We start from the raw sequence: 71,400 nt of genomic DNA on the forward strand, positions 1-71,400 counted from the left end.
ACTATTATCCTTGATCTTTAATTGCCAATAATATTGAAGCTGGCACATGTTTCATTCTATAATTTTCATGGCTGAAGGTTCAATTTTTTCTCCTGAGGTTTGCCCTTTTTTGATAGATTATATTCACCTTTCATCATCGAATTGATTTTTCAACGTACCAAGGTTTTCTCAAATCACTTCATACAAGATGCATGATATTTGTTCTGATTTACCATATCATCTTAGTATTCGTATGAGATCTTCCTGTTTACCTGATCATTGTAATGATATATGGTTATAATGGAACTAAGTGGGAGTATAGTTGGCGGGAGCTCGAACTAAATTCTTTTTGAATATTAGGCCTTGATTATGACAATACATAAATACCCTCAATGATGTTAGAAAGTACATTCAAATTTAAGGACATGATGTAGTCCTGATTATTTTGTAAGAAGGGTGATCTTGAAAAGAAAAACTCAAACTCTCTACCATCAAAATAAACTCAATCTTTTAGCATAGATATACATATAGATATATAGATGAATCTTTGTAATTAACAAAGTACACCTTGTTGAAGGTAACTATCGTATAGATATAGATATAGATAAATATAAATATTTGTAATTAACAAGGTAAACCATGTTGATCAATAAAAGTCAATGGTAGGTAGAATAGCTGGCATCGTCCTTGAAAGTGTCCTCTAGGACAGAAGAGCTGGCATCATCCTTGAAAGTGTCCTCTAGGACAGAAGAGCTGGAAAGCAAAACGAAGGAGATCAGTAAATTAATCACAAGATGCCTTGAGCTTTCAAGAATCATCCTTGGAAACGTCCTTTTGGACAAAAGAGCTAAAAACCAAATTGAAGGAGATCAATAAATTAATCACAAGATGCCCTGAACTTACGAGGAAGCCAATTAGTGCAATAATACACCATATTTTATAGATGGGAATCTGCAAGTGGTGGAGCTGGGTAAGACTGCTGATGCAACTGTGGGGCTCCAGGCTTCAAAATAATGCAAAGATGACAATAATGATTTGTAGCCAGCTTATTGATGACAATAATGCTTGTATTTTAGGCACGTTAGATGTGAAATGTGAGAGTTGAATGCTGTCTGAGCTCATTCCAGTGTGAAAGAACCTTTTGCGATAGCAAAATGTTGTTCTCTACCAGTCTCATTCAGTCATTTGCAATATGATTATGGTTATTTATTAGTGTGAACACACATGATTGGAATGAACATTTGTTTATTTATGTGGAATAAGTGATTTGTTTATTTATGTGGAAAAAGTGATCTTGTTAACGTTATTTTTTCTAAATAGCAGCCCGCACTAGTGATTGCGCTCTACTTGTTTTGGAGTAAATTGTGGAAGATAGAGGCATAATTAAATCCGCATACCTCTAATCATTTGCCTACCGTATATTTATATGAAGGCAAAACTCGGATCACATGCATTAATGCTAACAACAATGATCTACAATACTGAACAAGATATATCATGACATATGTGTCTTGTGTTATTTCATACTGTGAATTAAACAGTTGACCATTGTGCCTTCTTTGGTCCACTTAAAATTTTTAGATGATTTTGTCCTTCAAACCCTACATGTGCAGATCATGTGATGGTCATTCTTTTTCTTTTTTTTTTTACGGTGGAATTAGATAGAATGATCAAAAACATATAATTTGGTTAGTTTAGTGATATTTTCGTCTAAGAAATTAATTTGGTAACCAAAATTAGTACAAGTGAGTAATTTAATGACATTTGGTGTAATTTGCTTTTATTCTATCAAGGAATACAGGAGAGTAGCCAAATTTGGAAAAGAATAGAAAATTATGAATGAAATGCAGAAAGGAACCGAGAAATCTATAAATCACCCTCAAATGTCAAAAGAGTCGTGTTTTCCACCTACTAGCGCACCCTTAAACCCGCCGCCCATCTCTTTTTCAAATGAATGGTAGATATTTAGATAATTGCAATGCTTTTCTGGCTAAATGAGGTTTTACTCTTTATTACTCTTATTATCATATTTTTCTTTTGGTCAAATGATGTCGTACTCAAATAAAAAGGAATTTGTTAAGGATTCAAATCTTATCTATTAGAAACCAGTTTCCTTAATTTCAAAGAAGGAAGTTGATTAGAGATCCCCTCTTCATATTCTGGCTTTTAACACAGTAGAACTTAAACATTTGCTAACCCTTACATTAATCAAACAAAAAGCCAACCAATCGTTCATGGTTGCCTGCATAATTCTCATCTTTTAATTTTTTTAATTAATTACACTAGCTGGAAATGAATGCGATTTCCACTTCACTTCTAAAAAAGATTATTACAGAAGTAAAACTTAGTAGCATAAGTTATATATAGCCCATGCTCCCATGTGCAATATTACAATGTTAACATTGGTAAATAGCTAGGCGAGAAGACAAAAAGATTGAGATGCCGCCACCGAGCCTTTTCTATCTGCCCAGAAGGCAATACTAAATTAAGTGATGCCTGCGATTCTTCAGTCATCCCTTTTTTCTTTTTGGGTAAAGAATGTGAGGGTGGATAGACAGGGAAGAAGCAGAATCCCCATTTTCTAGAATGAGAAATAGATATCTTTGGTCATGCAGTTATATCAGATTGATCAATTAGAGTTACCACGGGCAAATTTGGCATCTAAAATACAAGTTTTGTGAACTTATTTCACATTTAAGTAGTAAAATACTAGCAATTAAGAATGTATACATGTAAAGGGTTTGTCTATTTGGTAGTGCTCCAAATAAGGGGTGGATCCAAAGTTGCCTAATTGGTCTATGTGAATATGAATCCTGTACATAAACAAGAAGCAGCTGTAGAGGGTAGTGTTCAAAAATTTTTATCTGCTTTTGGAGGGTTAATTAAGTCATTTGAATTTTGATAGGCCAATCGGTTTAGAAGAGTGTACCAGTGGATGATGCTGCAGTATTTGTGAAATGACTTTGGAGGCCTTTATTTAATTGCTCTTCCTTCACATATTTATCATTAAAATTAAATGACAACTTTAACTTTTAGGCTCATACACACTAGTGAAATTAATCACATTGAACTAAGCAGAAGGAATGACTATGCAGTGAAATTCATCGGGCCTCTTTCAGGTAACAAATCAAGAGAATCCTTCACATATAGAATCCTAATTGTACAGCTTGTAATGATCAGATACACAGATTAATTTTCCTAGCAAAGTAGCTACTAACAGTGCGTGACTCAATCTTGAACAGTTAATTAATCATGGGGCTGCCACAGAAATTGAGAAAATGAAGCTGCCATTACAGCAGAAGACGGCCTATGCACAACTACCAAATGATGTTGAAGGATATGGTCAAATACTTGTGGTATCAGAGGATCAAAAGATTGACTGGGGGGACATGCTCTTCCTTCGTGCATTGCCAGTTTCTCAGAGAAATATGAGATTCTGGCCTATGACACCAACATCTTTCAGGTAGACAATGAATAATATAGAGTATCACAATCTTTTCCCACTTCTGCAGTAATATTATGCTGCTCTTATATTTTCTCAGAAGGCTAGCCTTGTTCGCCAAGCTCCTCTGCTTACAGAATTTCCCATTCATCATGGGAATTTATCCTCTATTTTTCGCGCAATTACAAAACAAAGATTCTTTAAAAGGAAGCATCTTTTGCTTCCATTAGAAAGCTGCATGGATTACTTTACTTAGGCGACAAAAACCTGAAATTTGTGTAAGAAAAATTCATCACAATGCTAATTTGCAAATTTCTGATGACGACAGAGCAACCATGGATGAATACTCACTTCAAATGCACAAGGTTTGCATGACCCTGTTTAAACTTATGGGGGCGAGGTATAGACCCAGACAAATTATGCAGCATCTATCAAGATGGCATACAAGGAATAAGAATGAATTACTATCCACATACAAGTCAGGTACAATACAACAGTCCACTGAAGTTATTGGAGCTGAGGTAAAGTTCTTCTAAATTGGGCAGGCCTAAACCCATATTGGATGGAAGATTGCCTGAAAGACTGTTGGAAACCAATGAAAGCACTCTTAAGGTTGAGATGTTGAAGATCCTGGTTGGTATGGAACCTTTTAAACTGTTAAATCTTAGGTTCAACGCCTCCAATGTTTGCAGGTTTCCAACCTCATAGGTAATTACACCTGCGGAATTAAAACAGATAGAACTCCTGAAATGGAATGTTTCGCAATCCTGAAGAAACACATCATTTGCCAACGGAAGCATGTTTATTTGATCAAGAAAGTTTCAGTTGTCTCATGATTATTATTCTCAAGTGCCATACCTGTTAAATTGTTTACACCAAGGTATAGTTCTTTAAGTGCAGTCAAATTTCCAATATCTCTTGGTTTAGAGCCTTCAATCTGGTTATTCTCTAGACTAAACAACATTAGCTTTTGCGTATACCTGCCAAATTCAAGATAAAGCAAGGATATATGTGTTGGACCAGAATAATCAACTCTTTGTAACAATAAAAGATGCTGGACTGTGAGACCGGCTTTGTTAATTTTTTTACTTGACAAGAGAAGGAGTAAATAGAAATACATAGGAGTTCAAATTGTTACCATCTCCGTTAGCAAAGCAAAACTTATTAATATTTCTCTTGAAGTAGTTAATAAATTGTCACACCTGTTAAGTTGTTATGCCCAAGATAGAGCTGCTGAAGCCAAGTCAAACTCCAGATTTCTGTTGGGATAGATCCTATAATTTGAGGTTATAATCCATGGCTAATAGTTTCAGGTTATAAAGATTACCATTCTCTTGAGGGATTGTACCTGCCAAATAAAACTGTATTCTTGAGTTAATGCACGAAATTGGAATATGCAATTTAGAAGCCAATTATGAGTCAGAGCCTTCCGTAAGAAGAATTTATCAGGATTTAGTACTAAACAATTTAGTGACTTCTAACAACTTCAGTTTATTCTCCATAACTTTAGTTATTTTGCGACAAAGTACATAGAGTGTTTGTTCGCCATAATAGCTTTAGATTATCTATATAGTGAATTTAATCATCAATTTAACCTTTTGTTTTCTCATTAACTGTTTATAACCTTTTGTCTTTTTATTAATTGTGATTTTCTTCTAAACCTATATATATATATATATATATATATATATATAGTTAGCTTTAATTATCACGCCTAAGAATATAATAATTGGAGATAATTTTAACACCTACAATAATTGGAGATGAAAAAAAGGATTGATGAATATAGTTGTAAGTGTGTAATTTTTAATTTTAATTACCAATAATAGTAGAACTTTTAATTTTAATTTCAGTGCAAAAATGATTTTAAGAAACAGTGAAACACATTGTAGGTTTATTAGCACAAAGTAATTATACCAGTCAATGAGGAATGATCTCATATCATATGCAATGTGAATTGAAACATTTGAAAATTGGGAAGGAAAGAACAATGACATGTTTTTTATATAAGTACAAGTTTAATCCCGAAATATACCCATTTTACTGCAAGTATACAGTTCAAATTAGTAGTTTAGGGTATATATCGGGTCGATCCCACAGGGAGCAACTTAACAAGTACTAAAACCTTACTTACTCTATTATTTAAACTAATAATCAGTCAAAGCAAGAGAATGTTGTAATTACTACTATCTAACTAGTATTAACTAGATAACTTGTAAGATAACAATGGAGAAATTCACTAAATACTTGAGTCTAAGGATGTAGAATCCACTTATGGTATAAAAGATACAAGTAAATATATTTACCTCTTGTTACAACTCTTATTTAATTAGGGATTCATTTTCAATATTTCCAAATCTCATTCTCATGATGAAATGGCCGAAACTAGACTAGTTTTCTCTATTCTCATAGTGAATAACTAGATCTACTCTTGTTTTCTTCATCAAATACAAGGTTAATCCACTTGAGTGTATCTCTATTTTCATGAGTCTACTATTTAAGTTCTATTTATGTTATTCCATCATTATTACTAGCTTTCATTGAATAATAACAACTAATAACTTGCTATGGGTGATCAAGCAACAACAACTGATAAGCATGCATAATAGCGAGTTAATACAATGTGTAATAAGTGAAAATCATATTCAATTCATATCAAATAGTCATAAACTTCATGTACTCCCTAGATCTAGAAATTTAGCTACTCATATGATATATGACAAGAAAAAACATTGTTTCATTGCATGAACACATATTGAATCATAAGCAAAAATAGATAAAGAAAGTTTAGCCAAGATAATAAAGAAGCTTCTAATGATCTTCTATTTTTTTAACAAAATGAGTTGTACAATAAACTCTCCAATTATTCTCACAATGTTCTAACTAGAGAGAACTAGGGCTGTGTTCGAGTCGAGTAGTGAACTACTCGAGCTCGACTCGAGGTAAAATAACTAAGTTCGAGCTTGTCGAGCTTTTAGAATTCGAGCTCGACGTCAATTTATGTTACTCGAGCTCGAGTTTAATTAAGTATAATCAATTCAAATCAAGCTCACATAATAAAAATTAATATTTTATATATAATTTTAAATAAAGGATATTATTGACATTTCATAATAATAATAATTAAAATTATATTATAAAAAGCTCGATTAGACTCGTCGAGCTTTCGAGTGCAAAACATTGAAACTCAAGCTCGACTCGTTGCTTCTATCAAGCAGCTCGAACTCGAGCTCGAGCCGAGCTGCTGACCGAGTAGCTTGCGAGCTCGAGTCAAGCTACTCGGTTCAACAGCAGCCCTAGATAGGGATGGCAACGGGGCGGGGGACCCGTCCCCCGCCCCGTTGCCTATTAGTTCCCCCCGTCCCCCGCCTCCTACTCCCCCCGCCCCGCCCCGCCCCCGCCCCGCCTTGCCCCGCTTCCCCCGCGGGTGCCCCCGCGGGGTTAATAAAATTTTATTATATAATTTTATTATAATTAAATTTTAATAAATAATCAAGTACTAAAATATCAACACATCACCAAATTATTATTCATTGTAATTTTACAATTGAAACTCATAAAAACAATCAAACATAAGTTATTTGAATACAATCCAATATGATGAAATAAATATAACTAAAATAGTCAAGTTTTCACTTTTAGTACAAATGCAATCACTAATTCATTATTGTGTTTGTGCTTTTTTTTGAGAAAAAAGTGTTATTCTATTAAGTGTAATTAGAAATTTAGTATAAATGTATTAGTAAATTTAGTATAACTAATTAATAAATTCTATTAGTAGACATGTAGAATTATTCATATAATTGATAATATCAATTATATTACATAAACTAATATACATTATATAATACATCTAACTAATAATATCATTATCATAAGTTTATAACTAATTAACTTACATATATATATAATTATATATATTTTTTTTTTTTTTTTTTGCGGGGGGCGGGGCGGGGGTATACTCCCCCGCCCCGTTTCTAAGCGGGGGGAAAAATTTCCCCCCCCCGCCCCCGCCCCGAGAGCCCCCCGCGCGGGCACCCGCACCCATTGCCATCCCTAGCCCTAGAGAGATCAAGACAAGACTAAAACTAAGTTCTAATGCTAAAATCTAATGATCACTCCTTCTAATGTCCCATTTTCTCCCTTTACTAATGATTTTTACATGTCTAGTGTTAAGAGAGTCAAAAAGTTGTTAATGACAAGACATAATACTCCTTTTCTCTTCCCAAAACGTCCCTTAAACATGTGTAGCCGAAATTCTTGTCTAAAGTAGATCTGAAAAGTAGTGTGAAAACAAACCAAGTGACTGAGCAAGTTGCAGAATTCTAGCTACAATATGCGACCTCGTAAATACGTGACTTAAGGTCGCATATTGACAACTCGCGTTTTCATCTCTGCGAATTTAACACCACTTCAATTGATATTAGGTCAATGATGAAAGTCGAACTAACTCTTGTGCAAAACATGAAAGTTGTAACTCTTTGAGTTAGCTTTCTAATGCTTTAAGAATCATCCAATTAGGAGCTCTGTGGGCCAAGAAATGACCAAAATACCCTCAGCTGGTCAGAACTATGTTTCAGTTTTCGACCATGCACATGCACTTCTATATTTCAACTTTTTAACAATGAAAACGACTGAACTAGATTTCGATTCTTTATACCAAGAAATGATCAAAATACCCTCAATGTGATGTTTGTAACTCAAGATATAGCTGAAATGCCAAAAAATGTCAAAGCTATCTAACTAGCATTTCATCTTTTGAGTATTTTGTACTTCAAGTCTTCTTTTTATCACATCAAATTATCATCAATCATCCAATTATCTTCTCAATTCAGTCTATTTGATGATTGAATCATTAAACCTATGAATACATGAAGTTTTTACCGTTAAAATTCATAGAAATGCAATGTTCACACTTTAAACCACAATATACATATTTTCAATAAAATCCTAACTAATTAGCTATAAAAATGATTAAAACACACCAAAACTAACTAATAAAACACGTAAAATATGCACTTATCAAACTCCTCCACACTTGAACCAGTACTTGTTCTTAAGCAATAAGAAATACAGACCAACAATGATCTAAAATTCTGAAAATAAACATATGTGCACAATTCAACTTCATTTCCTTCAAACAAGGTAAATAACCATTATGCAATCACTCAAATAAGTTCAAGTACTCATAATATCAAGTAAATGAAAGTCAATTATATCATAATATTAACTAGTTCAACTCAATTTCTCATCCTTACCTAATTTTACAAGTAAATAAGTCATATGATCAATCAAATACTTCCTAGACCCATGATCATCTTTTTATTCATATTTAAAGAAGGATTTATTCATATAACATAACTAAATATTACTCAAGTTGTGAAAGTGCCTTTTGACGTGAAGATCAACATTTGTAGATGAAAATCGTCGGTTACTCAACATTTCACATCCTCTACTTACCTTGCCTACCCTTAATTTAAGTACTGTTTTACGCGAAAGTCAACATTTGTAGATGAAGACTCCCGATTACTAAGCACAAGAACAATTGGAGTAGAACAACTTTTATTCTCTTTTTTTTTCTTTTTTTAGTTTTTTTTATTTTCTTTGCTCTTTTTTTTGATGAAGTAAGGAAGAGATAATAAACATTCCCTCAAAAGAATAATCATTAGAAAAGTGTGGCACTTATTAACCATATTTATCACTTAACTATGTAAAATTAAGTACAGAGAAAAAATTTCATCAAACATGTAAAATTTAGGCATAATTTTCTCCAATTTACATGATATGCTTTCCTACAAATGCACCAATTATAATAACATAATAGTCATTTTCGAGTTAAATGAGAAAAGAATTTTTCAAGCCACATATATTTATCTCAAAAGTAGAAGGAATTTGAGTTACTAATGGTACGAAACTTGTTGCCCTTGGATAAAATTGAAAATTTTTGAAACTTTTTGGGACAAATTTATAATTGTGGACAAGATTTTAAAAAAAATTTGGCAGAGTTTTTCCTTATAAATGGATGAAACTCCCTACCAGTAAAATCCAAGATTGACAACATTCAAGACACATGGCAATTATCTAATAACATATCCAAACATTTAAGCACAAAAATAATATTTAAAGACAATTCTCACCCCACACTTAACATACACATTGTCCTCAATGTGTAGAGAAAGAAAAGAAGCAAAATAAGAACAAGTTACTCCCTATTTTAATGGTTGCGGTCCAGTTCAATCTTGAGTCACGAGCCATCGACCGATCAACCATCTACAATTAACTATCTACTAACAACTGCTACAAGTTTCGAATTACAAAATAAGAAATGCGAGTTAAACATCCCTTAAAGAGAAATGAAAAATACAACGAAAAAGAGATAAGACGAAACACAAAGATAAAGATCATGCTAAGTCTGGCGGAACCTTAGTCATCGCCCTTTTCATCACACGTGGGAGGTGAACATGTGCCTAAATGATCTTCAATGTGGTGCAAGTGAGTATCCATTCTAACTAACTGATGTTCGATGTCATCCAAATGACCAAAAAGCTTCTGTCAGTTGGATTGAGGTGGATGCATAGGAGGAGGAGGTGGTGGTGCAGCAGTGGGGGGGCCAGCCTCATCTCAACCATATTGTGCCTTAGCTCGTCGTTCCCAAATCGACTAAGGGATAGCTACCACATCTATGCCCATGTTTCGAAGTGAAGTCAAAGATAACTCAGCACTAGGGCGAACAACTTCCTGTGCAGTCCAGCCAAATTAACTTCCATCCTCTCAAACACCATGAAAAGTAGGCGAGGAAATGCTAATTTGAACGACGTTGTGTGTTTTCTCGTTGTGGAGCGTATAAAGCTGATGTTCGGTAGAGGAGTACGGGCATGCAAGAATTTTCAGTTGTGGAACATGTAATCAAGGAAGTAGATGTCTCTCTTCCGGATCTCGCTGTGACCTGTGTTCTTCAAAATTACATTATGTGCCATCATATAAATAATGAGACGATGGCGAGTGTCAAAAACACTTGCCACCATTGTCTCTTTCCTTGAAAATCGAAAAGGTTGATACTCAAGACTAAACCTATTCATGGCGTGCGATGGATCCTACCGCCTGTTAGGTGCGACAAATCTCTTCTTCAGATCGACCGTCCAACCCGAGTTGCTACAACCAAATATAGCTGCCAAGCGCTCCCGTATTAAATAAATGCACTTCCCACGCACCCACGACTATACCAACTCGTCACTGTGACGTGCCTTGTTAACGATGTTGGCGTAGAGTTTGCGCACTAGCTCAGGGTAGTAGTATGTTGTAAGGTTCAGAATCGGCGTCCAACCATATTCGTTGAACACCTCAGAAATAAGATACACTGCCTCAATTTCTGAACTCACATAATTTTCAAATAAGAATTCCAAGTTAGCATGTGCATATTATCACTCTTGATTCTGCAACATTAAAAATCTAGCGCTATCATAAACCACTGGCTCAGCTTGTTGTAACGTTCTTTTCCGTTGACTTCATGGCACAGGTTGAGGCGACGGAGATCGTTCCTCTTTTTTACTTTCCTCAATTTATTCGCTTTCTTCCATCTCTTCAGTCGCCTTACTACTAGAAGGAGAGAGTTCATGAACAACTGGTCATTTTCCTCTCACCATAGTATCTAAAAAAAATAATTAACTCTTATACCAAAATACAAAGGTACACACATCACATATCACAGAAGGAACAATTCTAGCAGAATGCTTAAGAAGAAAATTTTCAATTATAGTAACCGTAGGCAATTCATCCAATTTCATTTCAAATGTGGGGATCAAAATTGACTAAATCAACCATACTAACATATCTTACGTCATAAATAATCGATGTAACTTTTCAAAAAATGTATAATAGTATAACATATAGACCTGACATGAAAAATTGCTGAAAAATTATCAAAATCACCAAATTCTTGACATCAGCAATAAATAGAATCAATTTAGTGACTTTTAGAAACAATCATGCCTATAACAATTATTAATCGATGATAGGGTGTTAATTATTAGTAATTTTATTGTTAATTTCCCCTTTTGTTCTTGCCAAATATTGTTTTAATTATTAATATTTACTTTTATTTGGTATTTGGATTTAATTTCAGGGAATGGAGCAGAAAACTACAAAAAAGGAGGGACTCTCTGAAAAAAATGGAAGACTTCTAAAAACTTCACAAACCTGGCCCACAGTGCTGAGAAGAAACAGACTTCCATTTCCCTCTTGCTGACTAGAAGTCCTCTTATGAAGAGGAAACGAAAAAAATGGAATTGGCAGAGACTCTCTTCTTGTACTTGGACTCTCAATTGCGGGGGGAACACGAGGAGAGCATGAGTGAATGCTTAGAGACTTTTGGTACGCTTCTTTTAAAGACTTCGGCAGGGGACCGCACGAGGGCATTAGGATTGTTTAGAGACAGTTTAGTTTTCTTTCTTTTCCTTGTTCATGCGTTTCTTTTGTTCGACAATATACGCCACAAGTATTGTTACAATTCGGCGTGGGTTCTCCTCAATAGGGATGAACTAAATCCCTTTTTCTAGTCAAGGGACAACGGAGGAATTGGTTCGACATAAATTGTGAGATCTAACTGATTTTAGTTTTCATATTATTTTCTGGTATTCGTATATTTCCTGTTTTATTTTCTCATGGTTATTGTATTATTCCATTATCCTGGGCCCGGATGTTAGATTAATTCAATAACTTAGAGCCAATTAGAATAATTAAATCCGTAATTGTTTGATTGTTCTAAATTAGTGGCAACTGGCTTAATCAGAGTTATGTCAGGGAAATATATGGGTTAATTTCTAGACAACCCTCGTAGCGTATTGTCTAGTTAGAACAGGGTTTCTCTAAATCTTAAGGCAATTGTGAAATTTAATTCTATGGTCGTACCTAGGATTATTTTGCAATTAAGGCAATAGTTAACGGTCGTACCTTGGCTATCAATAATTAATGAGAAATTGATTGTCGTCACTTGTTTGACAATTATAACTTGTTTATCAATTTATATGTGGAATATTCTTGCATCGATGATCAATTAGAAGAACCATTTCCGAAGTTGCTTCTTGACTAGAGCTGTCCAATACTATTTGAGTTTCTATAGTTTGCTATTTAATTTTTATTTAATTGTAATATTTGATTAGTATAGCTCATTGCTAATTTTCCTAAAATCCCCCGTTGTTAATTTGAACTTTAAAAGAGACAAATATCCCCAGTGCTTGTGCATTCGACCCTACTTATCATTGTCTATAGAAATTATATTTTAGTTGAGCAGGTATTTATTATTGCACAGGTTTCGACAACCTGTCAATCGACAATAATAGATAATATGTAGCCATAAATATGATTTAGGCAAAATTTATTCTAAAAAATCACAAAATCTATCAAAACTACTCCTAATCAACAATATACATGCTAAAACATCATCAACCAACCATTTTTAATCATAATCATCCATAAACAAAGACTCAATAACAATCCAAGCAATTTTTTCAATTTCATTCCAAATATAACAATTCAAAAATTTAACAACCATATAGACATCCAATTGCAAAAGTAGAACATGTAATCATACTTGAATAACATCAATAAGCATATTAGAAGTCATAAACATCCATAATATTCATCAAAAATTCGAAATTAGGAGATGTCAGAAAATTCAGAAAATTGAAAAATATCAACTTCTAAAATTCAAATAATTGATGAAGAAATTTACCTTAATCACGTAGAAGGATGTTTGGTAATGAAAAATATGCAAAAAAAAACCTTATGAGAAACACCCCAATTGAAGAAATTGAGAACCAAGAACCCTAACTCCAAATTTATTAAAAATCAATTTTTAGTTATTTTTCTTGAATTTCAATCGGTTAGAAAAGTTACATGATGATTAAAAGGTGTTGGGTTGATGATTTTTAACAAAACTATGGAGTAAAAATGAAAGTGTGCGAATTGTATGTGTTTTAGTAGAGAGAAAACGCAATGAAGATGAAGAAAAGAGTGAAATAAGGCTTCTTCGCGTGTTTTGACTTTTAACATTGAGGGATAATACGCAACCTCAGGTCGCGTTTCAGTGGGTCGCATATTTTGTTCTATCGGTGCGAAACTAAATTCGCGACCTTAAGTCGCGTTTTCCTGATAGTCGCGTATTCTGTTCTATCGATACATAATAGAAAACGTGATCTGCAATACATGTATTGTGCATTTCTGTAATTTTTCTGTAGAAATTCATACTTCACCAAAAATGCGACTTTTACTCCCAAGTACTTAAAATGCATTCTAGATCATTCTTTTGCCAAAATTATCATTGCACGCATATGTAAAATGATCAAAACATTCGTTTCATCCCATTTTAACGGATCAATAACACCTTTAACACAAATCGAGGGGTTGAATTCCTTGATCAAATTTCATCTTTCCCGTCTCAAATGATCATATTTGCTTCCATTTGTCGAACCTACAATACAAAAATAAAAAATTAATTTAAATACACGCGTTAAATATGAAATCACCCCAAATTAACATATATAACAAAAATATTGGGTTACCTCTCAACTAACGTTTTTATTTATAGTCGTTGGTTCGATTTTAAAAGATTTGACTCTTTAGATTGAAGAAGAGTCATCCAAAGGACATATGAGTCTCTTGGGGACGATTTCACCTGCCAAGTAGGATTTTAATTTTTGTCCGTTAATCTTGAACCGCTCATTTCTTGCATTAACTACTTCAACGGTCCCATAAGAAAAGACTTGAGTGATTTCAAATAGTCCCAACCATCTTGATTTGAGTTTTTTGGGAAACAATCTAAGGCGTGAATTGTATAAAAGAACTTTTTACCCCATCTCAAATTGTTTAGGTATAAGATATTTATCGTACCAATATTTGACTTTATCTTTAGAAATTTTGGCATTCTCATAAGCATGTAATCGGTGTTCCTCAAGTTCGCTCAACTCAAGTAATCTTCTTCCACATTCAAGATTAAAATCTATATTAATTGCTTTAATAGTCCAATATGCCTTATTTTCAATATCTACAGATAAATGACAAGTTTTTTCATATACTAATCAATATCGCGACATTTCCAAAGATGTCTTAAATGCCGTCCGTTAAGCCCACAATGCATTGTCGAATTTTCTTACCCAATTTTTTCTTGATTTGTTCACTATTTTCTCCAAGATGAGTTTGATCTCTCGATTAGCTAACTCTGCTTGTCCGTTTGCTTGAGGATGGTACGGAAGTGATGATTTCTGCCTATAACCATATTTAAACAACAAAGAATCAAATTATTTATTATAAAAGTGCTTTCTTTTATCGTTTACTATGACACTAGAGATACCAAATGTAGTAAAAATATTCTTTTTAAGAAATCAAAATACCACCTTAGTATCATTAGTAGGTGAAACGATTGTTTCAACTCATTAAGAAACATAGTCTATGGCTACTAAGATATATTTATTATTAAAAATACTAGAAAATTGTCTCACAAAATTCATACCCCACATATCAAATAACTCTACTTCTAAAAAAGTAGTTAAGGGTATTTTATTTTTTCTAAAAATATTTCCAATTCTTTGATAAGCATCACAGTGTTTAACAGATTTCCTAACATCTCGATACATGGTAGGCCGATAAAATTCCGATTGTCACACCTTAACTATGGTTTGTGAAATACTAAAATGACCACCCGTTTCTAAATTATAACAACTATATAGAATATCATGTACCTCTTCTTCGGGAATACATCTACTAACCATATCATCGACACAATGTTTATAGAACAATGGTTCTTCCCAAAAATAATTTTTAACATCATGTAAGAAATTCTTCTTTTGGTGAAAATTAAAACCCTTTGAAAGTACTCCACTTATCAAATAATTAGCAAAATCTGCATACTATGGAGAATTAATAAGTGTTAGGACAAATTCATCTAAAAAATTCTCTTTAATTGGAATTTGATCATTTTTCAGGATATATTCCAGTTTCGAAAGGTGATCTGCTACAAGGTTTTTCGATCCCTTTTTATCCTTAATTTCAACATCAAATTCCTGCAATAAAAGAATCCATCGAATTATATGAGATTTTGCATGCTTCTTATGCAATAAGTATTTAAGAGTTGAATAGTCCGTATAGATGATAACTTTAGATCCTACTAGATATGATCTAAATTTATTTAGGACAAATATCCGTTAATAGCTCATTTTTCGTAATTGCATAATTGAGTTGCGCCTCGTTTAGCAATTTGCTAACATAAATGATAACATGCATTCTTTCTTCTTTTTTTTGCCCCAAAACTGATCCAACCGCGTAGTCGCTTGCATCACACATCAATTCAAATGATAGCGACCAATCTGGTGGAGTTATAATGGATGCGAAAATCAATTTCTTGTTCAACCTATCAAATGCAATTAAACATTCATCATTAAAATGAAAAGGGTATCTTTACATAGTAAATCACACAATGACTTTGTTATCTTAGAAAAATTCTTAATAAAACGTCTATAAAAATTTGCATGTCTAAGGAAGTTTTTTATTCCCTTGACATTGTTTGGAGATAGCATTCGCTCAATAACTTTTATTTTTGTTTTGTCTATCTCAATTCCTTTAGAGAAAATCTTGTATCCTAGAACAAATTTTCATGAATCATAAAATGACATTTCTCCCAATTTAGCACAAGATTTGTCTTCTCGCATCTTTATAAAATTAAATCTAAATTATGAAGACAATGGTCAAAAGATGAACCAAAAATTGAAAAATCATCCATAAAATTTTCATAATTTTTTCAATATAATCAAAAAATATTGCCATCATACAATGTTGAAATGTAGTAGGAGCGTTGCATAGGTCAAATGGCATCCTTCTAAAGGTAAAGGTGCCATAGAGGCAAGTAAACGTGATCTTTTCTTGATCTTTCAGAGCTATCGCTATTTGGTTATAACCTGAAAATCTATCAAGAAAACAATAAAATTCATAACCAACTATACGTTCTAATAATTAATCAAAAAAGGGTAAAGGAAAGTGATTCTTTCTAGTAACTGTATTCAATTTCCTATAATCAATGCACACTCTCCACCCAATCACAAATTGTAATGGAATCATTTCATCGTTTTTGCCCATTATTATTGTAATTCCACCATGTTTAGGGACAATATGAATGGGGCTGATCTAAATACTATCAGAAATGGGAAAGATTATACCTGAATCAAGTCATTTGAGAATTTCATTTCTTATTACCTCTTTCATATTTGGATTGAATCTCCTTTCATATAATCAATGCACACTCTCCACCCAACCACAAATCGTAATGAAATTATTTCATCATTTTTGTCCATTATTATTGTGATTCCACCATTCTTAGGAACAACATGAATGGGGCTAATCTAAATATTATCAGAGATAGAAAAGATTATATCTAAATTAGTCCACTTGAAAATTTCATTTCTTACTACCTCTTTCATATTTGGATTGAATCTCCTTTGCATTTTCACCACTGATTTGCAATTGTCCTCTTTTAAAATGCGATCGATGCATAAATATAGAAGAATTTATACCTTTTATATTCGAAATTGTCCATCCAATCGCCCTCTTGTGCTTTTTTAGAATTCTTAACAGTTTCGTGCATTGTTCTTCGTCTAAGTGAGCACTTACAAGCACTGGTTAAGTGCTATTCTCTCCAAAAAAATTCATACCTTAAATGGTTGTGAAGTGACTTGAGCTCTAACTTTGACGGTTCAATCTCCGAAGGTGGTGGGAGTCTTTTTCCTTGACTAACAGTCTCATAAACATTACCTCTTTTATAAGGTATTTGAAAATTCAAGTACTTGGTCAATACTTCAATTTCTTCATCATTTCCCTCTTGCATCCTTACACTTGTTAAACAAAGTTCAAGAGGATCGAAATCAAAATTGACTCGACTCAACTTTTGGGTTAGCATTTCAATAGTGCTAATGAAACAAGTATGGTCAGCAAAAGAAGGGTATTTTTTCATTTCATTCAAGTTAGTAATTTTGCCATTTTTAACATCAATAATAGTACCCACAGTTGCTAAAAATGGTCTACCAAGAATAATTGGCATAGACATATCTTCCTTCATATCTAATACCATAAAATTCACAAGAATTATGAATTTTTTAACTTTAATCAACACATTTTTCAACATTTCTAATGGATATCTAATAAATCGATCGACTAACTGTAAAGTAATATTAGTGTGTTTTAACTCATGCAAACCTAATTGTCTAGCTACCATCAAAGGAATTGATGATACAGTAGCACAAAAGTCACATAATGCTCTAGAAAATTTAATGTTACCGATGGTGCAAGGTATAGAAAAACTCTCGAGATCCTTTAATTTCGGCGGCAGTTTGCTTTGTATAATGGAACTGCACTCCTCCATTAATGCTATCGTTTCGCGATCCTCCAATTTCTTCTCTCTTGTCATGATCTCTTTGAGGAATTTTGCATAAGAAGGAATCTGCAAAATAGCATCAGCGAAAGGAATATTAATATGCAATTATTTGAAAATTTTGACAAACATTTTAAGATTTTTGTCAAGCTTATTTGATTTGAGTCATTGAGGAAATGGAGCTGCCGGATGTATCAAAACAGTAATGGAGGATGAAGGTTGATCTTCTTTCAATTTTTCTCTACTACATTCCCCCACACTTACCTTTTGCTCAACTCGCTCATCTCATTACTTCTCACTCTCATTGTTCCCCGCATTTTTTACTATCGGAGGATCCTCTAATCATTTATCACTACGAAAAGTAATTGTCTTGACATGTTCCCTCGGATTTACCTCCATTTTACTAGACAATTCTCCTTAATTTTGATTGTTAATTGAATTGGGAATTTGACCAATTTGGATCTCTACTTTTTTATATATCCCAGTCAATTGGTCCAACTGCCCCTCTAGTCGCTCGAACCTTTTTGAAGTGCCCTAAGCTAACTTTTTCATTGCTATCTCCCAACCCGATTTAGTATCTGCTTGTGGTTGTCTTGGTTGGAATCCCGGTGAATTAGCTGGCTTTTGAGTATTGTCTTGATCTTTCACCCAAAATTTAGATGATTTCTTCACACCGGATTAGATGTATTTGAGTATGAATTATTTTGAGCATTCATATTGTATTTATTAACAAATTGAACCTGCTCAAGATCAACACTGCCATTAGTATCATGATAACCTCTGCACATGGAACAACAAGTCACATATATATTAGATGAACTTGAACCACATCCAATTTGTCTACTTAACATTTTCATCATATTGCTCATTTGGACACTAAGTTTATTGATAGTATCCATTTCGATCATACCTGTTTGGCATCTTGTATTACCTCTTTCATTAGCTCATTAATAATTGTTTACTGCCATTTCCTCTATCAAATCTTGAATTTCTTGGGATGATTTTGCCATCAAAACTCCACCTGCGGCTGCATCAATAGTCATTTTAGTAGAAAAAGAATAAATCATTATAGAAAATTTGTACAATTAATCAATCGGGAAGTTTATAATGTGGACATTTTCGAAACAAATGTCTAAATCTTTCCCAGGTTTCATATAATGATTCACCATCCAATTGACTAAAACTAGTAATGTCCATTCTAAACTTAGTCATTTTACCCAATGGAAAGTATTTATTCAAAAATGCTCTAAACAAATCATCCCAAATAGTGAAAGTATTAGGAACATAAGAGTGTAGTCAAATTTTAGTTTTATCTCTTAAGGAAAATGGAAAAAAACCCTAGCTGTATAGCATTCTCACTAACTCCATTCATTTTAATAGTATCACATATCTCCAAAAGTATGGCTAAGTGTGCATTTGGATCCTCTACAGCATTACCTTCAAATTGAAATTAGTGAACCATTTGAATAAATGATGGTTTAATCTCAAAATTATTAGCGTTTACCGTCGACCGTGCTATAATTGTTTGAGATCCTTGGGTTCCTGGTAGAGCAAAATCTCTAAGAGTTCACCTATTTGTTTCGTTTTCTGCTATTTCGTCTTCAAAAGATAGCTCTATAGTGATTCCCTCTATTTGTTGTTGCATCTCTTCTTCTTCTTGTTATGATGTATGTCTTCTTTTTTTATATAGTGTCCTTTCAATTTTCGGATCAAAATGTGCGACTACCTATAAAATTCGGTACATACACTACAAACAAAAATAAAAGAGATTATGTAGTAATTATTTCACAAAAACTAATAAAAATTCTAATTTAACTATAAACAAGTTTAACTAACTAATATAGAAAATATCTAAATTGCCACTCCTCGGTAACGGCATCAAAAACTTGATGAATTTTTTATATAAGCACAAGTTTAATTCTGAAATATATCCATTTTATTGTAAGTATACAGGTCAAATTAGTAGTTTATGACATATATCGGGTCGATCGCACAAGGAGCAACTTTACAAGTACTAAGACCTATTTACTCTATCATTTAGACTAATAATCAATTAAATCAAGAGAATGTTGTAATTACTACTATTTAACGAGTCTTAACTAGATAACTTGCAAGATAACAATGGAAAAAATTCACTAAATACTTGAGTCTAGGAATATAGAATTTCACTTATGGCATCAAAGATACAAGTAAATAGATTTACCTCTTGTTACAACTCTTGTTTAACTAGGTATTCAATTCCAATATTCTTAAATCTCATTCTCATGATGAAATGGCCTAAACTAGACTAGTTTTATTTACTCTCATGGTGAATAATTAGATCTACTCTTGCTTCCTTCATGAAATGCAAGGTTAATCTACTCAAGTGTATCTCTATTCTCATGAGTCTACTACTTAAGCTCTATTTATATTGTTCCATCATATTACCAACTTTCATTGAATAATAACAACTAATAACTTGCTATTGGTGATCAAACAACAACAAGTGACAAGCATGCATAATAAACAAGTTAATATAAGGTGTAAAAAGTATAAATCATATTTAATTCATATCAAATAGCTATAAGTTTCATCTACTCCCTAGATTTAGAAATTTAGCTACTCATATGATATATGACAAGAAAGAACATTGCTTTATTATATGAACACATATTGAATCACAAGCAAAAGATAGATAAAGAAAGTTTAGCCAAGATAATGAAGAAGTTCCTAATGATCTTCTATTTCTTCAACAAAATGAGTTGTACAATGCAGTCTCCAATTGTTCTTACAATGTTCTAGTTAGAAAAAACAAGACAAGACTAAAACTAAGCTTTAATGCTAAAATCTGATGATCACTTCTTCTAGTGTCTCCTTTTCTCCCTTTTCTAATGATTTTTACATGTCTGGTATTAAGAGAGTCAAAAAGTTGTTAATGACAAGATATAAAACTCCTTTTCTCTTCCCAAAAAGTCCCTTGAACACGTGCAACTAAAATTCTTGTCTGGAGTAAAGCTGAACAGTAATGTGAAAACAGAGTAAGTGGTTGAACAAGTTGTAGAATTCTAGCTACAATACGTGACCTTATGAATACGCGACTTAAGGTTACGTATTGACAGCTCACGTTTTCACCTCTGCGAATTTAGCACAATTTGAACTGATATTATCTCAATGATGAACGCTGAACTAGCTCTTCTGCAAAACATGAAAGTTGTAGCCCTTTGAGTAAAGCTTCAAGAATCATCCAATTTGGAGTTCTATGGACCAACAAAATGATCAAAATACCCTCAGTTGGTCAGAGCTATGCTTCAGCTTTCGACCATGCACACGCACTTCTGTATTTCGACTTTTTGACAATAAAAACGACTGAACTGGATTTCGATATGTTCATACCAAATGTAGATCTATCTCTTAACTTCAAAATGGTATAAAAATCACCTCAATGTGATTCGTGTACCTCAAGATATACTTGAAATGCCAAAAAGTGTCAAAGCTATCTAACTAGCATTTCATCTTTTAAGTATTTTGTACTTCAAGTTTTCTTTTTATCACATCAAATCACTATCAATCATCCAATTATCTTCTCAATTCACTACATTTGATGATTGAATCATTAAATTTACGAAAACATGAAGTTTTTACCGTTAAAATCCATAGAAATGCAATGTTCACACTTTAAACCGCAACATACATATTTTCAATAAAATCCTAACTAATTAGCTATAAAAGTGACTAAAACACATCAAAATAAGCTAATAAAACATGCTTAAAACACGTAAAATATGCACTTATTAAACTAATTGGGGAATATCTATCACGCAAAAGGAGTCATATAGTAAACTTAGTGTATGTCCAACATTTGGCATATTTACCATATAAACCGTATTAATGTAGGTTTGTACAAGTAAAAGTGAGGATAAATTGGGTTTACGTATTATCTTTGACCAAAATTTAAAAGTTATTACTTGGAGTTTTAATGAAAATTTTCTGGTAGATATAATTAATACACTTCTAACCTGCCTATCTCTTGATCCTTTGCTAAATCAATTATAGAAAAGATCAAGAAACAAAAAGATAACAACAACATCACTCATTATATACGATACATACAATAAATAAGAAGGTAATACACACAAGATGATGAACTTCTCTCATGGATGTCGAAGGGAAAAAAGATTAAGAAAAAATAAAAACAAAAGAAGAGGAAGCCGTGTTGTCCACAACACGGAGGGTACAAACTAGAGAAAGGGAAGCCTCAGCGGCTGCTATTGCTAGGAATGATTATGTTTTCTTCTTCTTCTTCTTCTCCCATAGCTGGTGCTCTCTCCATTTCCTATCATCTGTATAGTAACCAATAAGAATTTCAGGAATGTGTGCGATTCTTGTGTAATCTTCACTTTCTTCCTTCTGATTCTCTAACAGCTTCTCTCTCAATTGAGAACTCATCTCATACAAAGACAGCCGTTGAAGCTGGCTCAAGTGCTGAATACCCATAGGTAACTCCTCCAGTAATGGAAGTTGTTCCAGAAATACTTTTTGGAGACGAGGCAATGCGCCCTCCTCCACTCTCATCCATCTCAACCCTTCCATTCTCTTTAACTGCAACTGCTTCAGCTTTAGGAACCCTGCAGCCTTGAAACACAACCCTTCTCCCTGGTAAGATCCACAGAAACTAATTTCACCCAAATTGGGCAAATGTTGGAGGGATTCCAGCGGATCCTCCTCACTCCTTAGCCTGCTCCAATCCAAATCTATTCTTACCAAGCTGTGAAGATGAGCAACCCATTGTGGCATCTTTTCTAAGCGGCCTTGTAAAATCAGCATATGAAGAGATTGAAGAAACGAAGAAGAAGAACAAAGAGAAGGATGATGATGATTTAAATCAATTATCTCATGATCATCACCTTCTCCAATTGAAGCAACGCTTAATTCCCGAAGGCTGGTGTAGTTGGCAAGAGAGGAGCAGACCTCCTTTCCATCTTCTGTTCTCAACTTTGTAATATATAACTTTCTTAATTGGGTCAACTTTCCTATCTCCTTGATTATTGTAGATCCACTACTTGCATCTATGAATTGTAATGTTTCTAGGGCAAGGAGCCCTCCCATATTCGATGGAGCTTTAAATCCGTGAAACCCATAGTCATCATCTGAAGGATCGACCTGTTGATATACTCTGAGACACCGAAGTTTTTGCAGCTTTAGAATTTCCATGGGTAATTTCCTAACTCCAGTGTTTCCCAAATTCAGATACTCCAAATATTGAAGCTTTCCAATGGCTTTCGGGACTCTTTCCACTCTTGTACCCCATAGGTTTATATGCTTGAGATGAAACAAGTTGAAAATCTCTTTCGGCATTTCCTCCTCTATGTTTTGACGACTCAAATCCAAGATCTTTAACAACTTACTACTCCTTGAAACTTTAGATAACAACATCCTGGATAGTAGTGGGTTCTTGGATCCAACTGTAACGAATGACCGCAGGTGGTCAAAGCAATAACTTGGTCTTTGCTGGGTGTTGTTACTGCTACTATTTTGGACTACCAGACGGCGTACCTTCTCGGACGGCCACATCATTGGTTGTCCAGTAGTAACTGTGACCATGTTTTGTTCCCTTGACTTGAGAAGAATAACTTCTCTCAACAAGTCATGGATTCGACATTTTTGGGGTATTCCTTCGTAATACACACGAGTCACTTGAATTAGGCTTCTATTGACGAGTTCACTGAGATAATCCCAGGCTACATCTTCAATCCTCATTCCTTCTCTCCATTCTACAAACCTTTCAGCAATCCACAAATTAATTAGTCTTTCGCATCCTATTTCGTAATCCTCTGGGTAGATACTTGTGTACAACAGACATGTCTTTAGATGCCAAGGCAAATCACTATAACTAAGAGAGAGTATCTTTTTAACTCTGTCCAACTTACCAGTGCCTTCTAATTCACCCCTAAGACTGCGTCGAACCATCTCCCATTTCTCTGTTCTGTTTACATCTTTCAAAGCCAAAAGCCCACTGATTGCAAGAATCGCAAGGGGCAAGCCCTCACATTTACCCAATATAACTTTGGCAACATCCATCAAATGGCCAGGGCAACTATTTCCCTTAAAGATCTTATTACAAAACAGGATCCACGAATCTTCAAAGGACAGTGGCTCCATTCTGTGGATATAACCTAGAGATTCTGTACAAGAGGCAGAGGCTACATCAGCTTTTCGAGTTGTTAGCATGACACAGTTGCCGTGGCTACTCTCCGGCAGTACAAATTTGATGGTATTCCAAAATTCCACGTCCCATACATCATCAAAAACAATTGCATACCTTCCAGCTTGTTGAAGATAATCTTTGACAAATTTTTTCAGCTCAGTGGTAGCCATAGACTCGATCGATTGTGGGACTGGTTTCTTCCCCTCGTGTAACTGCCGAATCAAGTCTTTCAGGAGATCCTGAAAGTCACATGTTTGAGAGACAGTTACCCAAGCACGAACTGGGAAATGCCTTCTAACTTCAGGATCCTCATGGACTTTTTTCACTAGGGTAGTTTTGCCAAGACCTCCCATACCAACCACTGAAACAACTTTTAGTTGGTAATCATCCCCTTCGAGGAGCTGAGAAATTAGATGCTTCTTGGGCTGGTCAATGCCAACTAATTTAGCTTCTTCCACAAGCAGTGCATCATCTCTGCTATGGCGCCAGGTTGTGTTGTTCACAACAGAAAGTGAGTTGGACGCTTGGGCAGGGATACCATATTCGGATTGGTATCTTTGATGACCTTCAGAAATACTTTTGATTCTTGACTTGATACTTTGTATTTCGTTAGCAACTCGATGACGAGCTCTCAAATTCTTGATGGAGCTGAAAACTCTCCGAACAGAGCCGTAGAATCCTGTTGCGCGATGCCGAGCAAAGCGAGCTACAAATTCATCAAGAATGTCTTCAGTGTCATAAGCAGCCTCTCGCACTTGCTTGATCCATTCTTGGAGCCTGGGTTGAGCATCTTCTTCTTTTGCTTCTGCCTCTCTCAGGAAAGCTCTCATGTGCCCCAACTCATCCCTGATGAATTGAACCTCTTGCCGAAGCCTTCCCAATAGTCGTCCCTCCTCGCGCAGTAAAGTTGAGATTTGATCCAGCACAAAAGAGAGAACTGTTTCTGCCATTTTCAGTTTTTCTTTCTAACTTAAAAATGTCGGGGAAGGCGGCTTCTGGTTTATAGGACAGTCCACTTGGTAGTATCTTGAAAGGAAGAAGGAAGAGGAGGTTATAGATTCATAAGCTGCTGAACTTCCATGCTATATGGTGCAGTATTTATCACAAAGAAAAGAATTAACCAATTAGAAGAAACTATAGCAAGAAACATGATTGTGAAAGACGAAGCTGCCTTACCTGCCACAATATAAAATCACGGAAGCTATTAAGAAGACTGTGTGCACGTCTTCAGGAATCAGGACCTTCTTTCAACTGTGGGTCCTTTGGTGGGATAAAGATAAGAAAGCATCTTTCAAGTTTCAACTATGGGTTCTTTTCGAGGGGAAGGAACCAAAAGTCTGGCAGTTTTCTCTACGCTGGTATAGGGGTACGTGTGTTGCACATTGCAATTATTTATTTTGGTGATATTCGTGCTAAACATATTCCTAAAGTGTGGTATCTCAAAACAAAATAAAGGGGATCCATTGAGTATCACTTGAATTTTTTAGTCTCGTTACTTGTGTATCAACTATTATTTGATAATTCAATATATCTTTTGATTGGCAATTGAAAAATAAAATGTCTTGTAAGTCTAAAAACTGACCTAATGTGTCTAATAAATTTTTATACGACCTAAAACTATATTAGTTAGGAAACTAACTTTATTTTTCAATTATTGTAAATGATTTAGAGGACTGGCCTTATTTGAAAAGCAATTTTTCAACAAAAAAATAGCTATTTTTTCCTTGAACACATTTTCTAATCACTTTTTTACCTCACATATATCAAATCATTACAGTACATTTTTCTACAAAAACTCTAAAAAATTGCAATCCAAACAAAACTAGTAAACTTTAATTCTAATTACATAATGACATTTGTATCTCTATATCCACATTAAAACATACACAAAAATATGTAAATACATTTTTAATGTTCAAATATATTATCTAGACATAGACTCATTCAAATATTGGAGTAAAGATGTTTTACTTTATAGAATAGCGCTATTCTTAATGTTTAAAAAAAAAAAATAAGATTTCCAACATCCAAGATGTTTGGCATCCTTTTGTATTGTTATTGAAAAGAAATGAATTCCTTACCTTCATTTAATTTCAATTTTTTTTCATTTTTTGATTTATTTCAACTTGCTACACTTCGCACCTATCATTTTCATGTAGATAGCCACAAGCCGTTTTCTTTTTCTTAAGAGTCACAATATACGTTCATATGGGAGATTGCATTTTTCTGAATTTTTTGTAAAAAAATTACTATAACGATTTGATATATATATATAAAATAAAAAGATAATAGGAAAATGTGTTAATGGAAAACGTAACAATTTTTCCGAGAAAAATCGCAATCCAAACGAATTAACTAAATTTTGTTTCCATTTCATGTTTAGCTTCCAGGTTTATTGTGCTAAATACTTCATTAATTTTTTGAACCCATTCCTAAAATTTTGTTAGGAATTCATTTCAATAAATTGGTCTGAAAGACGAAGCCGCCTTACGTGCTACAATACAAAATCATTGAAGCTATTGCGAAGACTCTGCAATTGGTGGGTTGATCAGTCTTCAAGAGAATCAAGACCTTCTTTCAACTGTGGATCCTTTGGTTGGATAAAGATGAAGGAGCATCTTTCAACTGTGGGTTCTTTACAAAGGGATAAAAGTTCAAACGCTGTTGGACTGGACATTATTGATTTCATTAACGAAGAAATAAAACTACAACAGGGTCTTCTTCTCCTCCTGCCGACATCTATAACCTCCTCCTTCTATGGAACTAATTTCTGCTTTTTTTTTTGTTTGCCCCTTGGAACAATTAGAGTTTTTGTAATAAAAACGGATGGAATATCAAAGAAACTTTAGGAACAAACCACTCCAATACGGTGTCTGACCAAATTTTTGGTATAAACATACCCCCGTGTTGAAGTAGTTAAAGAGGAATACCACAGGGGCAATGATGTCGAATTATTTAACAAGGGAGGGAATAAAGCAATGGTTTCTAACCAAGTTTTCCAGCTCAAAGCACCTCAGGACCCCCCCCCCCCCCTCTCTCTCTCTCTCTCTCCTCTTTTTCTCCTCAAAGCAAAAATGACAGTTCTGAATCAAATGGAAGAGTTTTCCAGGAATATGTGATGCGGAGGAAAGTGAATTTCCCTCCAAATGGAAGCCAGCTATTAAACTGTTCCGGGCAAGATACATACCCTCCAGCTTCTTCAAGGTTCCATATTCCCCTGTTATCTGTCCGCTAAACTCATTTGATGACAATGACAATATTTGAATTACTGAACAAGCAGTTAAATTTGATGGCAACTGGCCATTTAACTTATTTGAAGTTAAATAAAGCCCTCTGAGACTTGGAAGATCATTTTGCACGCGTCTGGAGGAAGATTAACAGGTAAGTTATTTCCTGAGGGAGCAATAATTTCCAACGTCGAAATGTTGAAAATGGAGCATGGCATAGACCCTGTAAGCTGGTTGTACTGCAAATTTAGTACCCTCAGGTTTTGTAGACCTCCCATCACTTCACGAATCTTACCTTGTAAAGGGTTGTATGATAGTTCCAATGTTTCAAGCTTTGAGATGTTCGCAAGAGAATGAGGGATAAATCCAGTGAAGCTGTTATTTCTAATTGACAGAAATTGAAGTTCAGGAAAGGAACCAAACCATGACGGGATATCTCCAGTGAAGTTGTTGAGCTTAAAGTTCATAAACCTCAGGCGTCGCAAACGGGACAGATCTCCAGGTTGATTGCCCGCGTAATTGTCACCACTCAGGTCCAAAGAAACAAGAAAAGACAAGTTCCCCAGATGGGAAGGAATGCTGCCTGTCAAAACCATGAATGGTATGTTTAAAGCAGTTACTCTATGATGTTGGATGCCACAAGTGACTCCAATCCAATCACAAACAGAAGTATTAGCAGTCCAGTAGTCTTCCAGGACTAAGTAGAGGTCTGATAATATGTGCTCTTTCAAAGCAACAAGCGCAGATTGATCAGTGACAATATTGGTTTCTATGTTGGCTAAGCAAGCCATCAAAAAATGCAGGAACAGAACTGCAAGAGGAAAGTAATACTGAAGCATTCTTGAAAATGCAATTTATTTATAAAAAAAAAAAAAAAAAAAAGCTCCCCCTTCCCCCCAACCCGCCAAAACAAATATTTGTTTTGACAGAATGCAATCTCTCTCTGTTTTTTTTCGGGGCAACAGAATGTGAAGCTTGACTGCTGACTTTTGAACTTCTTTTATGGACGAACAAAAGATGGGTATGGCTTAACTGCGTCTCAAATGTCAACTAAGATCAGCATTTGGGGTCCTATCGAATCTGTTCACGTTTGAAACCAAGAAAAGAGAGAAGACGAATGCCTGTCCATACTTCCCAGTTAACTAAAGTTAAAGTTCCAGGATCTAGAATTCTAAATTCATATCTCATTGAATCTTGGTATTTTCTACTAGTTCGTATTTGCTGGGATGTATTCAATTTGTATCCATTCTACCAGTTGTGAGCATAATGCAACTCTTTGATAAGTGTCTTTACCCACAATCTTCCTTTGATCCTACCATTTGTGAGCATAATTTAACTCTCCATAGATGATAGAATCACTAATGCTTTTGGCACAATCTACATGTGTGCTTATTTCAAAAATATAAATATATAATTAGTTTTTTACAATAAGTTATTGTCTGTAGAAGGTTTAGTGCGTGTATTTTTTTTTTAAGAAATCTATTAATACTACGGGCTTTTAATTAGGAAATTACTATATCTAAAATCATGGTTGTGGAGAAATACTAAAGGGTATTTTTAATATAACATTAAATGATATCTGATAATGAGAATTGTACACTTAAATTAGCATTGTACTTTTATTGCTCAGGTGGATAAGTAGTCTTGTGACTCAATTCTCACCTTTTACACCCACAAAGTGCAAATTGCAAAAGCATAGTATTGTGTTTCTGACACATTTTGTAGAAATTATATTGTTGAATCAAATATAGAGGCCTACTAGATATCTGATAAAGAGAATTGAATTGAAGTTACACACCAATGTTCTTTTTCCCACTCAATGTATCAATTCCTCCTAATAAAAACCAGAGACAGATAAACATTTAGATGCTGGCATTCTCCAAATTTGATAAAATCAACAGAACAAAAATTGGTATAATTTAAGTCGAGAAAAAAAAAAAAAAAAAAAGCACCCCCCCCAACCCACCCCAAAAAAACATTTGTGTTGACGGAATGCAATTTTTTTTTGGCGACCAGAGAAAATGCAATCAAACGTGAAATCAAACAAATCATCCAAAATAAAAAAGGATAAAAAAAAAACATATTATAGAAAAGGGCATCAGGTCTCCAAGGTGATTTAGCATCAATGTAGAGCTATTCAGACGCAAATTACCCATTTGTATACATGAGATTCATCCTTTGCCCCAAATATTAACCTGAAACCTAAATAAATTTAAAAACCCGAATTCACGATAAGAAAAAAATAAAGAAAAAACTTCAAAGGAAATAAAGAAAGGCGATCAGAACCTGTCGGGATTCATAGTTAACATCAGAGGATTATTATTCAGTGGATTGACAGACTTATGAATTCTATCATCCCCTCGCTCTTTCTTTAAATCCCCAAATTTTAATTAGAAACAAAAAAAAAGGTTGATGATAAAAATCGAAACTTTTATATGTACACAACCGCTTAATACTCAGGAAGTGCTCAGAACTTCTTAGAGGAATTAGGTTGCCGTCATAGACAAACGACATCGTCGTCGTCGTCTCCGGCCCGAATTATGAGCTCGTCATTGCAATCTACTGAAAATTGCGGCGAGTAATCAAAAGAGGAAAGAAGACTTACTCAAGTTTGCGATTGAAAGGTGAAAACTATCTAAAACCCTACGCATCTGAGCCGAGCTGAGCTGATTTGAGTTGAATCGGTGGCTGCAGGATTGGATATTTATAGGCAATAGCGTGTGACTTTAGGAGGCGGCGAAACCCTAGCATCTTCTTCTGCACGCCGCCTAAACCTAAACCTAAACCGTACTTTTGAGAGACTTAAAAAAAATGATATATATTTCTTTTTGGACCTTTTGTTTTTGTTTATATATGTAATTTAAATGGAAAAAATGGCATATATTTTTCTTGTATCGAATATTTGAATGGATTCCTTAGATAATTTGGGATAATTGCCTCTTCCGCTTCGTTTGATAATCTAGTTCAGTATTTGTTTAATAATTCAATTCAATATTTAAGATTGATAATTCAATTCAGCATTTAAAATTAATGGATTCAATCAATTTAACATTTAACGTTAATGGTTTCAAAATTTAACATGTTATAACCTATTAAGTTATAACCACTTAATGTGATATATATTTAAATGTATCAGATTTAGTTATGTAACAATACTCAGTTATCACCATTTAATGTGATATATATATTCAAATTTATGAAATTTTACTCAATGGATTCAAATTTCAGTTTTCAACTTCAATTTTATCAAATGCATCCTTAGTTCCTTTATTGTGTAATTAAGTTATTTTTACCAAAGATTTGGAGGAGTTCCTTAAATAATTTGGAATGCATTAGTTCCTTTTTAATGGGAGATTGTAGCTCCGGTTCCGTAGTTGGAATGCGAAACAAGACAAGATCGTTCTTTTGTCAGTGAAACTACTTTCTTTTTTTTCTTTTTTTTGACGAAATGATTCTCTTTCTTTGAGAACGACTTTAGTATTACTACTAAGTTAAAACTCATTTGTTATTGAAATTATTTTGATAAATTACACTACCAGTTGAGACTCATTGGAGCCATTTGAGGGTTTGGATTTCAAAATTGACAATTGAACTCACAGAGGGAAATTTATGATAATTTCTTAATGTGAAAGCATTTGGATGTATTTCTTCCTCAGCATCATACCTCCAAAAACGGTACAGATAAAAATCTTTGCAAGGATTCCCACCGCTTTTTGATCATCTAAAAACAAGATGAAATGCTAATAGAGCTTCATGAAAGATGCACCAATGGGCTCTATATTTTATAACTGTAAAGAGATCCAGAGACATCATAGGATCATAGTACAGCTGCCTAACATAGCACTATAGCAGCTAGACCTCCACCACCATGGGGGCAGTGGATGTCAGGCAAAGGAAATTACAAGTAAACTGATGAGCTTAAACAAGTTCCAAAGTCTATAAAAAGCATCCAGATGAAATGCTAGTTCTACTCTTAAGCATTTGCTGCATTGTCTCAATTTTCTAGATAAGGCGGATTTGAGTAGGCTATGTTTGCCAATCTGCTCAGGCTACATATTTATCATCAACATCAGCATCAATTTTCTCCAGGAGGGCAGACGAACAAAAAGAAAAAGAAGCAGGGGGCAATAAAGAAGGAAATTAGCTATATCAAACTTAAAACTGATATCGCTATCAACCAACGTCCACCAAAGAGTTGTCGGTGGGGAATTTTAGTTAAAAAGTATGGCAATGGTTGGTGGGGTTTTGCATGGCCGGATAAAGATTAACCCAAAAGAATGGGAGGAGAGGTTCATGGTAAAGCATGTGCAATGATGTCTGAGTAAAAGAGAGAGAGAATGCTAAATTTTCAACTACCCTCAGTTCAGTAAGCTCTTATCAAGAATTAACTATCTTCTTATTGTCTTCTAGTTCACTGAAATATGCTACTCACAGAACAGTCATCATGAACGCGCCAAATGGTCTCACCCAACAGGTTTGCAACTGAAAGTACAGTTAACTGCGGGAAATAATTCTTCTCAATTGCTGGAATTGTGTTTGTAACTATAACTTCTTGAAACAGGCCACTTGACAACCTCTCAACTGCAGGTGGGCTGTAGAGAAACATCATCAATCTGGTGATCTATAATTGGATGCATACATGAAAAAATAGGGAACTATAAACATGTGTTCTGCTACCACAAAGTTCACATGGAACTAAGGGTTAAAGAAATCTGACACAGACGGGAACCACATTAACCAAACAGAGTTCAACATGAATGTATATGCACATAAACTTCAAATAGTTGATATTTACATGACAAATTGGTGATCTGGCCATAGGCAATGAAGAACAGATATGCTGAGAACTCAGTCAAACGTATTCTCAAGCCCACAGGATTGTCCAGTATTATAGGCAGGCTAATTGTATGATAGCTAAAGAAGATGAAGAAAGAAGCTCCAACTGATTAGAGAATGCTAAGAACTGAAGCAGGTTTTTTTCTTGAAAAAAGAAAAGTGATGGTCTGGAAGCCGGTGTTGACAATGTAATTAAGATCTCATTTGCCGAATAACGCAGCAAATTGGGCCAAACAACACCCCCCCCCCCCAGGCCAAAACAAAAAATACAAAAAGAAACAAGAAAGTTATGAAACAAAATGGTGGGAAAAAGTGCCGCAGTGTGTGATCCATTAGAATAAAAGTATGAACATACTAGGCCAGTACAAACTATTTGGATCCGATGTTGCTGGACAACAAAACATGTTTGTACGAGAATTAGCAAACAAGGATATAGATGAAAAAAAGGGACAGTAAGCTAATATCACCTGAAGACTGCATGAGTGCAGCATGCATACACTTCCCTTGCCCCTTCATCATGCAAAAGAGCTGCTCCTTTTGCAATGGTCCCTGAAACCAACCATCAGCTACTAGGTTAATTGTCAAGATCTACATGGCACAAAAAAAAAAAACTACATGACCTACTAGTTGGTACTATAGAATCAGAAAGATGCTTCAAATAGCAAAACAAGATTAAAAACCAGAAAAGATAACTTTATGTTAGAATAAATTTAAAAAAAATCCAAAACATGAGAGAAAGTTGCTAATTAACTTAGACCTCCAATTTCATAACTGAATCTAAATGATATTAAAAACAGAGATTATGTAAATTTGCTTCTAACATCAAACACAAAAGGCTGAATATAGATGATGTTATCTTTCAAAATGTAGTTTATAGGTGCTTTGTCAATGATGTGATGATTCCAGCAAGCATGAAGAACATGCCACAATTATTCTTCCACCTTTCTTTAGCATTGCACTTAATCACTGACAAGTTCTGCATCGTTATGAGTAATTAATGATATCCAACCTGCTGTATCAATCATATCATCCACCATAACAGCAACTTTCCCTTTAACATCACCAATCAAATTCATTACCTGGATATGCAAATGGAAAAATCAAGAACACAAAAATATGACAGGAGAATCACAAAGTTCAGGAAGAAAGTTCCATAAATTTATTCCTTCAGGAACATAATCTTAATTGCCAAGATTACTATTAAATTGTTTGAATTGGACCACACAAAGGAAGGTTAGACATTGCTTTGTTACATGGATTGAATGCTAGTTTTGTGATGCCTGGAAAGCAGCATTGGAATAGCCAAATATATAGAAAATAAGTCCTTGAATGATGTGAGCAACATCAGTTCATTCCTGCTTACTACTTTGTGTGTAGATAATATAGCTAGAGAAAACTTTTAGACCTTAAGTACTCTTTGTTCAGGTGCTAGAACATGCCAGGAAAGTTCGAGTGTGATGATTATGAAACTTTGGAAATAAAACTTTGAATTTGTTAAGAAGAGATTGCTTAACTATCATATCCAAGAGCAAAAATAAAATTTGAAACATGTAAGAAGAATATGTGATTAACATATTCAAAAACCGTTGCTTTTCTTTGTGCTGCAGATCCTGAAATCTCTTATCAGATGTTATGTATCAAGAAAAATAGGGTTTCAATTGTGCACCTAGCATATGTAGAATCCTAACCAATGGGAAGGTAAAGTACTCATAAGGTTAAGACAACTGAAGCATAATGGTATAAGCTTCCCCTGCAGCTAAAAACCAGAATAATATTTAGCTGTCCAAGACATACAAGTGCAGTGCAGATTTCTGACCTGATCATCTATAGGTTCCCATTATGTATTAATGAAGTATGGCAGAAATACATAGACCCCACAAAGTGTACCAGGAAAAAAGTAAACGACGGTAAAAATCCAACCAGAGATCCAGCTAGTGAACTACCTCAGCCACATTGTGGCCATGTCGCCTTTTATCAACAATTGCTAAAGGTGCATCAGATAACTTTTTAGCAAAAGCACGGGCTCTAGCAACTCCTCCAACATCAGGTGAGACCACAACTAAATCATTCGAAGAAACCTCCTTGCTAGCAAGGTAATCAAGAATGACAGGCTGTATACAGGAAACAAACATTTGATCATCAGTTTATATAACATGTTTAGCAAATTATAGTCCAAAACTCCTACCTGACAGTACACATGGTCCACTGGTATATCAAAGTAACCCATTGATTGCCCTGAGTGAAGATCACAAGCAAGAACACGGTCTGCACCTGCTTCAGTGATAAGGTTTGCTACTAATTTGGCAGCAATAGACTCTCGACCTTGTGTCTGAAGATGAAGAAAACAATGATAAGATAACAACCAAACAAAGATCAAAATGCAAGCATACTGGACTCCCAGACTTCCCAGAACAACTGGACCAAGTTTCCTTTTCTCATCGGCTACGCCCCCCCTTCTGTCTCCCTCTTTCACCTACCTTTACCTTAGTTCCTTCAATTCATCCTTAAACTTTTAGCGCTACTAAGTTTTATAGGTGACCACAAAAATTTTTAACCTCTCATGTCAGAAGACACAGACGCTTCAACTAGGCCAGTTATGCAAAAAATAAACTTAAATAGCTTGCCTTTCTATCTGCTCTAGCATATCCAAAGTATGGAATCACTGCCGTGATGTTTTTGGCTGAAGCTCTTCGACAAGCATCAATCATCACCAAAAGCTCCATAAGATTCTCATTGGCTGGAGGGCAGGTGGCTTGGACTAAGAACACATCACAGCCTCTAACACTCTCTTGCAACTGAACATAAATTTCACCATCAGCAAACCTCTTGATATTAACTTTTCCCAGGTTGAGGCCCATGTACCAAGCAATTTCCTAGGGAAAAAAAATGGCAGTGCATTAGTGTAGTAAGAAGTATAACAAATAAATGCAACAAAACTGTGGAAAAAAATGGTACTGCATCAGGGATTTTCTCACTGAAACTTAGATTCTAAATCAGGAAGAAAAGAACATAGCATACAATGGGAAGCAAGGTTGTAGACATAAAAGATCAACAGCTGCTTCTCCACATTATCAAGTCAAATAAAAATAGTGGATAGAGCCAGACGAGCATATTATGCTTGAAAATGCCTCAGGAAGAGATTTCCAGTTTAATGAGACCTCTGACGTTGAGTTATCAACAAATTAACTAAAAACATGAACTTTCTGTTCAAACTGAATAAGTGAAGTTTACCTGAGAAAGAGCAGGATTAGCGGTCCCAGAAAATATTTTCAGCCTGGTTTCATTTCTATCAACCGCCTTCTGCAGGCGCTTTGATTGCAAGAATTTTGGGAGGACTTGATCATTTATGATTGGCACACAAGGCCTTCCATTCAATGGTTGAGTGATTTCACATTTCTAATACAAGACACACAAACATTAATCCAATCAAATCATAGCATTCACTGCACACTGGCAAGGGAACTCTGTACATGGGATATTTCAAAAATCCACAAAATTCCTTATAAAAAGGGCCCACTTTGAAAATACATCAACGCTTTGCTGCCTTTTCATCCAACAGTAAAATACTCAAGTAAACAGTTTCACCTTAGCTAAAGGTGGGAACTTTTCAATCTACAGTAACCACTAGAGTTCCCAATAAAAAAAAAACATGAAAATACCACTTTCCTTAAACGGAAAAAAATCAATTAAAAATAATGAAAATAACTCCACACATCGTCCAATGCCAACATCATCTCCGAAACCTTAACATAAACAAAACTCTAAAAACACCAAAATAAAAAGCTGTGATTTTTATGGCACATAGAACAAGAACCAAAAAACAAAACCCACCGCAGAAACTTCCAAGAATGAAAATTCCAAAATTCAACAATCAAAATCCATTTTTATGAAAAACCCACATAGAAATAAAAGCAACTTTGTCCAAAACAAACATACACACAGAGTAAAAAATGCATAATCGGCGTGGAAATAATTCTTAAAACAAAAGGGTGGTGAGAGTGTTTGTGAATCCTACGACGGCGTACGGAGCGTTTGCGGCTGAGAGAGGCTTGGCAGCGAGGCATCTGCGGCCACAAAAGATAGAAGATGATGAGGAAGATGAAGATGATGGCGCAGTGGAGGTCGAAGACGACGTCGGAGATGGTAGAACCAAAGAAGCCATTAATATTAATATTAATGTGCAAGTGTGTTTTGTTGTGTTTCTGGTGCGTGAGTGTGTGCACCCTTTGTTCTTGTTTTTCTGTCGAGTTTGGTTTTGGAGGTGGAAGAGGCGTCGTCCACTTTGTATGGATGGAGTGGCGGGGGCTGCTGTTTGCTTTGGCAGCTGTGGCCTTGGGAGGACTTGAGCGAGTAGGGTCACGTTTTCTGTGGGGAAATTGGCGGATGGCTGTGAAACGACAGCGTTCCGTTAGAGATCACAGTCGTATGTGCCTTTGGTTTTGTGGGTCCAATGGGAAGCGAATTCGAGGGAACACCTACCAGTTAGTAGTAGTAGTAGTATATGACTTTCGAGTCCTTGAGAAGGTTAAACGCAAGGGCTTATTTCATCTTGGTCCTTCGAAGAAATTTAATAGTTCAATTTACCCATTGTTTTACAGAAATTCTAATTTGCTGCTTTAAAAACAAAATTTGGTTTTGATTTGTTCTCCAGTATGATTTACAAATTCCAACTACTGCTTAAAGTCTAAGCCACGATATGATGCCTAATATATTTTTTTATAAACGACAATAACTTGATATTAATTGGAATAATAATTTCATAATTTGAGTTACTACCCTAACATTGTTTCCTAATCTCTTAACATGAGTAAGAGAGATACATTGGAATCTACAATTCATAGCTATGATGCCTTCGATGATTGGCCTCTGTTCATTGCATATCCTCTGTTCTATCTCTTTATTCATTTTATTCCTCTTTTTGTATGGTATTCTTATTCATCCCGTTCTGTCAAGGACTTCCTTATTGTGGATCTGTGTTCCTTTTGTGATTTATTGTAAATACTAATTTTGGTTGTGTTTGGATTATATTTTTCTAAATTTTTTGTAGGAAAATTACTGTAGCAATTTGATATATGTGAGGTAAAATGGTAATTGGGAAATGTATTCACGGAAAACGTACCAATTTTTCTTTGGAAAATAGCTGTCCAAACAAGGCTCGCTTTTCAGATATTCCAAAATATATATTCATAGTGAGAATTATGTGATTCTTCCCATCTTTCCTTTCTGTTACTTCTTTTAGGTTTTCCCACCACTTTCAAAAATCATCTCTATACGAGTTTAGTTCATCATATTGAATTGGAGCCATCTTCCATACCATTTGAGCCTTTATATAGAAAAACAACATGTGTTCTATTACTTCTAATTGCTTCCCACAGCATTTACCCATAGAGTCTCCTTTTCCTGTCCTCTTAAACATTATTTCATTAACTGTTAATATTTGATGCAAGTATTTTCATACAAAGTATTTTTTTTTTTTTTGTATTTAGCATTCTATCCCTATAGAAACACCCAATGATCAATATTAGGCATACCTTTACTCTATTGCCCTTTCCAAAATTGCTGCATTACTTCTCGATTTTCTTCCTTACTCGTCTCTTTCTTTTTAGCTTCTACATATTTGGATTTGACAGTATAAATTCCTTTTGAGTCATTTTGCCATACTCTTCTGTCCATTCCACCTTGCAGACTTAGTGAAATTTTCAGTATACTACTAACATCTTCTTCTATAAAGCACTCTTATCAGCCTACCTATATCCCAATTTACCTCCAATTATCTGCTCATTAACTTTAATGTACCCGTTGTTGTCCTTTTTGGATGTGATCTGACCTTACTATTAAGAACGTTCTTCAGTCATTTGTCATTCCATATTTGCATTGTCTTTCCATCCCCAATTTTCATCAACGTACCTTCCTCAATTAGCCATTACTGCTTTAAAGGCTTTTCCATTTCCATGATACACTAACATTACATATAAAAAGTGTGGGGAATGGAGTCTAATTACCTCTTTAAGTTGGAAAACTATCAAGGGGCTTTGGCACCTCGACAATTCCATACTAAAGCCATCATTGGAAACTTAGTTGCTAATTTTGTTTGGCTACCTCCACCATGGTTTCTTTGTTGGTTTCAGTCCATTGCCGTTTTGTTTTACTTTTCTTATAATCCTTACCCTCATCAATGTTTGAAGTCTCTCACTATCTTGTGTTTTGATTTTCCTCTTCCATATTCCTATATTATCTTTAGAATAGGTTTAGATAGGTCGTGGCGGTTTTCTCTCCTGCTTTGTCCTGCTAGCTCCTTTCTACTGCTTCTCTCTATTAACTGCCTTGTTATTTGCTTATTCTTTCTCCATCCATCCTGATGTTATTAGCTCGTTAGCTTGTAAATCATGACTCATTGGCATGTATATCGTTTTTCTATCCGTAATATCTATCTGGGTATGATGGATCAACCAGTATTTCATTCTCATAGTTATCATTAGAGCTGTTAAATGAATCGAATTGTTAGGTAGGTTGGTTCGTTTCGACACGTTCATGTTCGTGAAAGACTTGTTCGAAACCTTAAACAAACTGAATTCGAACGAATTTTTTTGTTCGATTAGTAATCGAGCGAACACGAGCACATTCGCGAGTTTTAACGAACGTTCGCAAATACGAGCACATTCGCGAGTTTTAACGAACGTTCGCGAACATGGATATAATTATCATTTGACAAATTTTAGGATTAATTTTATGGCTAGACTTTTATACTTGGAGGGTTTTATTTGTTATTTTTATGTTAATGTTAGTTATATAGTTAATGAATAATAGAATTTAATCACTTAATACTTTAATTATTTTTTAGAATGATTAATGATTTGTATGGCATATTTAAGGCTTAAAATAATTTGGATTCAAGCATGTTCGCGAACGGCTCGTTTATGTTAAATGAGCCAAACACGAACTCGAACTCGAATATGAACTTTGCTTAATGAGTCGAACACGAACACAGGTTTGGAGTTCGAAAATTAAGGAACGAACACGAACGTTGTTCGAATCGCTTAACGAACAGAGTTCAAACATGAGATACTCGGTTCGATTCGACTCGTTTACAACTCTAGTTATCATGACCACTTCACTTCTTTTTTTTTAGTGTAAGTAGGAGGACTCGAACCCGAAATCTCTTGCTTACACTCCCTCCCCCTACCATCCAACCCATCCCTTCCGCCATCATGACCACCTCTTACTTATTCATTTTTCACTTTCAACTCCCTTATCTAATTGTTGTTGTCCACCAATTCCCCTTACAAATATTCTTAGATCCCTTATTCTTGTTTTCTATCGTCTTTTCCTTCTTTTCAGGTTCCTTCATTAGAAGCTGGCACAGAAATCCAAGTAATGAAGTTGAATAAACTATAGATTCAAACTATTCTCGATCAGTGAAGATTCGGACCCATTGTTTAAAGCTTATAAGCTATACACAGAAATCTATCTATATCCTAAACTATAAAAGGCCTAAGATAATCACTAGTTAGGAATCTTATCTAAGAAAACATACTCAAGAATAAATGGAAAGATTTAGGTTAAAGCGGCTGAGAACTATGCTTGAAGAAATTTGAAGAAATCTTAAAATGTTTGAAATGTTTGAAAATATTTGGAAATAGAGGGAGAAGCTCTCACTGCCTAATTACCACTTACAAAAAATGTTATAGTCCCTTTAGTAATCTGACTTGTTACCTTTGCTTAAGAGTACAAGAATCGTGAACTTAAAGTACCGAATTTCCATTTCAATAAGATAGACAATTTATTTATATTTGAATTAAATGCTTAGTTAAAGGCAAGTCATGTAATAGTTAAGATCTTAAATTGCAATGAATACTGTAATAGAAGGTCAAATTTAAACCGTATTTCTTGTTTGTGGGGAGAATTGGAACAATTTTTTTGCTAGAGGGCCAAATTGAAACTCACTCACTTTATGATGTTCAATTGAAATTTTTGGTAATTTGAAGACTTAGTATGAAATTAAACTCCAAAAGTTCGTTGGGAGCTTTGAGTCAAAAATCAACGAATAATGACTTGAGAGATTCTCTAGTCTAGAATTAATCACAGCCGAAAAAGGAGAAAGAAGCCATTGAACTTTGACTACCATCCTCGATAAATTCGGTCAAATTTTAGCACCAATACGAGAACCTTCATGCAAGACAAGAAAAGTAGTGAATCGTTGATGTGGGCCAAAGGTTCTGGAGGAATTCCTTTTTGGGTTTTTACATTATACTGTCTATTCTCCAGCCATTGCATGACAAAATCGCTTGTTCAGAATATATTTTTTCAGAAATTTTTTTTTTTTATATTTTTCATGAATATATTTTTTAATTATTTTTATATTTTATATATATCAAATCGTCGTAGTACATTTTTTTCTCAAAAAAAAACTCTTAAAAATGGCAATTCAAACGGGCACAAATTCAAGAAAGCGCACATTACTGGATTGTGCCTGTGTATGAAAAGTTTCGGGGTTGGTAAACGCAGAAAATCATCTTAAATCCTTGACGGATGCAGCTAATTGTATTGAATAATTTGCTGGATATCTCAAAACAATAATATATATATCACTACAATCCAAACATGCAAATAATTGTATTGAAAGGTGAGGCCAGACTGTAGGCCATAACATCTCAAACCCTTTTACCATATAAGCTAAGGTAAAAGTCCCTATAGGTCATTGCTTTAAAAGTCCTACCAGACGTGGAATAACATCTAAGTAGACAGGAAAGAAATGCAAATTTGTTTTGAAGCAAGATAATAATTTTTAAAAATCCCAAAAGAAAATTTCAGGCAACGGGGAATAAAAAGATTAAGGTTGCGTTTGGATTGCATTTTTCTGGATTTTTTGTAGAAAAATTACTGTAGTGATTTGATGTGTGTGAGGTTAAAAGGTGATAGGGAAATGTGCTCACGAAAAACGTAACAATTTTTTGACGGGAAATGCCTGTCCAAACACAGTTGTTTTGCAATTTATAGACAGACGGTGAGAAACACGTGTTGGTATTTTATTTTCTTTTTTAGAAATTGCATTTCTCTAAACTATATATACTGCAAATGTTAAATCTATTCTTTTTTTTCCCTCATTCATTGACGTGAATCACATTAGTAGTCACCAAACAAAGTCCTATCTGTCACATTAGTGTCTACTAAAAATTCCACACCAAAGACACACGAAGCAAAGACATCTGGCACTTGCCGTGGGCGGCGGTGGACGGTGACGTATATGAGAAAAGAAAATGAAAAGTAGAAGAAAAGAAGAAGAAGACGAAGAAGTTAAAGAAGGTAGAAAAATTTTGGTTTCCTTTCCACGAAATTACGTGAGTCGTGGAATCAAAGCAAAATATGCCCCACCCCTGCTTGCATGCATTGAATGAACCAATGATAAAAAACAACAAAACGTGGACGAGGCTGCAAGAATTCATGTCGACATTAGGGCACAATAATGCCGTAGCACGTTGATTTAATTCTCAGTATATGGTCCATGCTTTGGAAATAATTCTCCTTGTTTGAAAAATCCAAATAAAATTCTTTCTCGTTGATCACCCTCAGAGTACAAGGGATGCAGGCAGCCACACAGGTCCTCTGAACGGAACTTGGAATAGTAAGCAATACAACTTTACAGGGTTATACCATTTTACATAAGAGAAGCAAAATTCAAACAGAACTAAGAGTCTAAGACAAGATTGCTTGTGTGCCACAAACTAGTGTGAATTTGAATGTTGGACGGTTCATGATGGCCCAAGCTTATAGTCTTTGACTCGGAAAATTGGGGTGGTTCTTGATGGCTCAACCTTGTAGCATTGACTTGCTATGTACCCTTGTAGGCCGCTTCAGCGAATTTCATGGTTCTTTAGCCTGATTCTTGAGGTTGCTCTGATGTTTCAATTTTCTGACAAAACAATGGGGCACAAAGTCAGTGAGGGTGCAGAGCTTTTCAAAGAACTAATAATAGTCTATCTTCATCTAGGGCAAATTCACAAGTGCTCTCGAAGGAAGCTGGAATCAGAAGGTTTCAACCACCTACCATCCCTGGAAATTTGAACAAACAGAGCATAACATACAGGACCATAACAGAAACACATAAACTAGGAGATAGAAATAACAGCCGGAAAAAAAATACTAGTATAATTTAATCTACATGCCTGACAAGAACATGTTAGGGTTGAGAGACTCCTTTAGTTCAAACTTAAAGTACGAGCGTATTGGATCCCCTAACTGACTACCCCATTGTAGTGATTATATTATACCAAAATGCCAACAAAATCGGCATGATTCTGAAACCATCGTCTAGCTTCGGTATGAGGCCAACTCATATTCATTCTAGAACAAATTTCATTCTGTTAGTTCTGTACAAGGAACCAATTTCAGAGCAATTTCAGGTCGAATTCTCAAGAAATTGCTGTCACGTAAATCGACAAAATAAGTAATGCAACAAAGGGGTTCCATGAAGTGAAAAGAATTGCATGTGCATATTAACTCCGGATAACTGTTACATTCAACTCAAATGGGAATGACTGCATCCATAAACTTCTGAATAACTACTAAACTTCTGAATCAACACTGATGTTTAGACAGGAATCAACACACAACATTCTCAATTTATTACTCAAAGAATATCTCCGATTAGAGCATCTTTTCAATCTCTATGCACAAATCATTCATGACTGAAACCATATGATCGTATGAAATGAAATGTATAGCATATGCCAATATTTGCAAAGCATAATTAGAAGTCAAAAGGAAGTGAAAGCACATAAATATCCACATAAAATCAACAAGATGTACAAGAAGAATTTCCAATTTTATAGTGGTTGTTGCTGTCAGCTCAGCAATATAAATGAGATATACAAACAGATGCATGCCAAACATGGAGAGACAGACAAATATGTGTGTGTGCGGGCATAGACACACACAGACACGTACACATACACAGAGGGAGAGAGATACTAGGTTCAAGTACCTCTTGTTCCAGTTGAACCTTGGATAAAGATTTAAGCTGGCAGCTTTCAATATTTGAAAGTAACTGGATAACAGTTTTCAGATGTGGAACACTGCAAAACGTGACATCCAAATGAGGCAAGACATTAGTAAAAAAGCAAAAGCTACAAAACGCAAACAAATTCTAGCAGCAAAAAAGTTCTGTCTCTGGGTTTTTATGTCCTCAACCACTGGAACAGAAAAGCTTGAAATATTCATGTTCTAGAGTAATCTATGTCAGGTTGTTGTCAATATGTCCCATAGTAAACAAACTGAATATGATAGAAAAGGCATTTAGGGAGGTACAATTCTAGGAGCAATGACCTCTTAGTCCTTTGAAACTGCAGAAGATGTGGATGTCCCAAAGATTCCCTTTAAACTACAGAAGGGTTTTCCATTTGAATTCTTGAATTGAGAGACCCCAATTAACACAATTTTGGAATGGACGGCCGCATTAATACTCAACAAATTTGCAGGGAAGTTCACATCAAGCACTCGTTGCATATTACACGTTATATTACTGGATAGAACACCGTAGGACAAGTATTAAAAACTACCAAGCATCTCAAATAAAGCTGCATGGCAAGGTATTTCATCCTTAATGGAGCAATGCAACTCAAAACAAGGAGTTCTACAGAGATGTGGCACATCTCAGCAGAAAGAACAGGAGAAAAATCTTAACAACTATATGGTAAGAATAAATATATAAAAACATACTACGGTATGAAATAGACATGGTCTACTGGGATCCCTTCATCAAAAAAATAACATGCTATTTACATGCAATAATCTTTACCTTTGCATTTTTACTCAAAACACAAGCAGTGGTCTAATCGTTTTATGTGTGTCTAGGCAGTTATTAGCTAACTTAATAGCCAATTAAAATCCAATATATTAAATTCCATTCATCCTGTGCCCCAAACCACAGAAAAGAAGAAACTTCCATTTTCAATACCTGATATTTGTCTCACTTCCAAGGCAATATGCCTCAGGAAATGTTAATTCTTACTAACACCTCAAGTCTTTTGGGGGTTGGCACAAAAAAATGTATTTGTTTCACTGCCAAGGCAACAGTAAGTGGACTTGGATTTCTTTTGAACCAATCTTTGAACTTAGACATGCTATTGGAGAATATAAATAACTGACATAATAGAAACATCTCAACTCAGAGTAAGCTACAAAACTAATCTAGCCACAACTGAGGCTAAAAGGTAATAATAACAACTAATAAAAAGTACAGTGCAAAGACAAGACACCGGATAAGCACAATGTTGTGCAAAAAATAAAGGATATCTTAGAAAAGAGAGGCAGGAACCCAACCTCTGTAAAGAATTATCCACATGCGCATCCAAAGATGATATTACATGAGGCATCTGTTCCAACACCTGCAAGAAGAAGACAACAATAGCTCAGTATACCAGCTTTTCCAGAGTCTTCTTATTGAAAATCCACAATTGCAGTAGGCATGCATACCAACTCTGTGTTTTTTATAGTAGGTGTCTTCGCCAAAAGGCTTCTTGGAAGCTTCAGTAACTCAGCCTGCATATACACCATTTATATCTCCCTCCATTTAGAGTTTCAAGACATGCCAAAGGTTGTTACTTGAATTCAATACAATGGTCTTCTAATTATCCTTAAGGAAGACAACTGAAATTTACGCAGAGAAATATGTCCTCTTGTATGATGTCATGAGATAGCATTCAGAAACGTAAATAAATGATGTGTACTCTAAACTGAGAATTGTGACCAATATATAAGTTCATAGTACCAGCACAACAACTGCAGATTCATATTTCATCAGGATAAACCTACTACTTCCACCTGTAAATATATGAGATTTATATCATGCACTCCATTACCACAAGCAAATCCCAGTGACCTGACGAGGAAGAGAGAATGTGTGCATGTATGTGTTAACAGATACTAAAATCAATCTTTGACACACGAAATGAACGAGCGAAAAATTCCCATCTTTTTATGTATAGAACACTCCTCGTATAAATGTGAACAGCATCAGGTAGACGTCTATAACCTTACACTACATAAACTTTTGCACTAATATTGCTAAAGTTGACATTTTTAATAACATTTAACTTCAATGTAAGGAAAAGTGAGAGAGCTCGAATTTAAAGTACAAACGCCTTGCACAATCTTAACTAAGACCATCATCTTACTAATATATGAGCATCTTTTAAAAATTACCCTAACAATCTATTGAATAAAACAGTAATTCAAACCCTCTTCACATTTAACATTTCTAAAAACCTAAAAAAATCCCAAATTGAATAAAGGAAGATAACCTAATCATCCTAATCCACAATCCGTTTATATTTGCAAAGACACTGTATAATTACACAAAAAAAGTGCAATAAGTTCAGAGACGCACAATAACAGATTATGCAAAACCTTCTGGAATGTTACATATATGCTATATAATCATTCAAAAAAATAAACGTTGCAGACAGACATGAAAAAGAAAAGGGTGGGGGAGAAAGAGAGAGAGAGATAGAGGTGCCTGAGCAGGGGAAGACTGAAGCATGAGGTGGAGGAGATTGGATGTGGATTGAATGGCCTGGGAAATTTGATCAGCCGCTATGGATTTTGCTGACCCTTCTCTGCTGCTGCTGCTGCCATTGCTAGTCGCAGAAGAAGCTGCAGTAGATGTTGATGTGGCCATCTTCTTCTTGGACTTTGATGATGATATTGAGGTTGATATGGGGATTCTGCTGTACTCTGCTTCTTCAACCCTGTTGGCAATCTTGTATGTAAATTTGTGTAAAGACGAAGAAACCAGTAGTATTTAAACGAATTGTTTTCTGGAGATTTGTAGATTTTTTTTTTCTTTTGAGGAAGAGATTGGTAGAGTTCAATATCTGGAAACAACGGGGGAAAAAATCCATACTGTCGAATACCAAAAGAAAAAATTTGAAAAAGAGAACTACCATGAAGATTTTCTATGTTTGATTTGTAGTTTCTTCACAAAATCCACCATCCATGCAAGAATGGAAAAGCATAACCAAATATTTCTTGTTTTGGTTCGTTAAGAGCTACAGTAAGGGCCAAAACTGTCAAGTTAAATCTTAATTCTGTGTGTGTGTGTGTGTTTTTTTATTTTTTTCAATTTGTTGGCTATTTTGGATTTTTGGTGTTAAATATTAAAATTTTTTGTGATTTCAACTAAATTAAAAATTGGACAGAAAGCATCCGATTTAACGGTTATACGTGAAATATTAATAATATTACCATAAGAGGTTTGTTTATACAGAGACAATATTAACATTTCACGTATAATCATTAGATATTAGATTGGATGCTTTTCGTCCAATTTTCAATTTAATTAAAACTACAGAAAACTATTAAATTTTCAAATCAAAGAGAGTTAAATTAAACATTTAATGAACATTTAACAAACTGCAGAAAGGTTTTGGTATTTTACCCAAAGAAAAAAGAACAGTTGCACTCGGGCATTATGATTTGGACGACACTTTGTGCCATTCTCAAAATTGCAGATTTTGTGGCTGGAAAAGTTAAAGGTATTCTTCTGGAAATACATGGAGTCCAGAAAATGGAAATATCGAGATAGCAGAATGGTCATATGTCATGAAATATAAGCCTTATAAGTAGCTCTTAATCAATATAAGTAGCATTCTTGAATTGATTCAGAATTCAAGAACTGCGATATATCATGAAGTTGAAGCCTTGTGAGTAGTAGCTCTTTATCAGTATAGCATTCTCGAAACTCTGATGCTAATTCATTAGAATGCTGAATATCAAGCACATCTGATTCAATGCAGCAAAACTGCATCCTCTTGAATTGATTTAATTATCAGTGTGTGCACACCTCAAAGCATAAAATGCTCAGGGTCTTACAATATCCAGCTCATCTGATTCAACGCAGCAAAATTGAATCCTGTTGAATTGATTTATTTAATTATTAGAGTGCCTCCAAAGCATAAAATGCTCAGACTTTTCTGATTTGCCAGAGCCACATCACATCCTGAAGCCCTTCAACAAGAAAAGATCCTGCAAATGCCTGTGCTACTTAATGACAAACTTTTATATGCCCAAGTTCAGAGTCAAGCAAAGCAGAGATAAAAGCTTGCCTAAACACACAGAAGAAGGGGGAAGCGGGGTTCAGTATCGCTAACATAACAAGGCTGTACACGAAAACAATGCTAATGCCTGGATACAGCAAGAGAGTGCAAAAGGCATATTCTAGAGGAGCCCAGCAGCCATCAAGTGAATTTAGCTGTTAAGCTGACAGGATGAACCCAATATTTCTAGAGGAGGATGATCAAGATGTGAGTGGCATACACACCCATGAAAGCAATCAGGAGTGCAAAAGGCATATTCTATCAGAGCTACTGGCCAAGTAGATGCAACTAACAGGAAATGTTTCAAATACAATGGTATTGTATATTTCGTGAATGTTTCGGGGGATGATCCAAACACCAAAATCAATTTCCTGTCAGCCTGTACACAAACCTAACAGAGACTTGTGAGTATGGACATAAATATCCAAAAGAGATATGTGCAGGCTTGAAGCAAGAAATTTCTGATGTTTACAGAAAGTTGCCTGGGGCATAAAGACACACAGAACGTGAATTTGGAGTTTTTTTTGGTTTTTTTTTTGTGTTGGGGGGGGAGGGGGGGGGGAATGTGCAGTTGTTCCCATTAGAAAAGACAAAGTATTTACAGCTATTATCAGCACAGCATCCACATAAGCGAGAAATATGCTGGAAAATCTAAGATGATGAACCACTTGGTAGTTAATAGTTACAAAACAAGATGATCTTGTTTCGTACTTCAAAAGTACACCACAAGGGCAAAGGTCGAAACAGTTTGTATCAAGAGAGAGCAAATTAAGAGATTGAGTTTAAGAAAAACAAGAGAAATCATAGAAGAAAGCAAAATCAACCCTTGATGAAATCTTTTGCTATCTAAGGAATTCATCAGTTTATATTCATAAACAAACAGAAACCTGAAAATACATGCGCATCAAATCGAGTCCATTTCATAATTTGGAACAAAAAAAAATTACTTCTCATTGGGTGCATAATAGCATTGCTTTCTGGCACTCACTCTTACACTAAATTTCTTGGTTTCTCTTTTGACTTCCACAACTACATAATTCCTTTTCCCCTTAAAACAATTTAGATTGGTACGCATAATCTAGAGATGAGTTTGACATAAATCTGAATATAGATAATCTAAAACCATAAGGCACTGGAAATATATACTCCTGCCCATTATCTAGAGAAAATAGTTTACATGCCAGTTACAGTAGCCTCCACCTAATACTTGTGTTAATGATAGCTCATCACACAAGACATCGACATAGAACTAATTTCAAAATACTTCAATTAAGTTATCAAATTTACATTCCATTTTACAAGAAACAGAGAAAGTATCAAAATAGGGACAATAAACAAGTTAAATCTACACTAGATAGAACTGCTAAAGTATGTTTAGGAAGGCTTTACTCATGGCATGGTCTGATTATCAATAAACAATAACTGTCTTCTTTGTGTTGTATAGGTAATCGTCCCTTCATAAGTCATCTATGTCAAGTTCAGATAAGTCACAATCTCCATAACACCAACTAATTCAACCACCCTACCAGGATACCAAGTGACACCCTCCACCAAAGCAGTGACTTTGTGAATGAATAGCTAAAGAAGTTGACAAAGCATGCATAACTCCACTCTATCACATTGCTCGATGAAAATTCAATAATAATGAAGGGGCACAAAAAGCAAATAACTAAACAAATGCAGAGTTCATCAAATATTGAAATAGGCAAAAGAAATTCATCAAGAAACTTTGAGCTAGCATGGATTATCAAGCATACTACTTTATACCAGTGCAGAGATACTAGAGGCCAATTTGCATCAAGCTTCAACAGCTTCAGACTTAATATACATCGAAAGCTAAAAAAACCCAAAAAGAACACAAGTCAACAACTTGCATCAACTCGAACCTCAAGAAGAGGAGGCAGCTTTAATAGCTCTCTCCAATTCACTCTCCACATCACTCAACCTATTACCATTCTTCTTAACCTCTTTCTTTGAATTCTCTTCCCCGCCATTCTTCTTGCTTCTCCACTGCTCAAAACCACTTGATTCTTCAACCACAGGAATCGTTTTCTTCCTATTAGTCTCACCCAGAGCACCACTACTACCACCATTCCTCCCCGAGGGCCCCAATCTCATTTCTTCCAACTTGTGCTTCATTTCTCTATTCTCCCTCTGCAGCATATCCAATTCCCTCTTCATCCAAAAGCACATTCCTTTCAACAATTCCGAATCACCCCCAACATTTCCCTCACTTCTCTTCTGTTTCCCTCCTTCCACTTCTTTAACCTGATCAACCCTCTCAATCCCAATCTTATTGACAGCCATATAAGGCAATTGCTTAGTCAAATCATCAGGAAAATTCACACCCCACCTCAGAGTCATCAAAACCCTTTTAGCCAATGGCATTTCTGTCCTTGCCATCATAGAAATTCCCTTAAAGATTGAATCTTTACCCTTATTTTCCAGAGAAAAATCCTTCAAATTTACTGGCCTCTCCAACGGAACAAACCCAAATGAACTAGCTTCCCCATTAATCTTCCCACTTGGGCTACTAGGTGTGTTGGAGAAGGTGGATTTTCTCAAACTGAAAGAGCCCAGTCGGGGTTTGAATAGAATAGAAAAGGTAGGATTAGAAGTGGGATTGTTAGGGGAGAAAGAGAAGTTAGCAGAGATGATAAGGGGGGATTCTTTTGGGGAGCCATATTGGCCTATGCCTGATTTAAGAGTAAGAGTAAAAGGTTGTGGTGGGGTGGTGGTGGAAGTGGTGGTAGCCGTTGAGGCAGTGGTGGCGGTGGTGCTGCTGGTGGTGGAGTAGGAGAGTTTGAGAGTGGGGCCAGATGGAAAGTGGGTGGAAAGTGAAAGGGAAAGGTCAGAAGGGTGATGAGTGGTGGTAGATAATCCAGAGAGAAAAGGAAGATTGAAAATGGTTACAGGGATTTTAGCCCTGAACAGGAGTGAGTGGATTTGGTTGTTCTGCTGTGGTTGTTGCTGTTGTAGCTGGTGCTGATTATCATGGAGCTTAATAAGAGAAAACTTCATCTCTGATCAGTTTGCTTAGTCTACTGCCACATGCAGCTTGCCTTTTGTCTCTCTGTTCTGGGGGGTATTTGGGGTTCACGGTGGAATGAGTCATAAAAACAAGAAGAAGATAAAGATAACTTTCTCGGAACTAATCAGATTTGAGGTCCACATCCATTCAAGAACTTTCTTGTGTGACAGAGATTCAGAGACAGGATTAAAGATGAATAGTACAACATGCCTATGGGCTTTTCTTGAATTTCATGTTTTGGGCTCGATGGACTACTAATTCATTAAAAGAGAGGCTTTAGTTTCTGTTCGGATTCGTGATTCGAAGGATATAAGATAAAAAAATGATTAAAAAAATATAAAAAAAAATATAAAAAAATTTTTTTGAAAAATTCCAATTCAAACAAGGACTTGGATCTCCTTAAATTTATATTTAAGCCCATGTATAATGTTGTTTAGGGTTGGCTACTTCATGCACATTGTTTAAAAAAAGAATTACTGATAATTAAGTCTGGAAGATATGAGAGCTAATGAAGCAAAATTGGAAGTAGTCATCAAGTCATTTTTGTGCTACAGATTTTATGTTCCACTTTTTATTATTGTTATTTCTCCTTCATAATTATTATTTTTAAAATTTTTTTTTTAAATATAATAACTATTAACTGAGTAATACACAAAATTTGAAAACCTCAAAAAAAAATCAAAATGCACAAAAAATGAAACACAAAAATCTCCGTTCCATGTGCTTTAAATTTGATTTTATAATGCTCAATGCACACACTTTTCATCTTTTGAATTTATTCATTCACATTTATGCCTCCTTTCTACATGCTTCATTTATTTATTTATTTTGAAAATTTAAAAATAGAGGTTCCACTTACTTACGTGTCTTAAAGGTGCGCGGTAGTCAAACCTCAACATGCATGCATGCGCATAAATGAATAGTGGAAATTAAATTAAAATCTTTGATTAATTTTGTGTTTTCCAATGACATGTTACTGCAATGCATCTAAGTTTGCATCTCATGAAATTATTTGAGTGTTATGAAATTATTGAAGTCTTTTTAACATATGCATTGAAATATTCATCCTCCTATAAGGTTCAATAATAAATTGATAGAATTTCTTTCAATTTATGTGTTTGAAGTAATAAATTTATGAATCCATATTAACGTTGGTACATGTATTTTTGGTCTTGTATTACGTATAAAATTATAAATAGGGTTCATCTTTAATTTCATTTGTAACCTTGAAAACTCTGAATAAAGTAGTGAATAAAAGTATAAATTTCTCTCTATTTTTTTGTCTACTTTTAATATTGTTCTATTTGTTTATAATTCAATGTACAATTACTACACATCACTACCAATCAAATATAGATTAGCATTAATTTCACAACATTGAGTTGTTTATTAGAGGTTTTTTGCAACAATGTCAAAACAATTTTGCATTTGGATTGCAATTTTTCAAAGAAATTATTACGTTTTCTGTGAACACATTTTTCAATCACTTTTTTATCTCATATATATCAAATCGCTACAATAATTTTTTTAATAAAAAGTCCAGAAAAATACACTCTAAACAAAGCCTTATTTAGCACGCGCACGCATATTCAAAACAAGGACAAATGTACATATTCAAAACAAGGACAAATGTACAAATTGCGTTGATTTCTCATTACAAGAACTTTGCTTTTCTACAATGGAGAGGCCCTCCAATGTTGAACATGCTTTTAGACAAATTCAACATGTCCAACATTTTTACTCCGTACCGAAATTTTCAACATGTCAAACTCAAAGTGAAACCAGCCACAGGTATCCAGTTGAAGCAAAGCACGTGCACTGTTTGAGAGGATATCCCAGCGACAGAAAGAATCAACTAATAACTAAATTAGTAATATACCAATGGATCCTATGCCTGCCAATATTATTGATATGCGAGCAATTACCATTATTTACTTAATCAGTAGTATTTTATTGTTATTCTATTCAAATGAAACCACAGCAGATCGTAGCAAATGCATTGGAAGCGTCAATACAAATTGGCTCGATCGATAAAAGGATGGATCACTTTTCATGAAAATGTCGAATTTCGTTGTTGATGCAAAGATTATATTAATAAATGACTGATAAAATCCTCGTAACAGATCGCAGCAAATGCATAGAAAGCATCAACATAAATTAGCTTAATTAATAAAAGAATGAACCAATTTTTTATGAAAAAGTCAAATTTCGCCGTTGATGTTAAGATTGTATTAGTAAATGATTGATAAAAATCCTGAAAGCAAATTATGATTCAAAAGCATGTCCTGATTCATTCAAATATTTTTTTGTTAAAATAAAAAGAACACAAAACTGTGAACCCTTGAGATATTTGCCAGATGGACATTGTCCCTATCCATTCTTGGCTTCTGTTCTTTAGTACTACTAGTGACTGGACTTATTAGATGTGGCAAGCAGGGGACAAATTAAATAATGGGAGTAGTCAATATCATCATGTCATGGTCCAAAATGTCACTTGTGGGACATTTTTTTTTGTCAACTTCAAGAAACTTGTGGGACATTGTTGATTGCTAATACAATATATCAGCAGCCAGACATGTTCAGCTGATATAAATTCAGGAGGGAGGCAGTCCCCTGATTTTTCAAACTCGGGCCGTGGCTTACCGGTCCCTCGTGCGCTACTTGCTTTGCCTTTTGTTGTTTGTGTGACTTGTTTTTCTCTCATTCAAATTATTGTACATGAATAATATTTTCTGATTTTTTATTGTACAAATAAAAGAGTGATCAAAATTTGGGTAGATCCGTTTTAAAAAATTCAATGATCTTGAGCTACACAATATTTGATAAGATGACGTGACACAATCTGAATTATTAAATTTTTAAAAACTGAGTCTATCCAAGTATGAATAAGAAAGAATTACTACATGAACACTGATAAAAAAAAAAGTGAAATTGACAAATTTGAGTTGAGTCTACAGTTTAGATGTGATATTTACGGTTAATTGCGACCTTTATAATCACGAAAGTATGTGCTATGATGATTATGAGACTCTTTTCTTTTTTTTTTCCTTTATGGTGAAAGTATAATTGTTAATTTTTATTTTAGATTTCGACTTTTTTCTTCTCTTTTTATTCTTTTAGTTCTTTAATGGAAAAGACAATATGATTGCATATATGAGATGTGTGTTCATTAATGCAACTTAATTGGTACTTTTATTTATTTTAGTATTTGTTTAAAACCTACTACTTACAATCTCTTCAGTTTATCAATTATCATCCAATCCAATTCTCCCTTCCAAACCGTTCAAGTTATTTACCGTTCACGTAAATTGGAACCCTAATGATCCAATCAAACACTGCATAAATTATCGAAAATGTTGCCCCTCATTAGGTTGACATATTATTACCTCATAAACTTCCAAGTGACGCAAAAAGGTCAATTTTTAGTTCAGGGACCAACCACTTAGAATTCTTTGCATATTTACCATGTGACTTGATGTAATTCTCCTCACAAACGTCACGTTGCATTATATAAGATTTCATTAGCGGACTTTTCTTGAAAAGCATGGTATCTTAATAGTTGACTAAATAGGTTCATGATCAACTTAAACTTGTCATGACTAGTCCAAATTAGTTTCTCAATTAGTCAAATCAAATTTGGACGAATACTATCATCCTTTAACTTAATAAAACCGAGTCCTACATGGTTTTGCTAGGTGCAAAATCTAAACCACAATTGTTTAGTCAACCGTGGATTAATAGATGTGCAAACCTTTCCTAAATGACTGAAATCCTACACAAACTCAATGTGTAGAAATGCTTTCGAGCTTGGACTTAAGTAATAATTAAGTTAATGGATATACAATGTTGAAACTAGTTAATTAAGAATGAAACCATACTTAAAATTGCAAAAGGTATGCATTTCATTCTTTTAGAAACTTTGGTTTGTATTTGAGTTTTTGGTAATATTTTTTAACAAATATACTAGCGATATGATATATGTGAAGTAAAAAATAATTAAAAATATGTCAAGAAAATATATTAAATTTTTTATTGAAAAACTCACAATCTAAATATTTATATGCTTTTTTGTCACCACTCTTCTGATAATATGTTTTTTCAAGGGTTAATGCCATTTTGCACCCTTCAACTATATTCGAAACTTCACTTTGGTCCTTAAACTTTAAAGAGAGATGTTTTAGTTTCTAAAGTATAAAATCTATCCTCTTTTAGTCCCTAAAATTAAAATTTATTTCACATTAGTTCCTAAAATATAAAATTTTGTCCCACATAAGCATAAAATTCGTCTCCTTTTTGTCAAAGATTTTACATAGAGTGAGACAAATTCTATATTTCAAGGATCATTAAACTGTCTCACTTTAAAGGTTAGACGCTTAAGTCAGATTTGGATATAATTGAAGGGTACAAAGTGGAATTAACTCTTTTACAACTCGGTCACATTCTTAAATTGACATTAATATTTGTTTTCCGACAACGGGCTAATAGAATTTACATGTATGACTAGATAAAGGGTGTTTTGACATGTCTTTTGAATATTTGTTACTATAGGTAGAGTTCGAATTTTCGACTTGACAAAAAAAAGTTTTTGGTGGCCACAAAATTGTCACTTGTATTACCCTAGCTAATACTACTACAAGCAAGGCAAGAAAAGACCAAAAGTTGGACGACCACGCGCATGACGCCACGAGTGGGGGTGATCTTCTCTTCTGCAGCCAAACATTAAAAAAAAAAAAAAAAAAACCAGGCATGTCCATGTCCAACTGCCCAGGCTCGGTTATTTTGTTTTTTTTCGCTCAACGAAACTCGCTCTCCTCCTCGTGTCCCCCGTCCCCTGGCCTTTTCCCCCTTCCTTTTCGGGCGTAATTAACCACACAACACACAAGGCTACTTTTTTCTCAACATTTACAAAAACACACACAACACACACTTCCTTCTTCAGTAACTGTGTCTTGGCTCCATTTGAGTTGAAAACGCAATCAAGAAGCTCTTTGCTCTGTTTCTTTTCGTGGGCTGTTCTTGTTTTTTATTATCTCGAAAGTGTTTTTAGTTTTCGCTAGAGGTGGTTAGTTTTAGGTAATTAATGGCGACGATTCCGTTACCAAGTGGTGGAAATGGGATGTCTTGGTTGAAATCCGATACAACTCGGGCTGTATCAGACCGTTTTGCGTCGGTCAAGAACGTTAATGACTTGTTCTTCAGCTCTTCTGGACTAAAAGGTGGAAGAAAAATACTTGCTCGAACAAAGATTCTTGCTGTTAAATCCTCGGAGCGGATTCAGTCTGCTAATAAAAGCAATAGTAGTGGTACTAGTAACAACAACTTCCCCTCTTTAAATGGCCCTGCAACCACTCTGGTAAGTAGCCCCTCATTAAAGCTCCTCTTTTTATTTTATTTACAAGTATATCTCTGTATGTTTGGTTATTGTTGCTGTTTTTGTTTTGGAGGAATTGCAGTAAATGGATGTTTTTACTTCATGTTCGTTTTTTGTTTTCTGATAGATGAAAATAAGATCTTTTAGTGAGTGGAAGTAGTAAATTTGTATTATCTGTGCATCACATGTAAAGGTAGCATTTATAGAAGATTTTGTTTTCATAAAGAAGGCATATTTATGAGATTTGAAGAAATATGCGAGATCTTTTTAGATTGGGCTTAGTCAGAATTCATTTTGTCAGAAAGAGTGATGTCACTAATTATCAGCGAGCATTCATTTTGTTACAGAGAGTGATATCAGTAATTATCACTCATATGTGGTGGAATGAATGGACATGGTGGGATGCTACAAAATACCTGAAAGAGATATGGTACCTTTTGACTTAACAAAGAAATATGGGCCTTTATTGTGGAAGTATGGAAAGAGGATTTGTGCGGACAGCTTAGTGTCAATATAGTGAATTTTGATGTTGGCACTATAGAAGTTTGTCTGCATTAACTTTATGGTGATTTTGTAAAAATCTCAGGTTGCCACTTAGCAGTCATTGACATATAGGTTGGTAAGATTTAAAAATGTTGTGTTCATTTATTGTGGAACTAGGTAGGAGTGTTCATCTGGTAATTTTGCATCTAAAACAAACCATGTTACTACAAATCTGGACTGAGAGTTTTTATAGGTACACAGTGACCTCCATATATTGATTATCATGAGTTGGAGGTTGATTTCAGTGTATGCAGTAGAAGAAATGTATGTGAGGAAACGGTACAAAGTTGCAGTAATTTTTAAAATTTATGGAAAAAGAAAAACATTTGCTGGCAAACTGTTTTAGATTCCTGTGCAAAATTTTGCTGGAAACAGGGCTTCTATTATCAGACTACCTTATGTGGTTCTTTTACTTGTTCTTGCTTGGGCAAATCTCCTGCAAAGTGCTAGAAATTGTCTCTGTTTATCATCGAAGTTTGCATGTTACTACATGTGTAATTCTGAACGACATTACATTCTTCGCTTTGAGTGAGTTGAAGTTCTTTTCAGTCTAGGGATTTTGCTTTGGACCAGACAACAATGGATGCCAATCCTTGGAGAAAAACAAAGATAGTATGCACGATTGGTCCTTCAACAAGTTCTCGTGAAATGATCTGGAAACTGGCAGAAACAGGAATGAACGTAGCCCGTTTAAATATGTCGCACGGAGACCATGCATCTCACCAAAAAACAATTGATCTGGTTAAGGAGTACAATGCTCAGTTTGATAGCAAGGTTATATCAATTATGCTGGACACCAAGGTATGTCTCTTTATGTTTACAAGAATTTAAATACTAGAGGAATTGTTTTGTTCACAACATCACATTCAATGAATATCTCCTATATATTCTCTAGATGTTGTGAAGGAATCTGAATGTAGTTCCTTGTTTAGATGCATATGCATTCATATGGTTTTGTAGTTTTCTGTATGACTTGTATAGTTGGCATTGGTTTTTGCCATGATGCTGAATAAGTTTTGACCTAAATGATTTTGGTTCATTGATGGGATCTTATTTCAAGAGAATCAGAAGTACGGAAAATTGGCCTGATATTCTCTTAATCATCAATTCAAGTTGTGATTATGTTGACCAGCACTTTTAGTTGGTGGTTACTTCTTTGTTTACTTCATTAGATTCCTTCTTTTTACTTTGTTGTGGACTTTATACTCCTACCAAAAGCACATATGGGACTGTTTGTCCTGTTGGTGCATTTGAGCTATCTAAAGTCATTGGCTGTTCTGCATATGTGATTGTGAACATAAACAAGGATAATTGCAATGAACAAAGCTGGCATGACTATGTTTATTGTCTGGCTTTAACTAACATGATCATTACCTATGCGTGTTATGTGGAAAATTCATGTCTAATAATTTGGTGATGTTTAAACTTTAATGTACAGGAATCACTAAAACCAACTGTTAAGCATGGAGTGGACACTTTTTGCGAAGACCTCTTTGTAGTCTTTATTTCTAATCTATCCTCCACAAAAGTGCATCCTTATTTTGACTTTTTCAACCAGATAGCTCAATTGACCAGCACTGAAGATAGAAGGCATGCTTTTCTTGGCAATTAAATTTGTATTTAGGATTCTACTGTTTGGTCTTTGTGTCAAATGTGCTATAGTTGAATCCTGATTGGTGGATGAATTCAGTAGGAAGCTGAGAGCCTTTTTTTTTGCATCATCTTCCAAATGTGATTGTCATTATTATGAGTCCTAGGACTCTTTGTATTGCCAGGTTTTGCATGAAAATAAGCATTATCATAATCACCATCTTCCAATTGACCAGGACTGAAACTAGAAGGCATGCTTTTCTTGGCAATTAAATTTGTACGTTTAGGATTCTACTGTCTGCTCAGGTGTTGTATGTGTCAAAGACATTATAGTTGAATCCTGATTGCTCGATGAAGTCAGTAGGAAGCTGAGAGCCATTTCTTTGTGCCATCTCCCAAGTGTGATTGTCATTATCATGAGTCATAGTACCTCTTCATTTTGCCAGGTTTTGCACAAAAATAAGTAGTATCTTAATCAATCACTTAAACATTCATTTTATCTGCAAAGTTATTTGTTTCTAAGAATGCATTGCTGGTATTTTGTCACTTACCTCTCTGCTGCTCCTTGCAATGACGTTTCCTTTATAGCACCAAATTTAGTCTTCCATATAGAAGCTTTGTTGTTTGTTTATAAGAATTCAAGAGCACAGAAAATGAAATTACAAGGGACAGCTCATGAATTCTCAGGTATTTTTTGGACCACCTACTTGTTTAAGCTAACATCCGAATGTTCTTTAAAAGTTCTGTTTGATCCATCTATTTACTGACTGGCAACTTCTCTCTCCTCTATATTCTTTGTAGTGTGTTTACTGAAGCATATTTTATTTTTGTTGTTATTTTAACATAGGGACCTGAGGTCAGAAGCGGAGATGTGCCGCAGCCAATCCTCCTCAAAGAGGGACAAGAGTTTAATTTCACCATTAAAAGAGGAGTTTCAACGGAAAATACTGTTAGTGTTAACTATGATGACTTTATAAATGATGTGGAGGTTGGGGATATACTACTAGTTGATGGTAACTATCTCCCTCTTTTAGTCAATTGCTGTTGCTTTTCTCATTTATGCTTACGAATAATACTGTACAATTCACTGTGCTCACCCCTAGGATTTGTTGTATATGCTTACTCCGTTTTGGCAGTTAATTTCATTTGCATGGTAAATGTTGACAAGCATTCATCTTTTTTAGGGGGAATGATGTCATTAGCAGTGAAATTAAAGACAAAGGATTTAGTAAAATGTGAAGTAGTCGATGGTGGAGAGCTGAAATCAAGAAGACATTTAAATGTGCGTGGGAAAAGTGCAACTCTACCTTCAATAACAGGTTTCATGTCTTCTATACTACATTCCACCTATGAAAAAAATTCTTTTATCATGCTTCCATTATCCGAAAAGGTTGCTTCTCAATGACTCCCTCACACCGTAATCTGTGTAGACAAAGACTGGGAAGATATCAAGTTTGGTGTGGATAACCAAGTTGATTTCTATGCTGTTTCTTTTGTGAAGGATGCAAAGGTGGTCCATGAATTGAAAGATTATCTTAAAAGTAAGGTGTCTCTTGGTCTCATTCTATTATATGATTGAAGTTCATTAAATATAATTTTCATTTTTTCTTGGGTTCATCTGACCATTGAAAAATCTTTTTGCAGGCTGCAATGCTGATATTCATGTCATTGTGAAGATTGAAAGTGCCGACTCTATACCAAATCTTCATTCTATCCTTACTGCATCTGATGGGGTAATTTAAATTTCTTAACTAATTCATTTATACTTCTGATGTGTGGTTCTCTAATTTTCCTTCTTTTCTTTATTTACTGTTTAATTCCTTAACAACTATAAAAGGATATGCCTAGTTCGTTCTTATTGCTTTTCATGTTTTGTGTGTTGGCCCTAGAGTCATATGTATTAATGGCTTTATATGTCTAATAAATGAAGAATTCAGAGAAAAGATAAATCAAGGAAGGTTTTAAGTATGGAAACTTATAGCTTCATTTAGGAAAGAAAACATGCACAATCTCTCAAAAGAGAGTTTGTGATAGCTACATTCAATTTTTCTCTCTTATTGTTTTTTGATGTGCTTATTTCGTGGATGTCAGCTATAAAACAATAGATGAACCCAATATGAATTAATTAATTTAAATGGCTTGAAGGGGGGTTGCTTATGAATGTTATGATTGGAGAATGGATGTATCTTTAATCTATTGAGTGCTAGTCTATTACCTTCACTCAAAACTGTTTCTATCTTGAACTCCATTAATTACTCTTTTGGACGGAAAAGGGACTTGTGGTTGGCTCAATCATTTGGTGCAGTCACTGTTGATTGTCTTGCATGGCAACTTGAAACTAGAGTTTGTATTAACCAGATAGACTAGCTTTTAACTTCCCTCTTAACATTCAATCAATTTTAAAGGATTGAAATGTCTACCTATCTGTAGATATTACCACAAATTCTTTTCAGCTCTTTCGTCTTCTTGTTAATAGTCCCTCCTCCAAAAACTGCATCCTAACCTTTTCTGTTTTACCCCTTGCTTCAATGTCCAGTGTTTCATGCATGCAGTAATGAGTGTGAAACTTTTCACGAAGAAAGAATAAGAATAACATACCTTTGATAGCCATTTGATTCTAATTTCAAAAGTTGACATACCAAAGAGGCTGAGACCACTTTTAAAAGATGCTTTTTTTGTATGGGTAAAAAGATCAACTGGTGATATTCTTTTCTGTTATGGTTTTTCTTCTGTCAAAATGGCCTATGGAACTGATGGGGCTCCTGCACTTACTACGGTGCCTTAACCTTGCAATGGTGTAGGTGGTTTTAATTTGTCAAGCCTATGACACCCTATAAAAATCCTAAGAAGCCATGCATCCTGTGAAAAGATCTTCCTCATTGTAGAAATATCTTGTGAATAGGCCCATATAACTTTTTGGTTAACAAATGCTGCCTATTCTCTTCCCCCCCCCCCTTCTTTGTGGACACCTATGTATAAATACACACACACACATATGCATGTTGTCATTGTGTAGTGCTGGATGATTTGTGCAATGTGCACAGGTTTGTAGAAGTTGTTAAGACTGATAAAATCCCTTGCAGTTGTACAAATAAGTTGTTAAACTCTAGTTACAGCAATTATCAAACAATTCTATGATCAATGATAGGCAATGGTGGCCCGTGGCGACCTTGGAGCTGAACTTCCAATTGAGGAAGTCCCTCTGTTGCAGGTACCTGTCTTGCTTTTTGTTCCAGGCTTTTTCTGTTACTCATGTAAAATTAAAATATATATATTGCTGAGCCATACTGCAAGTCTTATTATCTATTCTTTTCCACTAATAAAAATTAGACATGGTGGTAGGCTAATGGTAATTTAACAAGTACAAGGAATGAGGCCAAGATGTGTCTGAATTGTGTTTACATTTGGTTGTATTTGCCGATTAACCAACCCCCCCCCCCCCCCACCCCCCCCAAAAAAAATCACTTGATACCTTTTGTATTGACAAAATGGTATTACCAGAAAAATCACTTGATGCCTTTTGTATTGACAAATTGGTATTACCAGAAACTATGGCTGTCCATTACCTTTTAGGGCGACCACTACTAAAATAATCTCCTTGCTATGCTGTTTTGTAATAGGAGGACATTATTAAAAGGTGTCGCAGCATGCAGAAACCGGTGATTGTAGCAACTAATATGCTGGAAAGCATGATTGATCACCCAACCCCAACAAGGGCTGAAGTTTCAGATATAGCCATTGCAGTGAAAGGGGGTGCTGATGCAGTAATGCTTTCAGGAGAAACTGCTCATGGAAAGTATGTTCTACTTATTCGCCAACTCACTTGTGATTGGGAACTACCATCATTTGAATATTGGCCTAGAAGTTTTTTCTGTCTTTTCATTTGGCTTGCAACTTACAATTGGTATTAAGACATAGGGTGGGTCCAATCAATGTTGACTTAGGTGGTTTTGTATTCTCCCCCAAGGTTTTGCCTGTGAATGCTGGCGACAACTTATTATAATTATGTTGGCTCGTAGTTCATGTTTAAGTTCTAAATATAGAGGGACAAATTTATGGAAAATGCCTGTTTAACCATTTCATCATCAATGATATCTGCTGTGTTGGTCAATTTGATGCAATCCTATTCTTTAACATGCTATTGAGCAAGACTTCCATTGTCTTTCTTTCTACACATTTGGAAGGAAATTGTTTTTATCAATTCATTAAGGGTTTTCTTTATTAGGATGAGTCTTTGTTATTACAAGTATGTGCCAAGAGAATTTTCTCACTTTCTTTGTGAAAATATCAGTATCTCACTTGAAGGTAAAGCATTTGCAAATGAGCTGCTAGAGAGCTGTATTTTGAAGGAAGACTTAGGTCGATAGTTACATACTAAAAGTAGCTGCACGTTTGGTGCCAGAAAAAGTGGTTACATGTCGGAATGTGTCAGTTTTAATATTTTGAGCCTTACCATCATTATATGTTATTTTCAGTTGGTTGCAATAATTATGCAGTTCCACTGGTTGCAAGTGTAGAGCTAAGAAGTTCAGTGTTTCTAGAATTCACCTCCTGTTCACTTCGTGTCTATTGAAATTATTTTAGCTAACAAGTATGGACAAAAAGTGTTTTTACTTGAGAAATAGTTTTCCTGACATTGATTATAGTAGACTGTCTCCAAAATGGAGTATATCCTGTAAGTTTATGGGGACATTTTGACATATACTAAAAGTAACCCCATTCCTATATGTAGTGTTGTTAATCTGGTCTAACTGATTTTCAATCTTGGTGATGAATTGAAGTGCTTAGAAGTTCTATTCTGTGCATGGTTGTGCTAATTTTCTTTTTAGCAGATCATATATAAGTATGATTTAAGTTCACGTATTGATACTTGGTTTTTCAATCCAAAACTTTCAAGATATCCATTGAAGGCTGTTAAAGTAATGCATACTGTGGCACTAAGGACTGAGTCAAGCCTACTAACCAGTATAGCTCCTCCAAGTCAATCTTCTGCATACAAGGTGCGTGAGGATTATGATTTGATCTTATGTTCCTTGAGTTTTGTCTGGGTATTGAATATAGTACTACCTTTTCAAATATGGATGAAGTCAAGCATGGATTTCACCAAGAGCTTTAAAGCTACAAATCTGTTCCTGTGTTTAATTTGCCAGTCTTTAGACTTTGTAGCCTGTGCTATTTGACTTTTGGCATTCTTTTTGATAATTAGTCCTTTGTAATATGGTTCTGCAAATAAGTCATTTCATGAAGGATTACTAAGTTAAGTGCTAGGTAGGATATGTAAGTTTGTCAAAATAGAGCTTATGGCATTAATTGGATGGTTAAGAGTTACTTCAAAAGTAATGAGACTTTTACCATCTTGTACAAAGTTTTGTGAAGATATTTGTAGCACATCTCTGATGCTACAAGAACTCATATACAGCTTCAGTCTGCCTAATTTTGAAGCCTGATGTTTGGAAAGAACAAAAAAAATATCCGAGACCATATAAGATGGGTCTAACTAGGATTAAGAAACATTTTGCAAGCAATATGTGACTAATATGTAGCTACTTCATGCTAGTTTTATCCTCTTTTCAACTTCTCTTTTATATACTGCTCCTTCTTCATACATTGGTACATACAGATTTGTGCTTGGATAATGTAAGCGTGTTTATCATCTATTTTTAGACATTATTGTTAGCATCTTTATCATCTATGTTTAGACATCGATTCTTGTAGTTAGAACAAATCCTGTAAATGAAACCTAATTTAGATGTATAACTTGTTTTTTCCCTTTGTAGGCTTGCTGTTGACTAAAGTACTTTTTGGAAACTGTTGTTATCACCCACTTGTTCATTCCCTTGCTCGCATTCTCCCTCTGCGATAGGCATTCTAAGATGGTGACTGTTGTTATTATGCTGTGGTTTTTGTATCAGGGGCCTCACAAGCTCCAGTTCAAACTAGTTTGCCCTTGAGGTGTTAATAAATGGAGGCATGGTGTAAATGAATATAGACTGGGTATAAATGAGTAAGATTGTGGTGAATAAAATTACCATTTTACCCGCAATTGGACTGAAATGGAACTTGTGAGGCCCATGAGCCATCGTTTTTCTACGCAGGATTGCATCTTGGGAAAATTGAAAAAAGATAAATTGGTTAGAGAATTGCAGTCCAGCTATATGGTTTATTTACTAACTTGAGCACTGCATGAACATCTTTTTGCAGGGCCATATGGGAGAAATGTTTGCTTTTCATGCAACCACAATGGCTAATACACTTGCTACCCCAATCATTGTTTTTACAAGAACAGGGTCCATGGCTATTCTTTTAAGTCATTATCGGCCTTCCTCAATAATATTTGCTTTCACAAATAAGTAAGTTGCAATGCACTTCATTTATTTGATAAACATCTCCAGTCTGTGTTCAGTACTCTTGATTATTACAAGATTACAGAGTGTTATCATGCATAACTGAAAGAAGGAAAAGCCAGAAACAGCACAGAGAAGAAGTGCTTAGGATTTTTTCTGTCAAAAGCACAGTAGAGGTGAATAGTCAAAAGGATTGTTTTCACAGGAATTTGTCATTTCTGGTTTGTTGTTTGCACTTCTTGAGGATGGTCAGAAATGTGTGATATATGTTATCATAAGCTTATAAGCTTGTAGGGAAAATGCCCGTCTCTCCTCTCTCTTCTCTCTCTTTCTGTGTGTGTCTAATACCTAATAAGCAAGTCTTTCTATATGTTCAAAGTAATTAGAAAAGCTAACTCTTTTAATCACATAGAATATTATGCTGATACTGCACAGTCAGCTGGTATTGCTCTGGCATAGTAACAGCGTTATGTTTGTGACATGCGATGTCAGTAGTCCATGTTGAAGAAACAACTCTTCTACTTAAGATGCATCCACCTAGCATTCCTCATACCCAAGTAGAAGGAGACCCGGGGGGGGGGGGGGGTTACCAAGTGAGAGAAAGTCTTGTAGGAGGGATGATATTGAATAATTCAAAACCAAATTTCTATCTTCTTGCCATTCATTGTTATGCTAATGCTAGAATCAGATTCTGGTTATTTTGCTGGAGTTGTAGTTCCTTTGTTCTTTCAAAACTCAAATATTTGGAAAGGAGAGAAACCAATATGCGCAATCTTTGAGCTAGTATTAAGCCGATCTAATCAAGCACTGAGTTGGTTTTTAATCAATCATTGCATAAGCTGTAAATTATCATTGGATGACTTTTTTCCTAGCTATTTTGGTCCTTCTCTTTAGGTATGGTAAACAGTTTTATACTGATTGTCGACGCATTCTTTCTTCTGGTCAGTGAGAGGGTGAAGCAACGGCTGGGTCTTTATCAAGGTGTGATGCCCATAGATATGGAATTTACAGATGATGCAGAAGAGACCTTTTCTCGAGCATTGAAACTTCTATTGGTTTGTTACTTTTCTCCCTATTTATGAATTCAAATCTGCTTGACTATCACTAACTTCATTTGATTCCCTATTTTAGATTAAGAACCTGATGAAGGAGGGAGAATTTGTTACTCTTGTCCAAAGTGGAGCGCAGCCAATCTGGCGTCGGGAATCTACTCATCATATTCAAGTTCGTAAAGTCCAAGGTTAATTCATGTATTTTTCAATTTGTTGAATAGAGAGTATATTGGATAGTTAAACATCGAGATTGCAGTTTTCTGTTTCTTTCTTTGTGGCTTTTGTCATACGAGTTTTTGTTGCTACTGTAAAATTAGTGAAGCTTCTAAGCTTCTAAAAGAAACAGAGTTTTGTTGCTCTTATATGTGCTGGTTTACAAATTCATTGTCCTATCATTTGCAATAGTTATATGATTCTGGAACCTTTAAATGGGTTTTGTTCTTTTGGTTTTTATTGTCTAAATCCGTCTTTTCATGTTGAAAATTTCCTTCAAGAAGACTGCTTTACCATAGTTCTGTAGAACTTCAGCACCAAATGGTAGACTTTGTCTTCTTATTTAGATGTTCATTACTGGGGACCTTCACGTAATCTCGCTCAGCTTCCATCCTCAATGAGTCATGAGATGAGCCATGTACCATTCCGTTGCAGGAAGTGAAGGACCAGTTCCTCCCGAGAGAGAGAGAGAGAGAGAGAGGGTCAATATTTTTTTCTGAGCATATCATGCATAGGTAAATGGGGATCAATTTTTATGAGTAGTTTAGAGAGAGGTAATCTGATGGTTCATGAGTAGTTTCCTCAATGAGAAAAGTCTAACAATTTTCTAGATTTAGGGCATACGGAGTTTATCTGGGGTTGTTCATTATATTTCTTATACCATGCATATTGATTGAAGTTTCTGAGCTAAATGCAATGCTTTTCACACATCAACTGCTTGGAATCACGTGGACCAGTTCCTTGTGATGTTGCCAAATCTTTTACATCTAGATATTCCGAGCTTCATGATCGTGGCAATATATGATCCTAAGAATAAAAAAGGTAAAAGATGAGGACGTCTGCAGTCTGTGGAAATGTTTAACATGGAAAATGGAGCTAGGTTACTCATGCTCATCCTTCTAGATCTTCATCAAAACTACCAAACCCTTTTATATGCAGCTGCTCACTTTCTTCTTACATTTGCATCCATCATGTAAACTTTGATGTATTACAAGATCAATTCATGTTTGCACTATTGCATCTGAGAGGAAGAGAGTAAAGAAGAGTAGGTAATGGACGCAAAAGAAAGGAAAGGAGCTAACTAATGGATTTCATAAATTAGCAACATTAACGTTGTCCTTTGTACAAAAAAAATGTGGCGTTGAATTTTTGTTTTGCTTTCATTTCTCTTTATCTTTCCACATAACTAATATAGCCTTCCTCTTCTGCCCTTTATGGGTGATACTTTCCGTTCTTTTCTTTCCAGTGCGAGATCTCATCCTCTCATTTTCTTGCCTACAATGCACACACTCTTAAGTTATCTCGACTGCTCATAGGTGCATCAAAATGTCAAAAGGACTAGCTGAAATGTGGCATCAATTAAAATAATTTGCACCTTGTCCTTGAGAAATAAATAGAGCACTTTCTTCTTTTGTTTTCTTTGCCTTCTCTTCTCCAACAATTTATATTGCACTGTTGTCGTTTCTTCCATGCGTTTCCTCTTGCTTCCCTTTTCAACATATTGTCCTGCCCTTCTCTGTCTATGTATTTCACATTCTTTGTTTTTATTATGAGATTTTACATTTCTCAAGTTTTAGCCCTTCATTCTGAACATGGTCTTAATTGCCTTATCCAAATTTTGGATTGCCCTGCATAAGGTGATGCTGCAAAATAGGTCAAGTTAGCCTTAATGCAAAGGGCATGTATAGCTTCCGGGTAGATTTCGTGGAGTTGCTTAGAATGGAATGCTTTTAATTGATAATGCTACTTTTCTTGGTTTGTTCTCAAGCAGCATAAAAAATCTGATGGTAGTGCGAAGCCTCCACCACTTTAAACTGCTTCTTAGTTTTGAGCATTTTAGCCTAAAAATCTGACAGTAATTGTGTGATCACATCTGCTATTTATGTATATAACCACCATTAACAGATTCACCGGTAACCTGAGAAAACTAAGTAGCAAGAAATTGTGTGTATCTGACTATACTTTTGAGTGATGACCCTCTACTCTTTTACGCATGCTATGTAAAACTATTGGTAGAAGATATTTTAGCCATTTAGTTCTTAGAGAATATTGAATTACAACTTCCTGTTTGTTTTGACCTCTTGGCAGTCAAGTGTATTGTTCATTTCTTCTCCATTTCTACTTTACATGGTGCAGACTTAGCTGCTTGATTATCACCTGGCATAAGAGATGTGCAGGAAACATTTCTGTACTGGCATCCATAGACTAATTGTCTTCGACATTGTACATAAATGTTTCTCTGAACCGTAGACCGACTGACTCAGGCTGGACTCAAGATTTATGGTCTTTAGGAGACCAGTAAAATAGGACAAGAAATACAGATATTTTTCATGCGACACTCTGAAAGGCCCCTAACTAGCACATAAACAATCTCCCTGGATGCCCTATGGGCTAACTAAAACTTCAATGAGCTAGGCTTTCAAGAATCAAATAGCCTGGGTGCTGTGATGGCAATGGTGAGAAGGCCATTCGGGGTCTGAGTCCTAATGGATGACAAAATCTGTACAAAACTTCTGTTGCAACCACAATTTCCCAGTCTTATTTAGATAATTTTACCATTGAATGCCTGTAAGGCATTATATTTGTCACTGGCCTCAAACTCCGCAGTCCGGCCTTCGGGGTCTGAGTCCTAATGGATGACAAAATCTGTACAAAACTTCTGTTGCAACCACAATTTCCCAGTCTTATTTAGATAATTTTACCATTGAATGCCTATAAGGCATTATATTTGTCACTGGCCTCAAACTCCGCAGTCCTCTTTCTCAGTGTCTTCCACATACTTCCCTTCAATCTTGGCACTCTTGTACCACTTAGCACAGGCCATGTAGACTGCCAAATCTATTATGGTTAGAAAAGCCAAGAGGAAGTAAAACCTGTCTAAATGACCGTTGTTAAGGTTTATTGGGATCCAACCAGGCATGTCATCTCTGGCAGAGATTCTCATGACTATGCTCACTATCAAGCTGCTAACATAGTTTCCCAGGGAAATCGAGGTCATGCAAAGTGCACTGCCAAAGCTTTTAAGTCCATTAGGAGCTTGATCGTTAAAGAACTCCAGTTGGCCTACGTACATGAAAACTTCTGAAGCACCTATTAAAGCATATTGAGGCACCTGCCAGACGATGCTCAATGAGCTTGAGCCTTCACAGTTTGTGCAATCTATTCTAGCATATTTTCGCCTATAATTCTCCACAATTCCTGCCGAAAGCATTGCCATTACTGCTATTACGAATCCAATCCCCATCCTTTGAAGCTCCGTGAGCCCTTTGGAATCTTTAGTCTCAGTGAGGTCTTTAGCACCACTCTTCTTAATCCTGCTTACTATTGGATCGAGGACTCTCCTGTAGAAAAATATGACAACTGCCACGCTCAATATGTCAAAGCTAGACATGCTCGCAGGAGGGATCTCGAAGTTCCACATCTTTGTCTTCATGGCTGCACCTTGCTCAACAAATATGGATGCCATCTGAGTAAATACCACTGAATAAATTATAGTGCAGAGCCAAATTGGCAGTAGTCTCAGTATGCACTTAACTTCTTCAACTTGAGAAATAGGGCATAGACGCCACCGGTTATAATATCCCTGTTTCTCGTTGAAATCTCTTGAAGCAATGAATGCAGCTCTATCCAAGAACCTGTGGTACACAAGGCAATCCTGACTTAGGATTTGATCAAACAAATTCTATAAAGCTAGGAGCAGACTTGTAGTTAGATTGGCTTCTATTGGGCATCAAAAGCTTTTAGAACTTACTTGAAACCATGGGTGTGGAGCATCTTTCTCGAACCAGTTACAGAACTATCCTTTCCTTCAACTTCAAATAATTCATCATCACTTTGTGGCCCCTCCACTCTCCAGTTCCTTATTGCTGCTACTATTACTTGGGTAAACCTGGAAATAGGATTTCCACAGGGTCTGAAATGCCTGTATCTTGTGGTGCCTGCGAGGAAGAGTACCAATGCTGCCAAGGCAGATGCAGTAGATGCCCAAAACCCTATTGCCCACATTCCTGAATTCTCATAGTAGCCCAAAATGGTGTTTGAGAAGAGTGAGCCAAGGTTTAAAGCCAGGTAGAAATAGCTGAAGAAGGCAACTTTGGAATGCCCTTCTTTTGGATCCTCTTCATCAAATTGGTCAGCACCAAAGGTAGCAATGTTCGGTTGGTACCCTCCATTTCCGAAGGCGACCAGGTAGATGGAGATGTAAAATAGACCAATCTCCCAGCTTGAGTGTTGTGCACAAGTGGTTGTCTCATTTCCACACCCTTTAGGTTTCATCAAGAAAAGGTGTGATGATAGTGATAGAGCTGCCAAACCCTGAAACATAGTAGAGTAGATGCCATTAGAGTGCTCTAGGAAGTAAAAGCCTTGGTACATTTTAGAAGCATGATGTGAGAATACTTACAATGACAAAGATAACCTGGAAGATGGCACAGGTTCTGTATCTTCCCCAGTAAGAGTCGCTGAGGAAAGCTCCAACGAGAGAGAAGATGTAAACAGTTCCAGTCCATTTGCTGACACTGTTGGCAGCATCAGCATTGTTTTGTTGCAGGACTCTTGTAAGGAAGAGAACCAAGTTGACCCCAACACCAAAGAATGCTAGAGTAGCCAGACCTTGGTTTACTATGAAAGTGAGTCAGCAAAACAAAAATGTAGAAGGGTTAGAGACTTGATATGCTGTGAGGTCTAAGAGAAAGATTAGATGTTGATGCTGAAAATGAGAAAATATATATTAGCAATCAAGTTCCATTCTACATTCATTATCTATCCTTAGTTTTCAACAGCTGCTTTTTCCTAGCAAGTTTCGGGCAGACAGTAATTGCTACGTTAGATAACATATTATTGACACACACTTCTGAATTTAGTAGTAAGATCTTTTTGTGAAAATGGAAAAGTCCAGTTAGGAAGACATCTGAGATATGAATCTACATTTTCTTTTCAAGTACCATACGTGTATAGATAGCAATCCACTACTCAAATAAGAAACAATGATCAGCAACCTTGCAACTATATACCTTCTATAGGGAAATTTCAGAGACTGATTGAGAGGTTAAACGCTGATCAGAAAGGGGTACTACTGTTTAATGAAACTTATCCAGTGGCTCAGCATGGTTTTGATGGGGAATAATTAGAGCATGTGCACATGCATGACGGTTCAAATGGTGGTTTATGATTGTCTAATATGCGTATTACAATGATAGACAAGAAACACCCATGTCATTAATGATTCATGTGCAGCATAAACTTTCATTTGCAAATTGAGAAGCCATTAGCAGCTTGCTCCTAAAGTAGCAGAAATGGAGAACCAGAAAAATGCTGTCTTCACAACTAGAAGTCAAGCTTAGGAATTCACTATCTGGTTCCACAATTTGGATGGTTCTGTTTTAAAAATGTTCACTCTGTTTAATTTCTTCACTGGTATCTTGTCATTCTAGATGTTCAATGTCTCTGTAAAGCCAGTCATGCTGGTAATGTAATCCTACTTTGCCTCAAAACCATGTTTGTTCAGTTGGCAGTCTCAACCACACCGGTTACCCTAGGTACAGGTCTTAATAATGCTGCTAATATCTTATGGATGAAGAAAGAATGAGAGGCAGATGCAATAGTTGTTCATAATGCAATTCTCGTGATTGAACCCATAACTATCGACTGAGGTATGCTTACCAAAGAAGCTTGGACAAGTTAACCATCAAGTCTGAGATGTTTTTCGTACATGCAAATGACTCCAAAGCTGTCATCAACAACTATCCCACATAAAATTGAGATGACAAAAGGGTATATTATATTTCCATTTCCTAATTCATTCATTACTTTACAGATTCGGCCTCGGACCTGCTCACATCTACAAGAACTTCCGGCTTGAGCCCTCGTTTCCTTTTAATGTTAGTTTTTTTTTTTCTTCCCTTCCCCTTAGTATGGCTGGACTTATTGTTCAAGAACTACAAAAACTGAAGATTGGTAATTGAAAAAAAAGAAAAAGAGAGAGATGGCGTAATCAAATAACATCAGCATCATCAATACTGAACTAAAGAAAATCCCAGATCAGCATCAAGAGGGCCCAACCTACAAGCAAATTCTACAGCAAT

The 71,400-nt window shown here is 35.2% G+C and overlaps 7 protein-coding genes and 3 non-coding genes across 12 annotated transcripts in view; 2 read left to right on the top strand and 8 right to left on the bottom strand.

The window, feature by feature from the left end:
* Nucleotides 1-18,933: 18,933 nt before the first annotated feature.
* LOC113781768 lies at nt 18,934-19,040 on the top strand. Its single transcript, XR_003469674.1, has one exon. It is a non-coding gene; the product is annotated as a small nucleolar RNA R71 (small nucleolar RNA).
* Nucleotides 19,041-22,094: 3,054 nt separating this feature from the next.
* Nucleotides 22,095-24,968, bottom strand: LOC113779993 (disease resistance protein RPM1-like). The gene has a single exon (XM_027325819.1). It carries the CDS (start codon nt 24,966-24,968, stop codon nt 22,095-22,097), a length of 2,874 nt encoding a protein of 957 aa, XP_027181620.1.
* A 2,162-nt stretch (nt 24,969-27,130) lies between these two features.
* Nucleotides 27,131-30,035, bottom strand: LOC113780947 (receptor-like protein 33). Its single transcript, XM_027326735.1, has 2 exons — nt 29,851-30,035; nt 27,131-27,828 (listed from the first exon to the last, which is right to left on the bottom strand). The coding sequence occupies exons 1-2, from the start codon at nt 29,894-29,896 to the stop codon at nt 27,338-27,340; spliced, it is 537 nt and encodes a 178-aa protein (XP_027182536.1). The 5' UTR covers nt 29,897-30,035; the 3' UTR covers nt 27,131-27,337.
* On the bottom strand, nt 29,336-29,432 carry LOC113781824. Its single transcript, XR_003469727.1, has one exon. It is a non-coding gene; the product is annotated as a small nucleolar RNA Z101 (small nucleolar RNA).
* Nucleotides 29,521-29,609, bottom strand: LOC113781829. Its single transcript, XR_003469732.1, has one exon. It is a non-coding gene; the product is annotated as a small nucleolar RNA snoR14 (small nucleolar RNA).
* A 935-nt stretch (nt 30,036-30,970) lies between the features above and the next one.
* Nucleotides 30,971-36,462, bottom strand: LOC113779203 (ribose-phosphate pyrophosphokinase 1). Its single transcript, XM_027324711.1, has 8 exons — nt 36,097-36,462; nt 35,313-35,477; nt 34,706-34,954; nt 34,267-34,410; nt 34,025-34,192; nt 33,091-33,160; nt 32,549-32,630; nt 30,971-31,837 (listed from the first exon to the last, which is right to left on the bottom strand). Exons 1-8 carry the CDS (start codon nt 36,241-36,243, stop codon nt 31,657-31,659), a joined length of 1,206 nt encoding a protein of 401 aa, XP_027180512.1. The 5' UTR covers nt 36,244-36,462; the 3' UTR covers nt 30,971-31,656.
* Nucleotides 36,463-41,587: 5,125 nt separating this feature from the next.
* Nucleotides 41,588-46,105, bottom strand: LOC113779204 (tobamovirus multiplication protein 2B). Of its 3 annotated transcripts, none has more exons than XM_027324714.1 (6): nt 46,022-46,105; nt 45,595-45,837; nt 44,553-44,618; nt 44,400-44,464; nt 43,063-43,153; nt 41,588-41,991 (listed from the first exon to the last, which is right to left on the bottom strand). In XM_027324714.1, the coding sequence occupies exons 1-6, from the start codon at nt 46,022-46,024 to the stop codon at nt 41,953-41,955; spliced, it is 507 nt and encodes a 168-aa protein (XP_027180515.1). In that variant the 5' UTR covers nt 46,025-46,105; the 3' UTR covers nt 41,588-41,952. The 3 variants fall into 3 exon arrangements, with proteins under 3 accessions (XP_027180515.1, XP_027180513.1, XP_027180514.1); XM_027324712.1 differs by having other exon boundaries at nt 45,595-45,826; nt 46,022-46,101; XM_027324713.1 differs by lacking the exon at nt 41,588-41,991 and adding an exon at nt 42,001-42,131 and having other exon boundaries at nt 45,595-45,826; nt 46,022-46,101.
* A 2,955-nt stretch (nt 46,106-49,060) lies between these two features.
* On the bottom strand, nt 49,061-50,194 carry LOC113779994. Its single transcript, XM_027325820.1, has one exon. It carries the CDS (start codon nt 50,192-50,194, stop codon nt 49,061-49,063), a length of 1,134 nt encoding a protein of 377 aa, XP_027181621.1.
* Nucleotides 50,195-55,036: 4,842 nt separating this feature from the next.
* LOC113779658 (pyruvate kinase isozyme G, chloroplastic) lies at nt 55,037-65,546 on the top strand. Its single transcript, XM_027325329.1, has 12 exons — nt 55,037-55,557; nt 56,668-56,919; nt 58,556-58,721; nt 58,893-59,027; nt 59,139-59,249; nt 59,353-59,441; nt 60,857-60,919; nt 61,329-61,504; nt 62,606-62,708; nt 63,910-64,058; nt 64,999-65,107; nt 65,184-65,546. Exons 1-12 carry the CDS (start codon nt 55,285-55,287, stop codon nt 65,295-65,297), a joined length of 1,740 nt encoding a protein of 579 aa, XP_027181130.1. The 5' UTR covers nt 55,037-55,284; the 3' UTR covers nt 65,298-65,546.
* Nucleotides 65,547-67,406: 1,860 nt separating this feature from the next.
* LOC113781145 (protein NRT1/ PTR FAMILY 7.3) overlaps nt 67,407-71,400 on the bottom strand; it is a 5,642-nt gene continuing 1,648 nt past the window's right edge. Inside the window, exons 3-5 of the mRNA XM_027327008.1 lie at nt 69,720-69,937; nt 69,069-69,631; nt 67,407-68,952 (exon numbers count right to left, since the gene is read on the bottom strand). Of these exons, the coding sequence (XP_027182809.1) occupies nt 68,058-68,952; nt 69,069-69,631; nt 69,720-69,937 (1,676 nt within the window). The 3' untranslated portion in view covers nt 67,407-68,057. The remainder of the gene's footprint in view (nt 68,953-69,068; nt 69,632-69,719; nt 69,938-71,400) is intronic.

The sequence above is a fragment of the Coffea eugenioides genome, chromosome 8 (genome assembly GCF_003713205.1).
Source record: "Coffea eugenioides isolate CCC68of chromosome 8, Ceug_1.0, whole genome shotgun sequence".
In the NCBI taxonomy this organism is placed as follows: Eukaryota; Viridiplantae; Streptophyta; class Magnoliopsida; order Gentianales; family Rubiaceae; genus Coffea; species Coffea eugenioides.

Bases quoted from the DNA above. Each gene is read 5' to 3' on its own strand.
- LOC113779993 (XM_027325819.1), bottom strand. From the start codon at position 24,968: ATGGCAGAAACAGTTCTCTCTTTTGTGCTGGATCAAATCTCAACTTTA.
- LOC113779203 (XM_027324711.1), bottom strand. From the start codon at position 36,243: ATGGCTTCTTTGGTTCTACCATCTCCGACGTCGTCTTCGACCTCCACT. The intron at 34,411-34,705 runs GCAAGCTATTTA...CTTCATCTTCAG, and splicing joins ATGCTAGAGCAGATAGAAAG to ACACAAGGTCGAGAGTCTAT. The intron at 31,838-32,548 runs GTGATATTAGCT...GTTTCTCTACAG, and splicing joins TGCACTCATGCAGTCTTCAG to CCCACCTGCAGTTGAGAGGT.
- LOC113779658 (XM_027325329.1), top strand. From the start codon at position 55,285: ATGGCGACGATTCCGTTACCAAGTGGTGGAAATGGGATGTCTTGGTTG. The intron at 56,920-58,555 runs GTATGTCTCTTT...ATTTTAACATAG, and splicing joins CAATTATGCTGGACACCAAG to GGACCTGAGGTCAGAAGCGG. The intron at 59,028-59,138 runs GTTTCATGTCTT...TAATCTGTGTAG, and splicing joins AACTCTACCTTCAATAACAG to ACAAAGACTGGGAAGATATC.
- LOC113780947 (XM_027326735.1), bottom strand. From the start codon at position 29,896: ATGCGTAGGGTTTTAGATAGTTTTCACCTTTCAATCGCAAACTTGA. The intron at 27,829-29,850 runs GTAAGTCTTCTT...TGGTTTTGACAG, and splicing joins CCTTTCAATCGCAAACTTGA to GCAGCATTCCTTCCCATCTG.
- LOC113779994 (XM_027325820.1), bottom strand. From the start codon at position 50,194: ATGAAGTTTTCTCTTATTAAGCTCCATGATAATCAGCACCAGCTACAA.
- LOC113779204 (XM_027324712.1), bottom strand. From the start codon at position 46,071: ATGGTGGATTTTGTGAAGAAACTACAAATCAAACATAGAAAATCTTCA. The intron at 44,619-45,594 runs GCACCTCTATCT...GTGTATATGCAG, and splicing joins TTCAGTCTTCCCCTGCTCAG to GCTGAGTTACTGAAGCTTCC. The intron at 41,992-43,062 runs GTACTTGAACCT...TTGTTTTGTCAG, and splicing joins AGGTTCAACTGGAACAAGAG to AAAATTGAAACATCAGAGCA.